At 45.9% G+C, this 70,963-nt stretch overlaps 1 protein-coding gene across 1 annotated transcript; it reads left to right on the top strand.

Annotated features, from left to right (window-relative positions):
- The first annotated feature begins 12,697 nt into the window (after nt 1–12,697).
- On the top strand, nt 12,698–34,364 carry DUSP10 (dual specificity phosphatase 10). Its single transcript, XM_062489318.1, has 3 exons — nt 12,698–13,511; nt 30,693–31,070; nt 34,099–34,364. The coding sequence occupies exons 1-3, from the start codon at nt 12,710–12,712 to the stop codon at nt 34,362–34,364; spliced, it is 1,446 nt and encodes a 481-aa protein (XP_062345302.1). The 5' UTR covers nt 12,698–12,709.
- The last annotated feature ends 36,599 nt before the right edge of the window (nt 34,365–70,963 follow it).

The following is a 70,963-nucleotide window of genomic DNA, read 5'->3' as shown; positions in this document are numbered from 1 at the left end:
CAGCCACTTACACTGGCTTCCACAGCATTTAAGGCTGAGTCACCATCTCATAAATAACATATAAAGTGCTGCAAGTTTTCTGTAGCTTTATTATTATACCTCTGTAGTTAATGGACTTATTTTGGAGAAGGAGGTGCAGAAGTAGTGTTCTTTAAGCATGTTTATAAAGGGAATATTAATCAGCATTTTAGGAAGAAGAGCAGAATTCAAACACAAGGGTGAAAAACCAGACATTGTTTATGCCATCAGCCCATCTTAGTATGTTGCTGTTAATTCACACAGAACTGAAATTCTGATGGGTGTCCTGGCATGCACTTAATTGTATGGTCTTGGGGCTGCCCTGGATTCTTCTTTCTGGGATTGCTTCTCACCCTTTTATGTCCTAAACACTCTTGGTTTAAGTCACCTGGGATCTCTGGGCTACCAATGATCCCCCACTTTGGACAGGATCTTATCTCCCAGATGGTCACTTTGGAGCCTGCAGGGCCACTCACTTCTGGAGTATGGCACCCTCTGACTGGATTGCAGAGTGCCAGGTCCTCTTTCCCATGTTTCAGGCTGGCAGCACAGAGGACTGGTCAGCTCTCAGGATGGACAAGATCCATTGCTATGGTCTCACACAAAACTGCCTTTCAGTGATGAGGAAGGAGACAATCCTGGGGGTTGGTGCAGTCATCACTGTGAGGGTGGCGTGGGCATCGCTGCCTCAGCCATGGAGGACTGGCAGCACCACTGTTTCCATCTCTTGTGAATTCAAGATTCCAGCCAGTTCGTAAAAGATGAGCCATGAGTTAGATATCACCTGCCAAAGGCCACCGTGGTGAGGTGATGGAGCAATAGGGTATTGCAGGGTGATGATCCTTAGGCTAGTGACAGCCCATCCCACAGCTGCCTGAATATGGCATGCATTGACTGAGGTGCTGCTTTGAGGCAGGGAAGGGGCTGTGACTAAAGCTTGCCCATCCAGCTCCTGACATTTGCAGTTTGTTGCTGAACATAGAAACAAGGGCTGAGCTGGCCAACCCCACCAGCAGCCACTGAAGTGGAGCTGCAGCAGTGCTCACTGAGAGACTCCCATGGGCAGAGCAGAGCTGTGTAACCCAAAGCTGGGACATGAACATCTCACTAGGAGATGTCTTTCCAATACCTTGCACCTTCTGCAAGGCAAAATGCTTCTTCTGGGATCTGGAGCCAGGGCTACTGGTGCTGGCAGGGATTTTACAGCCAACTCAGGAGCAGCCATGTGGCTGCCTACTGAGAACTGATACTTACAAATGTTGAAGGAGCTCATTAGAGGTCAGGAGAACTATAAGAATTGGCCTGGACCAAGAAAAAGGACTGGTCAGGTGGTGGCTGCATGCCAAATTGCTTTCAGCAAGTAACAGGGGGGAAAATGATTACTGGTCCAACCAACATATTAATCTCTCAAGGAGGTATCTGAGTAGATGGTAGGTGTGGTGCTAATCCTCAGTGGGCTGGGGAAGCAAGCCCATAGTGTGTAATCTCCACTGCTGACATCTCTTGTGTGAGTCCCTGCACCATGGTTTCACAATCCATCAGCTGCAGGATCATCAGCGTGGGAAAACAGAAGTCATGAGAAATGCCTGGGACATTAACATTAAACCTAAAGAAACTTGGGTTTATATTTAGTACCTTTCTATATAAGAAGATTTTCTATTAGGAACAGTCAGCCTAACCCGAGCTGGGTAATCTCCCTGTAAGTAAGAAAAAGCATTTTGCACAAGATGTGCTGAATTTATGGCCCAATACTGCTTGCTGTGCTCTCAGAAGGGGACACAAGGAAGCCAGCTTCCTCTTCTGCCTTGATTGCATTATGTCATTTTCCTTCTACCCAGAGAGGTAAGTCCCTTAGGAAGTCCCTCAACCTTATGAGTAAACCAAGCAGGATTTGCAATAAAATATTCAACAATTGCAACCATTGATTATACTGTCCCACTGTTTATGTGGTGAGAAATGTAGTCTGCCTGCTTAAAGTTTGGTTGCAAGCATGCATCACAGAGACAGGCTCATCTGGCAAGAGCCAAATTGATTTGTAATCTTCTCTTACCCTCTACAACCATCTGTGTCCTTCCCTCATCTCCTGGTGGCTTTGGTACATATTGACCTCACAGTGGAAGAGGGGACACCTAAAACATAGTGAGAGAACATGCTGTTCCCCTTGGAGCAACAACATTTTTAGAGGCACAGCAGGGCCAGAGCATCACACTAAGATAAAACTGGTGGTGACCTACCAAAGAAAGAACTTTGCAGCAGCAACATGTGAGCTGGTGTCCCACATTGCATCACCTCACCTGCAGGGATCAGCAGGAGCTTGGCCTCCTGTACCCACTCTCACAAGTCTTGGCAGCCCCCTGCATCACAGTTGTTGGGCCAACATTAAGGAGGATCTCAGGCATGTTGTGGGACTCAGCTGGCACCTGTAAGAGCAGAAGGAAGTGAGGAGTAGTTTTCTGGTTGGAGGGAGGCTCTTTGGAGGCAGGAGATAGTTTTGATTAAAAATCTCATCCCTTTCAAAGGGAAAATTTCTTTAATGAAAGCCGTGTAAACTCCAGTGGGCCTCACTAGCCTCTGGTACAATTGACTGGCAAGGGAAGCACCCTCTGCAGTTAGACTGGTTTTTTTATCAGCATGAGGAAAATGGTGAACGTAATCATTGCTCACTGCCTCAGGGAAGTGGAGGAGGAGGGAGAGAACCTTGTCCTGTGACCCAGAACACTGCTCATTCACTGATGAGTTGAAATTCTGGAGCCCATTAAAATGAACTCCACTTCCCCTGTTGCCTGCCTTTGGCTGCATGGTGGGGACCACTGGTCACTTGCCTGTAGTGGAAGGACTGGAATTTGTGAGACAGGCAGAGGGTGCTAAGAACTCTCTGCTGTACCTGCTTGCCCCGTGCTGGTAATAAAGCAAGCTGTGGCTTCCACTGAGGTAGTCATAAGTAGAACAAGGTCAACTGCCTATTTCAGTCAACATGACAGAAATAGAGTTGATCTCAATAAGATCCCAGCTCTTTCTTCCTGTTAGCTCCTCAGTTCCAATTTTAGGATTGCTGTAATCAAGCTGAGGAAGAAGCTGTTTATCCCATGGAGGGGAAGTTGCTTGGGGCCCAAGCTGGAGAAGAAGAGTTGCTTGAAAATACACTTTAAGAAAAGTTTCTCTAACCCATGGGGAGGGTCTGTGGGGTTCAGGAGTTGTTCATATGAGTGTAGCCATGTAGAAGGCATGCTGGTCAGAAGAGGACCTGTTCTCCTTCCCTTCTGGCATCAGCTGCACTGAAGGAGGGAGGTAGCTGAGCCAAGCCATCTAGTCGGCCAAGAACAAGTTTCCAGGTTTGCAAATCTGCACTGTTAAACTGTTAAAATTCTGGCTTTGCATAGAGCCTCCCCTGCCTGCTGCCAGGGAATATTGATGTTCTTTTCACTGAAGGAGAGATGCTGACAGCACTGTCTAATACAGACAGAAATGGGGTGGGGTGGAAAGTGGCGCTGAATGCTAATCTGAAGGCAGCAACTCACAGTACAAAGCACCCGCCATAAACAAATGAGTGAGGTTGTTCTCTTAGGACAAACATTTGGAGTGGTTTCATGAGAGTTCAGTTAGTTTCCTCCAAAACACCTGCAAATGCCAAAGTGCAGGGCTGCTGCTGGCTGACTGAAGTGCTTTTCCTTGAAGCCTGCTTGTGTGGTCCTCCACCCCCTCATTTCTGGGCTGGTGGGAGGGCTGGGAGCCCGGTGTCCTTCCACCTGGTCAATCAGGTGAGTGAGCCGTGCCAGCCTGAGAGAGGCTGTGGAGGCTCAGGTGTTCTTTGAGCAAAGGAGCTGAGCTGATGATTTCCCTGCACAGGTGGTGTTTGCCCATGGTTCTCTTCTGCTCTGTGTCCCTTTGCTGTTTTGGCAGAGTCTGGTGCAAATTCAAGAACAGCCCTGGTGCAAGGAGAGGTAGAGGAAGGGGGATCTGTGCTTCTTCTGCTGGATCTTGTCTCAGCGGGCCAGCGGAGGGTAGGCAGCGAGGCAGGAGCAACAGCTGGAGGTGATGCAGGCAGAAAACACTGGGTTAAAAAGTTGCCTGTAAATCAGGACAGCTAATGCCAGTTATCTGGGCTGCTATCTGACCCCTGAAAGTCAGGTCACTTATGGCAGTGGGTGAGGCTGGTGAGAGCTCAGCTTCACTATCCACACAAATTTGCTGTCTGGAAGGGCTTCATTTGCATTGCCCTTTCTCACACCCCTAACCTTCAGAGCCTGACTAGCGTTTGCAGGCAAGCAGGACCAAAACTGTGGTCCAGGTGGAAGACCTGATGTGAAAGCTTGCTCTGGAGGATGAGAACCAGGATCTCCCCTTCCCAAATTAGGGCTATACAGGGCTGCTGCTCAAGCAGCTACAGCAGCAGTTGAAACCAGCATCTCTGATGATCTGTTCTGGTACACTTTCAAGTGCAGACAAGTCATAAAGGTCATATTCCTGTCCTGCTTCCCTTTTTGTTTCTGGGGGTGGAGACAGAAACATGTAAGACAGAGTATTTTCACAGTTGTGGCTCAGGAGAGTGGAGCCACATTGGTCCATGAAAGAAAAAATAGGAGGGAGAGCACACCAAAGGTAAGAGCTGTCCCTTTTGGCAGGCAGGGAGCCATTCTCCCTGGCATGAGAAGCAAAGACTTTTCCACCTGCCTTTGCAGCAGGGGTAGGAAGGCCCAGGACAACACCTACAGCATCTCTCAGCTGGGGAGATGAGAGGAGCCCCAGAAGTGCCCTGTCCCACTGTGTCAGCCACGGCATGGCCTCTTCTGCCCCGTGCACATCCGCCTGCTGCTGTCAGGCTGCCGGGCCAGGACAATCGGATAATTGCCTCTGGGAAGGAGACCTTGTGCACGGAAGGCACCGTTTGCTCTCACGGCATCGATCGGGTGGGTTGGGTGCGACAGGGAGCGGAATTTGGCCCAGCTGGCCGTCAATAGCTCTGCAGCACTCTCGGCTCACAGCAGCTGTCACGGGGACGATTGTCTGTGCACTTATTTTCCAACAGAGCCAATATGAATAACTCGCCTTCCCTGATCTCTTTTTTGAAGCCAGGAGAGACTAGCCTTTATCACCCCAAACTGCTGTAGAGAGTTATGACTTCAGTGTCTCCAACTGGACATTTTCCAGCCCTCTTGCTCTGCTCCTCATCATCAGTGTCTTCCCCTTTGGCTCTCCTAAGGAGAGACAGAGTGAGGGATCTCACCCAAGCTCTAAGAAAAGAGAGTAAGATTGTGTCTGGCCCAGAGACAATTTATAAATAAACACCTTCAGAAAGCAGTTCCTTTTTTTTTCTTCTCATACTGCTTTACTCTTTTCCTCCCAAGCCCTTGTCCTTTCCTGGGCGGCACAGACAGTGCCTGTCCTGTCCTACTGATGTGCTCCTGGTGTGCTCCTGATGTGTTGCTTCATGCTGGTGGTGTGGAGGCTGCAGGAACAGACCTGAAGAGTTCTTGTAACCAGAGTCTCTTCTGCTCTCTAAGGTACAAGTACCTTGGGGTACTGTAACTGCCTGTTCACTTAAACAGCTGCAGTTTAAATGGGGAAATCATACTGATAAAAGGACTGCTAAGAAAATAATAATCTCTGTCTATCCTGATGAGATTCCTGGCCAGGCTGCAGCCAGAAATGATTAGAGAACCTTAAATAAAAATGAGCGGGTTGGACCCAGGCAGGTTTGAAAAACTAGATGACTTTACTGAAGCAAACTCCAATTTAATCATTCCTCTGTTGCTTTAAAGGTGGCATATGCAGGCATGTAAGTGGAAATATGTTTGTTTTTTGAAGCCCTGGGTAAATGTCATATAGGAAAATTAAAATGCCAATCTGTAGCTGCATTTGCTTAATGAAAATGTGTAAACAAGGTTGTGAGCACATATCTTCTCACTCCAGCATCTTAAAGGTGTTGAACTGCTTCAACTCCTCCCAGTGTGCAGCCATCCCACAGCCTGCTGGCAGAAGGGTCAGGGGGGATGTTGATGGGGGTGCTGGAGGCACACTCCCCCAGGTAGGCTTGTCCCCTAATTAATCAAACTAACTCATCCATCTGCAGCAGCTCCAGGTGTTTGCAGGGTGGTCTTGAGCTGTCATCTTTACCAAGCACGAGGATGCAGGCATGTGTGCAAGGGCAGAGTATGAGTATCTGACCACAGGCCCATGGCAGTGACCTAGAGCTGAGCTGGAGCGGGGATGGTCAGGAAATGTGGGCTGACTTCACCTGTCTGACTGCCTGTGTTGTTGCTTTTTTTAAAGGATGCTGCTCACCACCATGACCTCCTTGTCCTAGCTGTCCTGTGGTGTGCCCCAGGGAAGGGACACCTGGCATCACCTGCTCCTTACCAAACCCACACAGGCTGGTAGCTGTGCAGCAAAAGCATCCACGTGGAGTTACTGTGCCAGAGCTGTTGCATTTCAGTTTCTCACTTAAGTCATTTTATAGTAGTTTCCCCACTAGGGATAAGCCATAAAAAGCAAGCAGGAGTACCAGGATGCATCTTTATGTTTACTACTGGCTCTCATTTTCCTTATAAATTCATTTTGTGCACGGTTTCAATCCCACCCCCTTGCTTAGATGAGCTGTTTCTCTAAAACAGGTTGCTTCCTCTTGTACCAGACAATCCCTTAAGAGGGAAGCTTGTATTTTACTAAGGTGCCTTTGAAACAGGCTTCCAAAAGAAAGGAAAAAAAAAGGGGGGGGGGGTATACTTTTCTTACAAAAGGCTAACAGAATGGCTAACAGTGGTTTCTCAGCTTTGCCTGTGTAGTGAACTGACATTTCTAACAAGGACAAACAAAGGTGCCATGCAATGTATTAAAAGCTAACAAGAATCAAAGAGTGCTTAAAAAAAAACCAAATGGGCAAACTTAAGTCATGAACACATAGAAGTTCAGTTTATCCCCCAAGGACATTTTATTTTAGCCAGTTCATGTGATACCTGATGAAGTGTGAGCTACAGGTTTATAGTGAAAATACTGTGCTGGTTAGCACCTGTTTTCCCAAGTTTCCCAATTTTCTGCTCCACAGTATAAGCTGTTATGTGAATTTAGAGAAGTAACTCAGCCTCTTGCTTCCCATTTCTGCCAGTAAAATTGGGAACTTGCATTTCTCTGTTCAAATGACAGTCTCAGGAGGAACAGGCTTTGTTGTCTGTCCTTTGTTGTCTTTACACACAGCCTGTTACTCTGAAATCCCAGCTTTGGTTGTTACTGTGCCCCTAAAACCAGAATAATGCTACCTCAGAGATATTGGAGTGCCCCATTCTGCAGTCATATGTTGAACAGGTGAAATCCTTTCTTCATGCATGACTCCAGAGGTTTGAATGTTCAGGGGACAGGACAGCACACTTTCTTCTCTGATTAGGTGCAGGGCAGGTGCTGTACATGGCTGTGTTGATGAAGGCAGTTATGTTCTGTGTCTTTTTCTAATCCTAAACAAGACAAAAGGATTTTAGAGTGGAAGAATGGTTGATGTGGAAGAAATCTTTCAATAAGAAGGAACTGTTTAGTTTGAGAGCACTTAAACAGTGTCTGTGTTGTTGGCGAGAATTTTGATGGCTTCTTTTACACATCTGTTAAATATTCAGCATGTTCTTTTAGCAATCTTTACCCTTTTTGTGAGGTTGAACGGGTTTGATTGGATTTTATGCAATTAGTTTACTGTGAGAGTTTGTGAGGATTTGCTTCAATTCTGAGATAATTTCACTTTGTCTGCTTGTGGGTTTCTTCAAATGTCTGAGCAAGTGCACCATGGTGGCAAAAGTATTTGAGAAAAATAAATGTCAAAATCCCATGTGCTGCTACTGCTGGAAGTGGGAATTTAACTAAGATCTGCCAGCTTTCACTGTAAGAATTCTTGTGTGCTCTTCACAAAATATAAGTTTAGTTTTTGGAGAATAGATAAGTCTTGTCTGTTTCGGGTGTTGAATTACAGAGAGCAAAAGCATTTAGAAAGCTGTTCATTGAATATGCTCAGAAAAAATGTCACAGTGGGCTGTGGTTTCTGAGAGCAGGAAAAAGGCCAATCTTATGTCATAGGCTAATAAAATGTATTAAGCATGAAGTCAGAAAAGTTGTGTAGGAAATCCTCTGAAACTGGAGTGGAATAGCAACTTACAGTCAGTCGACATTCTTAGAAAAATACAAAGTTAAGTAAAATATGAGACAAAATAACATTTGTCCTCTCTTTGTATTATAAGAAAACTTGGCAAAGGCTGAGTGTCCTTCAGAAGGGAGCATTGCTTGCTGTGAGTAACCTCTGCACAGCTCTCCTGTGAGAAGAACTCCTCCATAAGGAAGTCACAAAACAATTTCTTGGTGCACATGGTTAGTAGTGTACTGAGTAGTCTGATCAGAAAGTAAAAGGTTGCTAAATCAATGCTTCCAAGTGTTTTCCAGCAAATATTTGCCTTAGGAGATGTCTAGCTTTGGGAGATGCACAAACAGGAACACAGTTTCCAGCTGCCCTTGTTGGAGGGACCATTTCAGGGAGTGAATTGAACACAAACCCATGGGAAGCTCCTTCCCCAAGCCCAAGCGTGGCCTGAAAGGGAGGTTTTGAGGGAAGCACAAGCTTCTCCTCCTTTTCTGTGGGTCCAGTGCCAACCTCAGCAAGCCATGGACAAAGAAGAATAGATCCTGGAAATGCTCTAGCAGTGTCTCACAGTGGCACCTCTGGGGAACTGACCAGTGTTTGCAGAGTCTGGGATCAGTGCATTTCTCCATGGAGCTGTTTGCTTCCTTGCTGGGGAGGGCAACTCTTCATGCAGCAATTGCACAGCTCTGTTAAAGCCTGGTTTGCATTTATGCTGGCTAGCATGTAACCCTTCAGAAGGTAATACCTCCAGAGTGTGGTCTATGCTGGGTGAAGTCACTCCATGACTTAACTGCTCCAAGTCTTTCCCCACATTGGCTCTCAGTAGGAGCAGATTGCTGGAGGTGAAGCTGTTACATGTGAGAGCCTTCCCCCACTTCCCCTTCCTTCCCAGCATGCAGGGGAACTGATGCCCTGCTGTGGTATTACAACACTGGAAACCAAAAGCCTGAGTTCGTGCTGGATGAGTTGCTGTCCTACAAGGAACATTTAGGAGAAGTAACTGATTGTTTCAAGAATGGCTGTGAGGAAAAGGATCTGACTTGCTGTTTACCTTAGAACTATTAATTTTAAAAATCAAGTATTCAGTACTTCTAAAATCCTGCTTTCTGTTTTAATTTTTTTTTTTTTAAATCTGAGTTGCTGGATGATGATATTACTGTATTTTGTACTTTTTTATTTTTTATTTTTGCAATAGATCCAGTTGGATTGGTAGTTACAGCTTGAAAATCCCAGCTGAAAAATTAATTAACTGCATACATCCCAGAACCAAAATCTTTGGGGGCCAATTTAGATTCCGTGTTTTCACGCTGACAACTTCTTACCAGCTCTAACTTCAGCTTTCCTCCTGTAGCTCAAAGGCTTGGCATTACCAGTTGCAGGTGAAAAGCTTTTTCACTTCCATGGTTAGGAAGGACACGGGAGGATGCATTGCTCTGGAGGTGCCACTTTCCCTGTCTCTGACTTAGTGGATTGATATGTGATGGACTGGTACATGATGAGAAGTGGTTGCTGAACCAGGAAATGTGTAAATAGATTGCACAGTGAGGAAGGAAGGGGTGCAGAAATCCCGTACTGCTGCCAGGTACCCTTCTAGTGTGTGTGATGAGCTGATCCATGTGACCTGAAAATCAATTCTCACCTTGCAGTGCTCACATAGCAAGGGTGAAAGATTATTATTTTGCCCATGTCAGCCTCTGGCAGAAAGGATAAAAGGGATTCATGCTTATCCTTGTAACAGGTCCTTAAAATCTTGTCTTCTGGCCTCTGCTGCTTTCCTTTTTACACTGGGAGAGTCTAGTCTAATCTGAACATTCAGAGTCTTTACTGGACAATGTGCCAAAGCTGGGTTCTATCTGAGTTTCCATAACATGGAGCAGCTGGATCCATCTTTAATCTGGGTGTCAGGCAGGCAGGGATCTCCAGGCCTGGCTGTCTCTGGGAAGCGTGGGGCACATCTCCTGCCCTCCTTGTGATTTACTGCTTTTGTGCGGGGAAATTACAGTTCTTCTACTTCCAAGTATTTAATGTGGGCTCGTTCTGCTTGTTCTTAACCTGCTCCAACTTGACCCTTCCTCCCTGTGCTCTAAGGCTGGTTTCCATGCTGGGCTGTAGGGGAAACTCTCCAGTGCTCCCATGGGCAGAGTGGAATGGTAGGATGCACCATTCCTACCTGCACTAACTTCAGCTTTCCTCCTGTAGCTCAAAGGGTTGGCGTTCCCAGTTGTAGGTGAAACACGTTGTCACCCCCATGGTTAGGAAGGACATGGGAGGATGCATTGCTCTGGAGATGCCACTTTCCCTGTCTCTGACTTAGTGGAATGATATGTGATGGACCGACCCATAAGGAGACGTGCTGGGATTTCCTCCTCCCAAGCACCTCGTGCGGGCTTGTTTGTGACAAGGAAGGACCGCTCGGAAAAGCACCTAGCCAGCATCCTCTCCGTTCACCGCCGAGCCGCTTGCGGCCGGGCTGGGGCGGACGGGCAGCACTGCCCGCTGCCGGCGCGCTCCGGGAGCGGGGCTGATGCTCTCCTGCCCCCGTAGCTGGTGCCGCTACCCGGTTCCCGTGGGCGGGGGACGGCGCACCCGGGGGACGGCGCTCCCCATCCTGCGGGGGGCGCTGCCGCGGGGCCGCCCCCGCCCGTTCCGCGGGGAGCAGCGGCTGCCCTGGGGCGCGGGGCCGGCGCCGCGCGCCTTCTCATTGGCTGCAGATTACGTCATCGCTCCGCCCTCCGGACCGCCCCCCGATTTCCGATTGGCCGGCTCGGCCGCCCGTCGGCGAGGGCCCCGCCCCCGCCGGGCCGTACATTTACGCGGTAGCAAAAGAGAAAGTAACGAGGATGGTGCGGGCGGCGCGCGAGGCGCGGGGCGGGCGGCGCGCGGGGCAGCGGGCGCGACACCCACCGGCACCAGCGGCACCTCCCGCGGCGGCCGCCGCCACCTCCGCGCACCGCGCCGGGGCGCGACGCGCCGGTAAGTGCGGGGCAGCCCGGCCGAGCCGAGCCGAGCCCCGCGGGACACGGCACGGCGCAGCGCGGAGGGGGGTCCGCGGCTGCGGGAACGCGCGCAGGGGAGCGCCGCCCCGGCCCGGCACGCCGCGGGGTTGGTGGCGGCCCCGGCTCCCCGCGAACGGGGGCAAAACTTCAGCTTCCCGCTTTTCGTGCGTTCTTTCGTTGTTTCCCCTCGCTGCGGGAGCCGGGTTGTGTCCCTCGTTTGTTTAAAATTTTTAACTGCGTCAAGCGAAGGCGCTCAGGACGCTCTTTCCCTAAAACAGAGTGAAGGGAGGGTTGAGGAAAGAGCGGGCTGGGAAAGCCTCCCGAGCGAGCCGCAGCTGGCCCCGCTCCGCCCGGCCGCGGCAGCTCCGCCGTGCCCCGGGCGGGCGGGTCGCGGCACCTTTATCTTTCCGCGCTCCGGAGGGGCCCGCGGGCTCGATCCGTACAGCGGTGCCTGCTGGGGTGACAGTGTCACAGTGCTCCCCGGCCGCCCCCTGCTCGGGATGGACATCTCCCTGCCGCTTCCTAGACGACCCGGAGTAGAGCCGCCTGAGGTGGCAAACGGGAGCTGCGAGTGCTCGCCGCGCTCCGAGGGCTTGCTGGAGTTGGTGGAGTTGGTGCTGGGATGAGTTTTTCAGAGAGAGCTGCGGCTGCTCCCAAAGTTACTGGTGAAGGGGACACACTGTCAGGGCTGGCTCTGGGTGTTTTGCTCTTGTCTTCCTTGTCTGTCGAGTGGAAACGGGGGGATTCAAATTCTGCGTGCTGCGTCTTAGCAAATGGGCAGGCAGTGACCTTGGCTGGGGCGGAGTGGACTGGTCTTTGAGGAAGAGTGAAATGTGGTGGGGAGCGGGGAACTTGACTCACGGACTGCTGGACAACAGCGGCCTTCCCGAGACTGGGGCTAGGGGGTGAACTGGGACTGGACTCACCTCTAACGGGGGGAGGGAAGTGCAAGGTGCACGCTTATAGGGATCTCCAGAAGCTAATTTTTCTGTTTTATTCTGGGTATTTTTTGTTTAGCCTTACATGTTCAAGTTTGTAACTGTCTCAGAAAATTTATTCATAGGCTAATTTTATTCCAGCGTGCTGGAAAAGTTGTGTATCACCCCTGACACATTCAGCTCTTACACGTTCTTCCCTGTAGTAGATTCAGCCCAGTAGGTGCTTCCTTTTCAGTGAGCAACGGGATGAGGGAACCTGCCTCTGTCATTATCAGTAGTAAGCCTTGCAGCCTGGGGTTTTGGAATAGCTCAGCACCATCTGTGTGTAGCTAAATGCCTCCTCCTGGGTGTCACTGCACAGTCCAGGCTGCTCGTGTGGATTCTGCGTGCCACGGGCGCACATGTAGATAGCCAAAATATTCTCTGCAGCACTGAAAAGGCTTTTTAGCGACTACTGTGAGCTGGGAACTGTCAGAAGGGGCTGTTAGGTTAGGGGTAATGGGTGTTGGCAAAATAAATTGTTGGATCTGTAGGTTTGTGTGATTTCATGATCTGTTTTCATCACCTTTTTTTCTTCTTTCCCTTCTGCTTTTTCTTTTTCAGGGTGATCCTGAGTTCTTCTTAACTTGCTAGTGCTCAGCCTCCTCATGCCTCCATCTCCTTTAGACGACAGGGTAGTAGTGGCACTTTCGAGGCCAGTGAGACCTCAGGATCTCAACCTGTGTTTAGACTCTAGCTTCCTTGAATCTGCCTCCTCTGCTGGTGAGAGCCACCCCAGTCTGCTCGGCACAGCTGTCGTGTCCCTAAAGACTGCTAATCTCACGTATATGCCCTCATCCAACGGCTCTGCACGCTCCCTGAGTTGTGGATGCAGCAGTGCCAGTTGCTGCACTGTGGCAACGTACGACAAGGACACTCAGGCCCAAACTCAAGCGAGCACCAGCAGCAGCCACGCCGGAGCCTCCCCCGCCTGCCCTGCCAACCAAATGGTCAACAGCAATGAGAACGCCGGCAGCCTGAGCCCGCTGGGCGGAGTGGGGAGCCCTGTCTCGGGCAGCACCAAGCAACTCGCCAGCATCAAAATTATCTACCCCAATGATCTGGCCAAGAAGATGACCAAATGCAGCAAGAGCCACCAACAGAACCAAGGGCCTGTCATCATTGACTGCAGGCCCTTCATGGAGTATAATAAGAGCCACATTCAAGGGGCTGTCCACATTAACTGTTCTGACAAGATCAGCCGGAGAAGGCTCCAGCAGGGCAAGATCACTGTCTTGGACTTGATCTCCTGCCGGGAAGGCAAGGACTCCTTCAAGAGAATCTTTTCCAAAGAAATCGTAGTTTATGATGAGAATACCAATGAGCCAAGCAGAGTGATGCCTTCCCAGCCACTCCACATAGTGCTAGAGTCACTCAAGCGAGAAGGCAAGGAACCCCTAGTCCTGAAAGGTAATCCTCGTTGCCCAGACACAGTGTGTTGGTTTGCTTTGCAGTGTGTGCTCTCTGCTGTTAGCCTCGCTGGTGGCTGGACCTTGGAAGCATCTGTTTATCTCTGGGAAGGTTTGTGTGCCTCAAGTCACCAGTGCCAAAGCAAATGCCTTCCATGGACACATCATGGAGCTGGTAGCCGGGAGGTGCTTGCTGTTCTCTGAATGTTGTCCTTGAGTAGCAGGAGGGGTGAGAAGTGGAAGGAGGAAATGTGCTTCCTGGTGTGTGTGCAGACAAAAGAATTTCCCCCAGTGCTTGTTCTGAGTATTTATAGCCCGAGGAGCAGAGGTCCAGGAGGGGATACTTCTCTTTTAGCTTGTCAGACTGACCTTTTCTTAGCAGCCTTATTTTAGTCCATGTAAAACTGGGCTCATAGGTGCTGGAGATGGACAGTGGGAGAGTTAGAAGGGAGGAAAGACAAGGGAGGTCACTTGGTCTGAGACATTGTGTCATGGACCAGTCAGCAAAACTTGAGGAGCAACCAAGCCTTGTTTTGGTGATGTGTGGTCAGAGTAGTGGACAGAGGGAGATAATTTGTTTACAAATGATCTGAAAGAGTTGTGTTTCTGTGTATGAGTGCTTATGTATATGGCTTTCCTGTAAAGACTCCTGTTTTGATATGGAATTTGGTTTATCCCTTAATGCTTTGGTGTAGATGAGCCCCACCAATTAAAGCATCATCCAAGGACCCTTCCTTTTCTTCACTTTATTCTCGAGATCCTATTTATAACAATGCTGCCCTCTAGATTAAGTTTCCTTTCCCCTGGGTGTTTATGCCATTCGGAGGCATGGTTGGCAGAGACTGAGGCAGAGACTCAGAGGCTGTGGCAGTGGGAAACTATGGAAGGGTTTGCTGCTTAGCTCATACTGTATGTGTTTAATTTGCTTTATTTTTTTTTTTTTTTGTGCAGCTTGCTACTTCCAGCCTTCACAGTGTGGCTGGAGAATGGAGTGGGCTGGTACTTTATCCCTTTTCCTCAGCTGAGTTTCATGGATTTGTAAGAACTAAGGGTCCTGGGATATACTTCTGTGTGTGTATCTTGTGGAAGCTTGAAATTGCTGAACTGTCTCCTTGCTCCTGGCAAGAGTGTGGTCATGCTGGTCTTGTTTTGGTACTTGCTGCAGGATCCCAGTATACTTTTATTGAGTCTCTGGGGTCATGATGATGCCCTTTTTCTGTGGAAGAGGGAGATGAGGTGCTTGGCAGAGCGAGGCTGCCACTGGAGTCCTGCCCTTCTGGTGGTAATCCTTCTGTTGTACAGCCTTTGTGGCTGGATATGTGTGTTGTAGTCTGCAAGCCTTCCTATCCTTAGCAAAGTGGTGTGCTAAAGGTGTTCTCTGTGTTTCTCTGGAAACAGTGTAGCTTCTCTCAACCTCACAGTGGTACCTGGAGTGGTACTTTTTCAGCACCTGGAGTGAGATGGTGGCTGAGATGAAGCTGCAGAGCAGTAACTGGGCAGCACAGAGCTGTCAGGCAGGTCGTGGCAGTCCCTTCTCTTCTCCCAGCTCCGTGTGCTGCTCTGGGTTTAACCAGGTGCTCGTGGGGGTCCTTGGGCCGTTTTTGGTTTTCAGACACTGAGAAACGTTACCTCAAAGCCCTGCTTAGCAGAAATCCCCTCCCCAAACTGGCCTGTCAACAGATCTGGAAGTGTCCCAGAAGACAGCCCAAATCCTTTGCTTTTCAGGATACAGTGGTGAGCTGGGCTGGAGCAGACCTCACCTCGGGGAGCGTGTAGCGGGGAGCTCCCCCCATCACTGTAACTCACCTCGCGTTCTTGGAAGCGGGGCTCCAGCTGGGGTCAGATGGAGTTGAGCATGGGATAAAGCAGTATTGAGGGAGACTGTGGCTAAGTTTCCGAGCTGGGGGAGCGGCGCTGGAAGCACTCGTTATTTAGTTTCGCTTGACAGATAGCGTTTTTTTCCATCGTGCTTCGGCAGCCCCGGAGCTGGCGCGTCCCCATCCCTGGATTCAGGCACTGAAACGAAACTGGGGGTGGCCGGGGAGCCCCTCCTTGCCTGTCTTTGTGACTCTTAGTGATTTCTCTCTCTCCGCTGCCCGGCCCTAATTTACTGGCGGCCCATCCGATGCCGGCGTTGTGTTTGCAAACACTGGTTGCTAGCCGGGCTGTCCAAGCTCCCGTCCCCCCCTGATGCGGTGCCACCTTCTCCATGTTTGGTGCTGCCGCCAGCCCGCGGCCCCGCCGCCCTTCCCGTGGCACGCTGGCACCTCGGGGGCTCAGCCCCATCGCCACAGCCGGGGTTTGGGTTTCAGCCCTGCCCGACAGCGCCTGGCCCCGCAGCCGTGCGGCTTTGAGATGCCCCAGGCTTCTAAAGCAGCGCAGAAACCCCGGGCTGTGATCTATAGATAAATGTATGCATGGTGTGCCTTATTAGGAGCGAGTTATAAAGAGGTGGTCTGGTTTATTTTTAATGGAGCAGACCAATATATAAACTAGTGCTGTGACCAGAGAGGGTTTCATGTACCCTGTGGCATGGAGGATTTTAAGACCTCTGTTCCTCCCTTTCTATCCGTGCCTCTCCTTGCTGCTTCCTTTGATGCTTTTTTTGGTCATAAATGTAACATATGCATAATTTTGATTTAAGCTTTTAAGAAGCAAGATTTGCTTATTTATTTTGCCACAAGGCACAGCAACACTTGAGACAGGCATAAATCCTCTATTTTTACAAAAAGTGAACCCATTGGAATCATGTATTTTGCAATCCTGCTACACGGGCTGTAGCAGCCTGAGCTGTCAGAGCTGAAGCTGCTGCTCAGTCTGTTTATAAACAGAATAGGAAGAAGTCCTATTTCCCCAACACCCCGTGACCAGGGTATTCCATGTCTGCTGAAACTTAAAGGCCTCACTTTTTGTGGATGCTTTGATTGTTTATTTAGATTTTTTTTTTTTCCTAAGCATTGGAAAGGAGAAGTGGCAAAACTGGTGATATGAGCCCAGTGTTGCTTCTGCTTGAGGCCAATGTCAGAGCTGAATTTGGGGATGGGGAGTGTATGGTGCTGTGACCCTGGGCTGGGTCAGCAGCCCTGGCCCTCCTTGGTAGGGCTGTACCCCTTTCCTTCCTGCAAACTCAACAGTGAGGCATCTCTGCCTTCCCTGAGCACTTCAGCTCATAGCAAAAGTGGTCTGGAGTCTTGGGGGCTTGTGTGCTTGAATTTGCTACTGAGACCTAAAAATGGAAAGTGGGAAATTCGTTTGCATTCAGACAAGAAATACTCTTTTTCCCTGACTAAAACATTTAGGCTTGAAGTTCAGCTTTTTTTTTTTTTTTTTTTTTTACAAGTTAAATTAAATTTACAAAGGAAACAAAAATGAAAAATTGAAGTATCTATGCTAGCACATCTTGACACCTTTTAATGCAAGAGGAGTTGCCTTTGTCTCCCTGACCAGGGTCTAGTGGCATTGTCTCCATCCTGTTCTTCCTCTTCTTCAAGACCCAGCAGCAGGAGCCTTGTGTAGGCTCCTTGCTTAAGTATTGTGTTTAGTTTGTAAAGGCTTCTGTGTTTGACTTCAAGGAAGCAATGGAATTTAAAAGCAAAGGTGAAAAGTATGATTTTTTTTTTAAATGGCGCTTTTTTTAATTCCCACTATATGCTATGAACTCATGGCTAGACTTCTGCAAAGGAGATGGGGAGGAGCCAGCTAGTTCCTCCACAAAACCTAGTTCCTTCTCTGCTCTTGTTCACAGTCTGAGGATCTTATTTATGCTCTGGCTTTCAGTCTTCTCTCTGCTTATCTGACGGGGAAATAAACGAAGTGACTTGCTCTCATTATAGTGGGGAGTGTAAGACCTGCCAAGAAACCACTTCATGCTTTCTGCCATGGTCTAAGAATAGTTTCAGATCTCTTACCACACTAGAGTCACATATCAGCAAAGTTGAAACAACTACAGAGGGACTGAGATGCTTACAAAAGGAATAATTACTTTCTTTATGTTCTCCTGTATTCATGTGAATGCTGTGATCAGCTGCCTTTGAAATACCTGACCTGGTCATAGCCTGTACAAATGCATTAATTGTTACTGTCATTAATTATATAATTTAACAGCGTCAGTGTTGCTTTAAACCCTAATTGGATTACACTGCACAAGTGTATTTGAAAGTAAAACTTGTTGTAATGGTCAACAAATACAGCTGACCAACAAAACATGTGCCTGGCACTTATTTCCACCAGAAATCTCCACTGAATAAGTATTAGGTCATGGTTGTAACAGGGAAATGTGTAGTTTTAAAAACACTGGACATTTCACATGAGTTACTTAACATGTAAAAACAAAGTGTGTTCCCTCTGTGCTGCAGAGGGGAGCTGGCCCCATCAGTCACTGGGGGAAAAGCTTCTGCTGGCTCTGCTGGGGCTGAGATTCCACCTTCAGTGTTCAGACTGATTGCTGGTGCTTAAAGTATCGTTCTGCTGGAATAAATAATCTTCTTGGCCATCACACTAGAAAATTGGTCGTGTGTGTGTGTTGTTACTTTTTGCATATAGATGAATTGGCTGGAGACCGTGGTCTTTACCATATTTTGAGGGCATACTCCTGTAGAGGAGAGGTACCTCTACACCTTGCCTTTTCAACAGTAATGGTAAATGTGGCATTTTCTCCCAGATTGTGGCATCTGAGAGTTTGCTGTGCTGGCTTGCATGGTGCCTGTCACATTTTAACTTTCCTTAGGAGGAAAGCAATGACACTGCCTTGGAAAGGAGATTTTTTTACTCTCCTGTTTTTGGCTCCCCAGCTTCTTACACCCTTGGAATTAAGAACTGAGAGTTAAGAAGCAAACTGTTAAATTAGGCAGACCTCTCTGATGCTTGTAGAGAAAAAATCTGGTTCTAGTTCTGTGTAAACTGGGGTAACATTCCCTATGATGTTCCTGGTAGGTAGATGTTTGGTTATAATTAGCTGAATGCCTCATGTGCTGCCCTTGCCCTGCCAGAGGTGAGAAATTCCCCTACTGAAATCTTTCTAGGACTGTGTGCTCATCTGTCTTCTGGCTTTTTAATCTTGAGGTGTATACAGACTTTTGGAGAGGCTCAGGATGGAAGGGTAGCTGTGTTTGAGGTTTAAGTGGTGTCTGCATCTTACCTGATACAGATGGGCTATTTTGGGGGGGTTTTTTTATACGTGGGTGATTTCCTTCCAAAGCCGTAGCAAAGGTTTTTACTACACTTATGAGCACAGATGTTTTTGGTGAGATTGCCTTGACTTTGTGATGCATTTGAAGTGGTGGCTCATCCTTTGTCTTTAGGCTATGACTCTTTATGAACAACCCCATTATAGTTAGGGGTTGTTATTTGTGCAAGCAACTCAAAAGTGAAGAAATGCCATAAATATAACCAACATGCACACATCTCAACGTTTCCCTGCTTTGCAATTTCACCAGCCAGTGAGGAGGGAAATGCCTCTCAACTATTCAGCATCAGTTTGCAGGGCGATAGGAGTCATGCCGTTTAAAGAAATAGATTATGGTAATCTGAAGATAACCTAATGTATTGTCCCTCTGTGTGTGAGATAAGATTATGTATGGTGCTTTGGCCTTGTTGAGAAGTCCCTGGTGGGCCTGGGAGAATTCTGGCTACAGAAATCACAAGGCTGACCTGAATTACTGTGAGCAGTTGTTTTTCTGAAGCTTTGATTCTCACCTGAATCAGTCTTCAGCAGTTTTTTAAATACCTCTATACTGTAAAAGTTAATTTGTTGTTATCGTAAAGGTGTTTGGTAAGCTGGGGCTTAAAGGAGAGCAGTGCATCTGTTATCCTGGATGCCACCTTCCCTTGCCTCATCGAAAAGTAAAGGCTGCAGAGAGTCCCCTTGAGAAGAGACTGCATCAAAATTGCTGTCTCGAATATTGCGTTTGCTCCAGCTTCCTCTGGCAGGCCTTTCACCTGCTCTGGACCCATTGAATGTTGGGGGTTGTAGGAAAGCTGAAATGTGCCCTAGCACCCTTGGGTTTGGCCACCAGTCCTGGTTGTGCCAGTGAGGACACCCTGTGAGGAGGCTGAATCGGGATTGCTGTGGGCAGGAGGCACGGAGGGATTCAGGGAACACGTTTCTGCAGCTGGAGAGTCAAGGGGTGCTCGTGGTCTCTGCACAGCGTGTTGGTGAATGCTCTGTGCTTCAGCAGTGAAGTTCGGAGGTTTTGTTGTTTCATTTTGTTTAAACACCTTGTGACTTTTTAGTACAGGAAGCTCTTTGCTTCAGTTAATATCTATGGTGAAGGAAGCCTCACATCTGGGAGCTGAAGGTTGGCTTTGATGTGTCTTCTGCTGCTTAGAAAGATGTTGATTCTCCAGATGCCTGTGCCCTACCAGGAGGTGTTCTCTGACCTAGTTCTGGAGCAGCATTTTGGGGCTGGGTGGAAAGGGAGAGAGATGGAGAAGTAAGTCAGTCCACCATGTGGTGGGAAAAGGGAGGAACTGGAGTAGAGGTAGCTGAGAGAGCAGGGCAGTCTCATGGCCAGGGGAGCTCCGACTAAGCCCACACAATAGTCACCACAAGGCATAGAGAAGTTATTTTCATCTGATTTGTTCTTTGTTTGTTTATTTGTTTTGCTGTCCTTTGCACTCTTTTGTAACACTGAGCTTCTCTCTCTTACTGCCATTGGTGTGAAATGTGGTTGACCCAGGTCCATCCACAGACACAGTGGTGTCCTGGGACCACACAGCTGCCGGCTGCAGAAAGTGGGAGATGGATTTAGGAGCACCCTCTTCCCTTGACAGTATATTTTTGCTAAATTTTAGGTTCTGATTTGGCTTCAGGTGTATTTTGTGCTTCAAAAAAATCAAGGTTCATGTGTTTCTCAGCTCGGGTGAGGGAGTTGCGTCCTTTTCAATGGAATGCTCTGCTCCCAGTAAAGAGAGCAAGGTCCAGAAGGGGCCCCAGCTTCTGATCTCCTGGCACTTGGTTTCAGTGAGCCTCTCCCAGGAGAGTGTACTCAGAGAGACCCAAACTGGCAAGTCCACGGGGACCTTGTAGGTCTAGGTGCCACCTGGTCCCTCTGACTTGAAGGAGTGAGCTTCTGATTGCTGCTGCCCAGGGCAGTGCTACCCATGTCTAGCTCAGCTACAGCAACAGCTCCTGCAGTGGGAACTTCTGCATTAGGCTGTCCCCATGGAGGGTCTGGGGGGTGGTGGGGTCAGGAGGGAGCTGTAGATCTGTCATTACCTGCTGCTGGAGGGACAGGAATCTTCCTGCTGGGTGGGAGGGCTTGGGAACCACTACTCCTGCCAGGGTTAAGTGCTGCTTTGTGTGCATGCAACACCCTGCTTCCAAGATCAGGGCTTTGAGGGAGTAAGTTGGAAAAAATAAATTAAGAGAATATTAACAGAGATATGGACATGTTGGCTCCAACTCTTTTACTATGTCCTAGCTTTAAAAAGTCTACAGCATGCCTGGATAAATCCCCACTTGATTCACTGCAACAGAGAAGAGCTCCTTCTAATTAAACGTAATAAAAAGAAGAACAAATGTTATTCCTTGTCCACACATGAATTATCCTATATTTTATTTTTTTACAATGGCTTGAAGAGACTTGGAAAATAGAAGATAACTTGCAAGCTTCTGTCATATCAGTCAAATTGGTTGTCTCCAGTTCATTATGCCAAAGTGTGATATTAAGCTTATTGCCTTATGTAACATTAGAACACTAATGTTTTAAAGCAAAAGCTGTTGTTGGAGCAATTGACCTGCACTATATTGGTGCTGGGCTCTTAAGTCTTCTTGTTCTCTGTTAAGGTAATGGCAATCTCTCTGTCCAGTTGATAAGAGCTAAGAAAAAGGCTTTTGCTGCTGCTTAAATTTTGCTGGCATGTTTTAGATACACATCCAATCTGATTGTTTAAAATGAAATTAATCTTGAATTCATAGGTGTTAGTCCAGCAAGGCAGAACAACATCTCTGTTGAGGGATAACACAATTCTTTTGTTTCCTGGGAAATATCAGTGTGGACTCACCCATGGAGACAAGGAGTTATTTTATTTGGACACAAGGGTTGATTTTCATCTGGCTGGAGATATTCCTTGTTTTATTGCTGTTTAGCTCTGGATTCTGTAAATATGTTTTTCTCTCTCCCCCCTCTTCCTTCTTGCCTTTACTCTGGAGAATATGGATGCAATCTAGGTCAACTTTCTCTTTCCCTGTGGGTTTTTTGAAGGCTAGCCTTGGTTCCTTGACCATTTAGACTGGGATATATGTGCCAGCAGGGCTGGCCCTGAAACTTCTGTCAAAGTGGGGGCTGGCATGCACCATGCTTATTCCAGTAGATGCTCTTATTTTGGACTGTGTGGTACTGGGAGATGTCAAAACAGCATCCTTTGCTTTCTCTGTTTTTCCTTCATGTGCCTTGGAATACCTTGCTGGAAAATGTCAAATCAGAGCCAGATGCTGTTACTTCCAGATGAGAGAGTAGCAACTTTTCAGTCTAAAAAGAGTTTAAATTCATCAGGAATGGATGGAACTCCCAAATGGGGGTATGGTATATCAGCACCCCATTTTCCTTTCCTATTAATGTGCATGGTGCTGGTGTTTCTGACGTAGAGGAGCAGTGGTTTGGACTGGAAAAGAGCCTGTCTTACCCTCAGGAGAAACAAAGCAGCCTGCTCTCTCTTTAGAAAGAAGCTGTCCTGGAGAGGTTGCCCTTAAAAGGGGAAAGAGAATAAATGGACGGCTGAAGCATGAAAATGTCAGTGTTCTCTAAAACACGCAGATTAAACAGAAAGGTCCACTCCTACGCATCCAGGATTACGGATGTCTGACATGGTGCTGGGGCCCTTCTCCCTCAGACGTGCTGAGCCACAGCTGCCCACATCTCCAGGCCACTGGCTTGAGAGATACATGTGGTGATGGCCAAGGAGGGAAATGGTAATAGACTAAAAAACAAATGTAACTTGATGCTCTGGGCAAATCTGCTCAGCTCTACCTCTGTCTGGGAAAACAGACCCATAGCTCTTTGTCAATATAAAACCATTTGTGGTATTTTGTTGCATTAAAATAGTTTCTGTTCCCTCCCCCCTCGCTTCCCCTACCTCCTTTGTACATAGCTTTAGCGTTTCTTGATGACCTTTTTGTTAATATGATTTCCAGTGGGAGCATTTCACAGTAGAAGTATGTATTCCTTCAGGGTTTACGCTGACATTTCCAGTGATTATTTAATTGGACTTCATGTTAGCCTGCATCCCCATGGGAACACATACTTTTGCCATGAGAAGTTGTAATGTGACTAATTTTGAGGTTCTGCTATAAATGCTTGCCTTCCAGGGAGGGTAAGTCTGGTCCTCCTTGGTGGCTGCAGAGTTGTCACCAGAGTTGTGTTTGGGATGTGGGGTTTCTTCCCTCATTCCTATTTACATTCTTGTATAGTTTAGTCCTTGTACCAAAATTCAGAGCAGGCCTTCTCTTTCACCTTCCTGACCACTCCCCAAGGATAATACAGTGCTTTGAAGGATGCTGGCTTCTTTTCCTGTGAATACTTGAGTTTTTATTTTGAAATAAGCAGACTCAGCACTCCCATAGCATAGGGCAGATATCCAGTTACAAGCTGGAACCACTGTCTTGAATGCAGAGAGGTGATCCCAGAGTATTCAGGGTGACTTTTGGACAGGCTGGTTGAGCAGTTCAAAGGTTAGTAGCATCTTTTAGGAAAGCTGACAAGTAAAGGGATGATATGGATGGGATGTGTGGGTTTGCATGGGTGTCCAGAGAAAAAAACCCCTAAATATAAAAAAAAGTCTAAAATAAAAAAACAATTCAACTGAAATCCAAGGAAGGTTTTCTAGTGACAGGTCAAGGAAAAAAGATTGTTTCTTTCTAATTGGAATGAACTTAGATGATCTAGTAGTCATGAGAAGAGGAAAACTGAAGGGGTAAAAGCTGATGGTGGAAAAAAGCAAGTCATATGTTGAGGTGTGGAGGCTCCTGGGGGTGATGGTGTGGTTGAAAATGGGTGGTGGTGGGATGGGAGGAGCCAAGAATGGAGCTGGGCAGAGCCAGCAACTCTGGCACAGCCTGGCAGGAAAAGGGACTTTGGATAACCTCTTGCTTTGCCTCCCTAGGATGTGTCCCTAGGAGAGCCAACTTTGCTGTGCCTTGTGTCAGAGAAAAAAAATAAAGTAAATGATGCCAAGGACCTCAAAAGCTGGTGGGAGAGGATGTGCTGTGGCAAGGGGTGTGAACCATAGTGAGATAAAATTAGAAATAGCATGCAAACGTGTGCGCACGTCCCTTGATGCTGAGGGGAAACCTTTCCTCTTCATGCAGCGTAACACCCTTGACTTCTAAAGGGACCTCAAAGCCATTGTGTCAAGGATGTGCTTCTGACTCCTCTAGGCCAGAATTTGTGTACAAACTGACCTCTCAGGATAGTTCCCACACGGAAAAAAACTGACCTTGCAAGTGCTTTGGAATGAGGAGTTTTGCCTTTTTTTGAAGGGCTGCTGGCAGCTCAGTTTGAGGGATAGACTAAATTAGATTGAGTGTATCGAGGTGGAAGCTGTTCTTTGGTTGTGCTGTTTACTTTTGCTCTTTTATGTTTGCTCAAACGTCAGCCTTCTGCAGCAGGGCTGGTACAGAATGCTATGTGGGTGACAGGGAAAGCCCCATGGCAGGGTTTCCTAGGAACATCCCACAGGTAGGTGAGGAGTTCACTAAAGTCACCTGGCTGAGTGTGGTCCAATGGGTCCCATCCCTGTGGATAGAAGGGAGTTGTCCTTCCTGCTGTGTGGGCAAATACAGTATTTCCAGCCATGTCAAGGTTGCTGCAGTAGTGAGGGCAAAGCCTTGAGCACTACTCAGCTGTAGCTGTGGTGAGGAGAAGGACATCTGCTTGGAGAGTAGGAACACTCCCATAGTGATCTGCTTGGATTGGCCCCATTGCTCCTGAAGAGATCTGGGAAGCAGAGCCCTGCTTGAGCAAGGAAGGTGTGTGTCTTGTGTTGCTCAGGACATCTGAGCATCCCTTCTTTCAGTGCCTCAGGATGAACAGAGCATAATCACCAGGACACACCAGGAACAATCTTTGTTGTGGCTAAAATCACTCCAGCAACATTTGTGAGTGAGTGTGACGGCTGCATCTTCTACTGCAAGGTGGCCTTGGCTCCTCTGCTGTATGGATGCAACCCCAGTGCCTCCATGCCCTCCCTGACAGTTTCCTCGGTGCTCAGCATACCTACACCTGCAGCTGTGGCTGTGTTGGTGGTGTGAAGATGGTGGTTGTCCATATCCTGGGAGAGGATTGGGCCTATAGGGGCAGAATTCTGCTTTGACCTGTCCAGCAGCATCTTCCTTGGTGGAAGGTCCGTGGTGCCCGAGCAGCCTGCGTGGTGGCATTGCAGCGGTGGTGGCTCAGCACCAGTGTGCCACCCTGCAGCAGGACCTCTAGACACTGGTGGCAGCATGGTGGGGGCTGGCTGTGAGACCGGGGCCCTCCTGCCCAGGAGGCTGAGGAAGGAGGAGAGCACTGGGTGGGGGAAGCATCTGGACAGTACCGAACTTCTATTTTTACATGCTGGAGTCACGTTTGCTTAACCTTGAGGCACCCTGTGCTTTGAATCAACCTGACACAAAGTCATCTGTTCATTAATAACACAGGAACAGTTTAATTGTTGTCTTAGTGGAAAAATACATGAGACTGTCATCAGCTGTTGCTTCTGGCAGTGCTTTTCTGCAGTAATGTAAATAAATGAGGTCACAGGTTTAAAGGAACAGGCTGTACTTGCACAAATTCAAAGCGTTGTCTTAAACAGATATGCACCAATTGTCTGAGTGTCTCTATCCTGCACCCCAAATGCTCCCTGTGACATTTCAGCCCTAAACTCACTCAAACACAGCTGCAGGGTTTCCTGTGGTGGTACTGACAGGGCACATGCTGAGTGAGTGTTTTAAAGCTTGGCATCATTCCTGAGCGAGTAAAGCTTGTGGTGGCCAGAACTGAGCTATCTCCAGATTCTCTGCTGCACACCCTGCAAGAGCCCAGCAACATGAGAGGAGGGGAATTTGCAGATCGAACATCTCTTCTGCAGATACTTCCCAGTGTCCTGGGATTTCTGTTCTTCTTGTGCTTGTGTGTGTGTTGCTTTCCTTTTTGTTGTTTTTTTTTTTTTTTTTTTTTTTTCCTTGAGATGGCTTTGTGGTGTCGTAATTGAGGATGAGGAGATCCAGAAATCTGCCTGGGCAGCTTTGAAAGCTGTATAAAAGGTCTGGTTGTCTCCCAAGACCACGTGCTTAGTCTAAATGTAGCTCCCACATCTGCAGTCTGTCATGTATAAAAGTATGTTCCTGTTTGCAGTGGGAGCAGGAACACCTAGTACCTGCCATGCTCAGAACAAAGTATATCCACACTGATGAGGTAATGCAAAGATGTTGCTTTATGGTGAGGATGTTTCAGGGTAGCTGCCTCTCTAGGTTCTCCCACTGGAGAAGGTAGTTTACTCCCTTAACCTGTTTCCAGATAGGAAATATATTGCAGAGGTCCAAAGCATATTGTAAACCCAAATCCTGGTTTGCATATAGTCACACAGCCAGAAAGCAGCATTGGTGGCTGAAGGAGAGGCCAAAGGAGAGACAGAGGAGGAGGGCAGCTCTTACTATACTCCTTTTACTTAAATTCTCAATATTCTTGAACAACAAACAACACAAACCCAAAACTAAAAAGCTGCAATGGTACAAACAAACAAAAATCCCTTCAAACAAAACAAACACGTCCCCAACCACCCAATCCACTTTCATAAATCTGTGCAGGTAAAGTTTGTTTTTCTGGATTTCTTTGAAGATGATGCTATTGCAAGGCCGTAGTCTCCTAAAAAGCTGGCTGCCTCATTCCTGCTGTTCCTTTTGTACCTGTTTTGCATCATACTTGCCCTCTTCTGATAGCAAATGACAGACACTGTGTTAACATGACTTTTATCCCAGCACCATACTGCTTGTCTGTTTTTATTTGTTCAGAGCTGCTTTGGCTGCTGTCCAGCTGCTCACCTGGTCTTGCAGTGCTGGTGTGAGCCCTGGGCTCCTGGGTGGCTTTGGAGCTGGGAAAATCTGTGTGCAGCTGCTGCTCGGGTGCTTGCCTGCTGGGAGAGTTTGAGCAGCATTAAGTAAGATGTTTATGGGCAGATGGCTGCAAAGAACTTGAACAAATGAGCGGGAATAGCTGGAGCACGTACGGTGCTGACTTAAAACTTCCCAAAAGTTCTGAGGTCTCAGACGCTCCAAAGTCTGTTGTCACTTACTAACTGTTCTGGCAGGGCAGGATGTTGGAAAATGACATGCAGTTACAACTGCAAAAATCAGTCGTCGTGCAACCTGAGTTTTGCATCAGTGGTGAGCAAAGAGTCCTTGATGTTCTGTTGTATTCTGCTAGATATCACACAGGGCCATCTGCCAGCAAGGGTTCTGCTTTATTGATTGATTTCTTCATGGAAGAAATACTTTGGGTTCCCCAGAGTGCTGAGTGTCCCTGTATGTCCATCTCTGTTTGGGTTTGGGTAGATTCAGCCCTCTGAACACCTGCCCAGCAGCCATTCTGGAGCAGAGCAGAAGCACTTGGGATGTTCTCTGTGCCCATGCACAAGCTGCATCACAGTGGCTGGGCCTACCTCCCCATGCTTTGGTCATTTCAAGCTCCGTGGTGTGTTTAAAGCCAGGAGAGATAGGTTGCAGGCAGGGCAGTCTGTTGAGGTGGACATCTGTCGGTGGCTCATCTGCCCGCTGGCATTTTGGTTTGTCACTCCAGGTTCCATGGCTGTGTTTCCAATAGCCCTGCTGTGTGTTCCCATGGGCTTTCTTGGTGAATGTATTCTATTGCTTCTTTACTTCTATATGATGAAGGCTTTTCCCGTATTGCAAACAGCGTCTGAAAAGCTGCTGTTAAGGTACGTCTTCTGTGCTAGTGAGAGGCTTCTGCTAAATTGTGCTTCTTGGCCACAGGTGCTGTTACTACCTTCTGTAATGCTTCCTTCATTCCCCAGCTTTGGGAAGGCTTGGGCAGGGTCAACCACAAAACAGCTTTTGTTACAGCCCCAAGTGGAGTCTCTTCATCCATGCCTTGAGCTTCCTGTGATCTGGAGTTGTGGTCAGTAGCAGTGATGTCTTGTACCTTACTGAGTTTAATAAATCACCTCTTAGACCAGGCTTGCAAGACCTTTGTGTTGGCCTCCATTCTGGGTACAGCCTCTTTTCTCCCACCTCTTCTACCCTTCCTACATGAAGATTTTAAATGCTGAAGTAGCAGCTTGACAAGAGAATACAGATGCACCTGAATACTTTGTACGTTGTATTTATCTTCATGTGGAAGATCCATGCCTCTCTTTCTGATTGATCATTATTAAGTTTGCTTGGACCTGTTTTGGTAGGTAGTCTCAAACTTAAGCCTGAACATTATGCATGCGTGAGGTCCACTTAAATTACCCTAGTACCTCATAAATCAGTTTGTGCGTGTGTTGAGAATGGAACGACGCTCGGGAGGTGTCTGGGTCCTGTTTTGGGACCTGCATGACTCATATGGCAGCACAGATCCAAACTAAGCTCCTGCTGTTGGATTAGGGTTCAGCTTCCCTCCATGACTGCACTGTGTTCTATCTTTTCTGGGTACCAGTGTTCTTGTCCAGTCCTCCCTTGCTGATGTGTCTGAGCCACTTCAGGGTAGTAAACCTCTCCCCAGCATTGTGTTCTTCCAGGGGCATTTGCTCTGAGAGTTGCTTTAAATATTGCTTGAACTGACTTTTTTTTTTTTAACTCTCTCCCATGAGGAGGCAAGCAAGGAGAATGGGGGATGTGAACTGACATTAGGAATGGTGACACTGGCAAGTGTCTGTAAAAAAAATTATTGATTAAGGTATTATATGTCTAGCTACTCCACTTGTCTAGGCATCTCCCACATGTTGTATTTGGGTCCCTTCCCATTCTTTGCCCCGGTATTCTTCTGTGTCTTACAATACAGCTGGTGAAGCAGGATGGTATCCTCTACACCATCAGTGTGTCCCTACGAGTGGTGAACCAGTGGAGTCCTACCTTCACCTGGGGCTGCTTATTCCAGAAGTCAGCAGGAGAGGTGAAAATCTAAATCGCACTAAATCACCTTTTTTAGGGCTTTTCTTGGGAATGTGGATATGCTGTGGCTGTTGTTTAGACAGCAATATTCAATCTGAATGGATTTCTTGCCCGTTCGGAAGGATGGGAATGTGGGTTAGGGTTTAACCTTTAGCTTAGATATGGTCTGGGCCTGTTGGTTTAGATGAGACTTCAAATAATTTGGGGACCATAATCTTGTTTGTTTTCCTGAGTGGACTGAGAAGACTTTTCAGGTGCTGCTGAGGCCAGGTGGTGCAGTTGAGCTCAGATTTTTGTCCTTGCTCTGCTTTCTATCCTGATTCCCTTGTTGTAACAACTTTGAGAATAGAGATCTTCAAGGCAAATCTCTTTGCACTGATTCCTGTAGAAAGCAGAAATAACTGAACACAAGCCCATTTTTGAGACAGGGGAAATATTCTGCATTTTGTAGGCATTTCAAGGATTTCTGGGAAGTTACGTTACTAGCAGTGTGTGAAGGACATGAGTTTGGATGTGAAAAAGGGCATTTGCGTTAGAGGGGCTCAGATGGTTGTAACCTAGACTGGGTTCCTTATACCCTTGGGACACAGCACAGGGCACCAAAATGGGCCTGGGTGGGTCCCAGCCCCTGGGCAGGCATGTCACGGACACTTGAACTGGACACTGGAATTGCAGCACTCGGCAGTAGGCAATGAAACTCTTTGCTGTGTCCCATCCAGAGCCCGAGTGGCAGCATGTTTTGCTTTGCTTTAAAACCTTCACTGGATCACTGTGAAAGAGCATGGAAAAGACAAGTAGCCTCTCTTGTATTTTTTTTTTTTAATTTTTAAATATCATTATTGAGAGTGTGACATTCTGCATTTATTTTGGCCAGTGTGGCTCTTTCTAGTAACTTCAAGGTCACTCTCCCCCCTCCTGGGTTCTTCTTTGGCTTGCAGTTAACAAAGTGCAATTGAGCCTGAGCACTTGGCTCATCTGGGATGTTCAAGTATCCCGGTACAACAGCAGCGTGCCTGAGGTGGGGGAGGATGCATCCCTGCATTTCTCCTCTTTCCTGCATTTCTCCTCTTTCTGCCTTTTCCTTTGGCGGAGCCACCTGTTAGCATTACATCAGCGGCTCCCAGGAACGCCGCCGCCTCCCAAAGGCTTTGTACAAAGTAGTAGTTCTTGTATTGTTTGCACTCAAAGAGCTGATGTCATGCCAGCTGATGTCATTGTATGCTTTGTGGGATCACCATGGAAACTGGGCAGGTGGGGAGCCTGCTGCTGATGTCAGTGCAGAATGAGGTGTAGAAAGAAGGTCCACTTTGCTTACTCCAGCTCTGTAAAGCCTCCCTTGTAAAAAAAAAAAAAAAAATAAAAAATTAAAAAAAAATGGAGGGGGAGGGAAATGGTCCTTGGAAAAGACAGTAATAGAGCAGGGAAGGCATGAGCTTCCTTCACTGAGAGAATGACTTGTCCCTCCCCCTTCAGATCTATTTCCTAATCCATTTTAATGTCCTAAAAATGAATTTTACTTGGTATTTTCAGGTGGCCGGAGCAGCCACATGTTAAGCACGCACTTCAGTTGCTGTTAGGTTACAAGGAGTGGTTTTCTTTTGTTCAGGTGCACAGACAGGTTCATGCTGTTCCCTGGAGCGATGCTGGGTGAGCTGCTCCCATCCTCTGAGCTTTTGCGTGTGGGGGATGCCCTGCAGGGCTGCTGAAGGGCAGGTAAAGCTAAGACTATCCCAGTTGGCTTGCTGCTCTGCTCTAGTGTGCTGATAGCCCCTTGGCCCCTAGTTTTGGTGATGTTTTCTTTCTTGGAAAAACACCTTTGTTGTGGCACAGGCCGGTAGGTGAGGCAGCCCCAGCTGGCTGATGTTGCACAGAGGCGTGTTTGTCTGTGAGCCCGTTCCTTGGCACCGTCCTCCACGCACAGGGAGGACAATGCCTGCTGCTGATTCATGCCACCCTTGCTGTTGACAGCCCTGTGACGCTGCTACAGTGATGGTGGGGACGGTAGAGCCAGCTCCAGCCCTCGTGGTCCCACTGTGCGCTCCGTAGAAATCTTGGGGTACCTAACCAAGGTATCTGCTTGGTCTTTCTTCCCAGGAGGACTCAGCGGTTTCAAGCAGAACCACGAAAACCTCTGCGACAACTCCCTTCAGCTGCAGGAGTGCCCCGAGGGGGGAGGAGGGGGCGGCGCCTCCGCCGTGCCCCCCGTGCTACCTCAGTCCATCCCCACCACGCCAGACATCGAGAACGCTGAGCTCACCCCCATCCTGCCCTTCCTCTTCCTCGGAAACGAGCACGATGCTCAGGACTTGGAGAAAATGCAGAGGATGAACATTGGCTACGTCATCAACGTGACCACCCACCTGCCCCTGTACCATTATGAGAAAGGCATGTTCAACTACAAGCGGCTCCCGGCCACTGACAGCAACAAGCAGAATCTCAGGCAGTATTTCGAAGAGGCTTTTGAGTTCATTGGTAATTACCCTTGCCTGGAAATACTAATTTTTGTGTTTTTATTGTTCTTAATTTTACCTGTTACAACAGTTTAGAGTGAACTTTATGCTTTGCCAGCAACTCGGGAGGCTGGTTAAGGCCATATTTCCTTTAGTTTGGGTTGTCAGAGAAATGCTGAGCACCTCATATTTCTGTTCTTTCTCATCTCTGGCACATCCGGTTAAGTAGCCCGAGGTTACAATTTTTATCCAGTGATAGTAACGCCTACCTCCAGGCTTCTAAATTCATGAAACCCCACAAAATTGAGATTTTTGTCATCCCCTCTTTTTGATTCCTTTACATTCCTAGTTTCCATGTAGTGGCTTCCAGCCAGTTTTTCATAGTGACTATTCTTAATGGTGTCTCAGTCTTTGCTAACTTAATGAGAAAACTGACAAACTTTCACACTTGGCTTGTTCCACCGTTAGATTTGTAGCTTCAGAGTGTATGTGTGCTTGAGTGGATAGTGATGAAAACTTGCATCAATAACCCTCTAGACCCTGTAGGCTGTGTGAGAGAGTTCACCACAGACGTGCAGCTTGTTGTGGAGATTGCTGAAGAAGTGACCCAGCAGTGTTGTTCTTGACCTCGTTGCGATCAACACAGTGCAGCCCTCAGCCAAGTTTAGGGCCATGCTCAGCTGGGCTCAAGCCAGATGGCCACTTCAAGCAGGGCTGATCAGAGAGGACTTCAGCAGGTAGTACTGAAAGCTTTTGAGAACCTTTCATTGGCCCTCCGGATGTCTTTGTGGACACTGCTTTTGTGGCATAGTAAAGGTGCTTCCCTAGCACAGGTCTCCTGAGAGGTTTTCTGAAATATGCCGGGGGAACTACTGACGTTAAATTCTATTTTCTTGTGCTGAAACTGATCTAATTCCTTCACCCATGTTTCAGGCTTGGTGGAGGAGTGGTAGACAAAGAAAGAAGCGTGCTTGTGTGCTGCAGCACAGCATAGGTCCTTGACTGACTCTGTACTGGAGTGGGTGCAGAGCCGTGTTCCTCCCGGCCCTCCTTTGTGCTGGCTCTGCACTCAGGTGCGCTCAGGCTCGGCAAGGATCTGTCCCCAGCTGTGGGACTGGGTGCCAGGGCAGGAGGGCCAGGCTCAGCACCTTGCTGTGAGCCATCTGCCCCTGCTGCATGCTGGCCAGGGCTGGCAGCTCAGAAGCAGAGGCTTCTCAGCCTCGCCTAGCTGTGTCTTGGCAGGGGTCGTGGTGTGCTGATGCCTGGGCTCTGTAGCCACACCACTTTAGTGGAGTGAATAGAGAAATCACTGCTTGTGCTGCAGTTCAGGTGAGTTTTACCACTCTGAGCCTTTGGGCTTGTCTTCTACAGTGTAAAGGACCAGAGGATCTCTAACTCAAGTTTTCCCTTTGTTCCTAACCCAGCCCCAGTGGTGCCAGTAGTGCTCTCAGCTCCCCAGGCTGCTGGTTACTGCGTGCCTGGGAAGGTGAACATTTGGGTGAAGGGCAGGGAAAAGGGAACCTTGCTTTGATCCTCTGGGAAAACATCTGTGTCAAGAAATTCAGTAAAACCTTAAATTTTTGAGTTCAACAAGATGGGGAGATGCAATAGGCTGAGCTTAGGTAAAGAGACTGTGAAGCTCCATTGAGGTCCTTCTGAGGTAAAAGTGGGAGATTTCTGCTCCCCTCATCTCCATGAATTGCAGTATTAGAGTTCTCAAAACCACTGAAAGATGGTGTTTGGCTTGTGACCTTACCAAGAGCACAGAAAGCAGCTTTGTTCTGGAAAGGTTGAGGAAGCATTTCAAAACCCATTTTGCTTTCCTTTTTAATAATTACAGCTTGAGGGTCTGTCTTTGTTTTTAATAAACATATATTTCTCCATTGAGTGTTTTTCTTCTGTATCAAATTAACCAGCTGGGGAAGTAACTGGTCTAAGCTTTCCCTTCCTCAGGGTAAACTTTAAATTGTATTTAAGAAGATTTGGAAAATTTTAAACAGCAGATTGTTGGCCTATGTTTCTTTAAATATGTCTTCAAAAAGCTGCAACCAACCTCAGGTTTAGCAAAGACTAAAGCCATAGGAAGTGAAATCATCAGAAACTCTCTGGGAATGTGTGTCAAAAAGAGAGTTTCAGCTTTCTGAAATACTAACTAGCAAAAATGTCTAGAGGGGAGTTGGCTTCATATATGCTTTTACAGTATGGGTTGAACATGTGGGGTGGGTTGAACTGTGCTCTTGGTGGGGCTGGATTTGTGCCAAAAGCTGCAAACTAAATTCACCTTCCTCCTGCTGATTGAAACAAAAGAAGTAGTTTGAACTTCCTGGAAGTTCCATCTTTTGTTTTAAAAGCAAGCTGTGGCAGATGAAGATGGTATGGCAGCAACTCTCCTCTCTCATGTCCTGTTAGCATGTGGTAAGAAGGACTCTGTCCCCACTAAATGCTGCCCAAGATGCCTCTCTCAAAGTGATGAATCTTGGTGGAGTGGGTGAGTGTGTGTACCCAGCTCCTCCTTTTGCAGAGGCACCACAGCAGAGATCCCCACTGGAGCTCTTTTCAAGATCAGCTTTGCAAAGCTTCAGAGGACAGGGCTTTGAAATAGATGTACTGTTAGGAATTGAATCTGAAAATACCTGTTTTTTAGAAGAGTGATTCCCTGCTTGGAAAAACAGGGAGGTTGAGGTGCTGACATAACGCAGTGGTGTTGCAACTGAGGTGGAAATAGAGCCTGAGATTCCTCATCCTGGGCCTTGCCCTCCTCACAAAACGCTCCCTGGCAGTGAAGCAGCATCTCTCAATGCATGGTTCCACTAATAAAGAGTAGAGGGTGGATGTGAGGATTTCCAGTGTCAGACTGGAATGGGGGTTTCACATTCAGTAGCTCTGAAACCTCAGGTGAAGATGTGCTGGAGGGGAAGGGGAAGAGACCCCGTTGTGCTTGTAATGAAATCAAGGGACTTTTCACACAAAGTTACTCTTAATTGCACTGAGCTTGCTCTAATTTTAAAACTGGCAAAAATCTTACTTTCTTTTGTCTGTCTCATTTGCAGAGGAAGCTCATCAGTGTGGAAAAGGTCTCCTCATCCACTGCCAGGCCGGTGTCTCCAGATCTGCCACCATCGTTATCGCGTACTTAATGAAGCACACGCGCATGACCATGACAGATGCCTATAAATTTGTCAAAGGCAAACGACCAATCATTTCCCCCAACCTTAACTTTATGGGGCAGTTACTGGAGTTTGAAGAAGACCTGAACAATGGAGTCACCCCGCGAATCCTCACACCAAAGCTGATCGGAGTTGAGACTGTCGTGTGACGGCCAAGCTGCAAGGGGGAGGATCCCGTTCTTCACCTGATTTGGGGCAGTGATGGGTGGGTTGTGGGGTTTTCTTTTTAGCTTTCAAAGGGGAGTTTTGTGGCAAACTTTTTGTGAATAAAAACCTTTTTTTGTAAGGAAAGGTTTTTAAAAGATCCAAGAACTTTGCTGGGTTTGGGATGCTGTTGTGATTTCCTTCTCAGACACTGGCAGAGCAGGGAGGCTTCAGAGCAAAAGGAGTGCTTTTTAAAATAGAAACAACAACAAGAAGAAGAAATGTTGGGCTTTTTTTTTCTTTTAATTTTTAGTTTTCCCTCCTCTCTGGCTACTTGTAGAGTTTATGGCTAAGTAGTCTGTGCAGGTTCATAGACTGAAGAAACCTAAGTTGAAGATGAAACACAAATAGCCTAAACAAAGCAGAAAAAAAAACCCTCCCTGAAACAGAAGGGCCTTCGTTCTGCAAAGGCTTTGCTAAAGATAACCCAGCAAAATGCTCACCAATGCAAAGGAAATCAGAGCAGCTTAAAAGTCTGCAAGGTACTTTTCACACTCCTGACTCAAACTAAAGAAGAAAGCAAAGTTTATTTGGCGTGTTTCATGTTCCAGTTCTATTTTTCTATTTTAGGGTGTAAGGTTTTAACAGGAAGGGACTTCGATCATTCTATGCCATATGCCTTCACTGGCTTCTTGTGCAATAATAATTTGGGGTTTGTTTTGAGTGTTCAAACCAATTAAGAGTTGGCTGCCCACTAAAAATAATAAGATAATAATTTTTAAAGTCTAATAGTGCAACAGCAGCCAGCTTGGTTCAGGAAGGATAAATGAGAACAAATATTTTGTTCCTTTATATGATTTTGATCCTGGTTACAGTGCCATAGACCTTGTTACATATGTATATCAGAATGTACAAAAATCTAGAACAAGCAAAATTTATTTAAAAATATTTTTCGCACAAAATATTGGTGTGTTTCAGTTGTCTATGTAAAAGAAATTTGATTATAAAACAGTAAAAAAATCTTTTGGAAAGTGTGTGTCCTTTTATTTCTTTAGCCGTTTTCCATTTTCTTTCTATGGGATGGGTTTTGTTGTTTTTTTTTTGTTCCCTTTGGTTTGTTTTTTTGTGGCATTGTACCTCTCCCATTGACAAAATTGATGTCTCTTGTTTGGCATCTCCCCTTCAGTGTTGCGTTCCTGTCCTCTGCTGGTGGAACATGTTTTCTTTACTTTCTGCTGTACTCTTGCATCTCTCTGTAACCAGATTTTTCTCTCTGGTTCGACTGAATTAGCACTATTGGTGAGGGCTTTTTGGAACAGACCTGTTATTTCTACAGCTCAGTAGCCATTTGGAAAAATAAGAAATAAACTATCTCCACTGATTCCTTTCCATCTTCCTGTAGTTAACTTATCTGCTGTGTTACAAAATTGTCTGGTTTTTAGGCAAATGTTGGTCACGTGTGCTTTTCCCTGGCCTCTCTATAGCCCCCTTGTTTAGCAGCTCCACAATTCCTGGGAATCATCCTCCTGGGATTTTTCCCCTCCTTCTTGCCCTTCTTCCCTTCGTGCCCCTCTTTTCCAGCTGTGTCAGTGTTGCGTGGTATGTATTGTAGGGCTGATGTTTCTGCCTGACAGTGTCCCTTGGGTGGCTGACTTTCACTTTCCTTGTTTGTATTCACTTTTTTTAAAAATTATATGGTATAACCTGATCTGTTCTGGACTGTTACCACCTCCAAAGTTTTATTTGTATGAGCCTAAAATGAGTTAGAAAACATTTCTCATATGATTCTGTTGCACAAACTGATCTGTCCCAGGAAGGCTGATAGCAGTGGTGGCTTTTCCTAGATGAAAACTGACATGGACTGAATCAAGTGTAAAACAGGACCTGTTAGAAAACTTAATGTATAATCACATTAGACATGTATATTTTTGTCAACAATTTACTTAAAATGTTGTTACTATACAGATATTTTCTTGAAACTTATCCCTTTATTAAATTATTTTTCTACTGGAGTTGTTTTTTTAAAATATTTTTTTCTTTTCTATGATTATTATTGGTCCTTTCATTGAAAACACCCTTGGCAATGATTGTTACCCAGGCAGCAGAATGTCTTGGACTGTGACTGCTCCTGAAGCTAAGGAGAGAGTGGCTGGACTGAGAAGGTGCCATTTGCTGGTTGGGAGCCTTTGTACTTTGGGAAGGAAGGAGGTCCCTTAGCAAAGCTCCTCTGCTTCCCTCCCTCCCCCCTTTTATTCGTGTTTGGGCCCAACCTCTTCCAACTGTTCTCCATGAGCTGCAGGTGCCCCTTGTTAGGTTGGAGGGAGGAGGTTGAAAAAAAACCTTTCTTACCAGAGAACAAAAAGCAGCAGCAACAGCAGGGCTGGCTGCAAAGCTGGTCGTTGCAGTCTGTTTGTGGCCATAAACACTGTATAAATAGTGCTGATGCTCTGCCAGGGAAACAGGTTATTCACCAAAGGGAGCGTGCAGGCTGCATACTTGGGGCCCAGCCTGATGGGAAGGAGGACTTGATTCAAAGTTGATCTTCCATGTTACTGCTTTTTTTTTTTTTCTTCCTGTTCAAGCACCTCGAGAGGGAGGAGGGCTGTGCTGCACCAACACGACTCACAGCATCCTCTCTGGTTCAGCCTCAGCCACCGCACACTGAGTGCGTTAGGATGAAGTTTGCAGCCGTGTAAGTACTGGTGTTTAAGTCTTACTTGAGCCACCGAGTAGCTCTTGCAGCCTTGAGCAAGTTACTGGTAGCAAAGGATTTGATGTGTTTGCCTCAGTTTGGCTGCTGCTGCTCCATGCATGGGTGTAGAGCTGGAGTTTCTGCTGCAGGAACCCTGTCAGCCTGTGCTTGTCACTGTGAGGAGCAATGCTTGATTTTATTCCACGGTGTCATGGTCTTGGAAATGATGGGCAGGGCAGTGCAAGGCTGTGAGTGAGTGAGTGGAGCTTGCTGTGGGTTTGTTGATGGTGGAGATGGGCTGATCAAACTCTTCCTTTGTGCAGACCATTCCTTGGAGGGGTCCTCTGGAGGGTTGTGTCTCACTGAAGGCAATGCTGGGAAATGGCAGCCTGAGAACTGCTTCACCAGGGAACAGGTTGGAGGGTAATGCTGATTTTTTTTTTTTTTTTCTTTTTTTTTAAGGCAGAATTTACTGAAGCTAGTAAGTGATCACTTAGCATCTTTATGCCAAGGGCAAGAGAAATTCGGTGAGGGTTTGGGGAGCCCTGCCTTTGTGCATTTTTTCATCCTTTTCTGCTACCCAGTATGATGCACTGCAAATATATGCCTGCTCAGAAAGCCCCTGTCTGAACACTACAAGTGCCTAGCCAGGAAAAAATAAAAGATCTGCCCTCATTTCTGGGAGGGAGCAAGGCTGAAGGGATGTGGGCCAGCATTATTATGGGGTTTAAACAAGTATTGTTATTGCTGTGGCACCAGAAAGATTATTTATGACTTCAAGGACACAGAATTGAGGTTTGATCACCCATCCCCTGCTCTTACTGCTGGCTGTGACACCACCCTCAGCCACTCCAAGATGAGGCACAGTTAAAAAAAAAAAAGGGAAAATCACTCAGTAGCCTTTTATTCACTCACGGGTATCAGTGAGACCGAGACCTGCTTTTCCCTGCTCGGCATCAGCATTGTGCTCTTGTGCAAGGTGTGCTGAAATAGGGACAGTCCTGGAAAAGTGATTCCTTCATAACTAATTTTCCATTTTCCCCCGAGTTCATGTTTCTGAGAATATTGACTGGGTCCTGTGAGTGGCTCCCTGAGACCTACCTTGCAAAGCAAGGCAGGCAAGGTGTTGTGAGCAAGTGCTGCTTCTGGTTGGGAAATTACGTACTCTTCACAAATGGTGACTCAGCCTGTGGTAAAGCTCTCTTAAAGCTACAACTGTTCCATTCATTCTTCTTGCAAGTCATCCTGACTTTAGGGTTGGACTTCCAGAGCCAAGAGATTGTTTAACTTTCCATGCTAAGCACCTCATATGCTTTATTCTTCTTGGTCACACTGGGGGTAACTGAATCCCCCTTCTTGTCTTGGCAGATGATTTTCTGAGGCTTCCTTTGGCTTTACCTTTCACAAATGTGCCAGCAGCCTTTGAAAAAAAAACAGATGAAAGGTCCCTCCCCTACCCTCTTGACAGATAAAGACTCAGGACGTTTTGAGCTGAAGTGGTCTTGTGGGAAGTGCATTGGTGCCTTATAGTGAGCAGCTCTGCCAAGGGCTCCTTGCAGGTAGGTGTGTTCAAAAAGCACAGGCAGGAGCAGGTGAGACTGAGGAGCCACAAGGGCTGTGGGCAAAGGCAGATGTGGGGAGTGTTTTTGGCCAACAATCCTGCTTAGCCATGGTGGAGCTGGCTCCCAGCATGTGGACTACCAGCAGCAGGGATGCCTCTGGGCACTGAAGGTGCTGATTCAGTAGGGAGGACAAAAATAAAGCCTGCTATCTCTTCCCTGAGCCAAGGAGGGAATCAAAGAGATAATAAGTAGTTGAGGGCTGGCTCATTAGCAGGTATCTGCTTTCCTGTGGCCTGTTTGTCTGCTGTTCCTGTAGGTACTGCAGAGGAGTTTCAGATGGTTTCAGCCAGCCTGAGAGCAGTAGATAATCATAGACATTTGTTTTCCCAGTGAGAGTGTAGCTGCTGGAAGCAAAGTTCAGGTCCTGCTGTGTTCCCAGGAGTGATCCTGGATGCTGGCAGCCCCTGTCATCCTCCCACTGCTGGGTGCAGTATTAATCTTTCTGCTCAGTCCAGTGCTCCTTTTGCTGAGGTTTCTTGCCTCTGCTGTCTCCACTCCTCCTGTTAGACCCTTGTCTCAATGGAACATGAGCTGGAAAGGCAGGCTCCTTTCTTGTCTTGCTTTAGCTGTCTTCTGCATCTTTTTCAGTCTTGCCATTCCTCAGACTGGGAGGAAAGCAACTTAAAGTCAGTCCTTTTTAAGGCATACTGCAGCAGGATGAATATTTGCAATGATCTTGACAGGCTTCTGGTGTGATTATTATCAGGCAGCAACTCTTCTTGGGAGCCCAGAGTCCAAGATGTCCTGCAGCAATTCCAGCTTGCAACCGCCCCCTTACTAGGAATAAGGGGCACTGTTGGGATGGCAAAATTGCATATTTGAATCACCTGCTGAGCATCTCTAGTTGGTGCTGCCCAGGTGAGCTGTGAGCCAGAGTGAGAAGCAGTAGCAGAACTTACCCAAGGTGCAGCCAGAAATCCTACTGCTGACTCGGTGTCTGAGCTGCTCAGCTCTTTGCATTTTTATGGAGTCAGTGTACTGTGTCCTGCAGTATGTAGAGATGCAGTCCCTGGCCATGGAAGCTGTCTGAGGTCCTGTTGAATTTGGCTGGATCCAGTCTGGCTTAAATCCTGCCCTGTGAGATGCCCATCTGTTCAGCGTCTTCCCGGGATGTGACGGGAGTTTGTCAGACTGAGCTAAGAGCCTGTGAGCTCCTGCTCCAGGGCAGGGTTCATTTCAGTGGCAAGGAAAAATAACCTGAAGGCTTATTCCTGAGGAGAGGAATGGCTGTATCTTGGAGGGGAAGAGTTCAGTACAGTGCAGAAACACTTGAAAAACCTTCATGTGAACCAGAGAGGAAAATTTAAAATGTAACAAACCATTTCTACTAGGTAAATCAATAAATGAGAGGTTAAATATGATTTGACTCATATGCCTTGTCTTCACGCTTCTGTACCTTAGTTTCTTTGATTGTCCATATGTAAGAAGTGACATTGGAGATCTTGGATTTATCCTGAAGATTTATTTGTCATGGAGGGATGAAGGAGCTGTCTGGCACTTGTGAGTTTCATATCAAGTTGCGCTTCTGGCAGAGGCCAGTGGAGCATTTAAAGACGATCACATTGTAGAGCAGCATAGTAAGCTGCTATAAGGATGGGCAGAGGTTTGCCTGTGATGCAGGGACTCTGGATCGAGGGCTGCTGGGTTGTAGAATCTCTCTCTGGTGCAGGGCACATGCAGGTACAAAATGTCTAGTTAGAGGCCTTGGTGGCAACTTCAGTGAGAGCATGTTGGTTGTTAAAACCCATTGGGGTGATGGAAAAGGATGGTGGTGTGAAAAACTGAGATACTAGCAGGTGGCTGAGGAGCTGTTCATATTTTCTGAGATCTGAACCAAGCTTTGCCCTGTTAGCATCCATTTGGGATCTCTTCTCAAAGCATCCAGCTTTGTTATAGTGTTGTGCATGTACCTCAGTGCTTTGCTGTGTCTTGTAACCCTTCAACACCTGGGACCAAACTTTTTTGCAGTTCCTGATAGCAGCTTTGTAGGTGTTTGTTTCCAGTGTGAGGCTAACAGGTGCCAAGGGGCACAGTGATGGTTTATTTCCCTCCTCAGTTTTCAGCTGTGTCCCTTGAGTGGTGAGGGCTGTGGTGACCATCAGGACATGGTGTGGAGTGCAGCTGCTGACCTGCTGGAGAAAATCCTCTGGACTGAGGTCTGTGACAGTACCTGGAAAGGAAACTCCAGTGCCCTGGGTGAGCTGTTCCTTCCAGCTGACTTAGCTGAAATCTTATGTGTGTATGAACAGTAATGATCTCAAAGTTTGAAGGGTCCAGTTCCTACTCTGAATTTTGAAGCATATTGACAATTTGATGCATGGTCAAAAACACATAACCTTTGTCAGGGAATCCGGGCAGATAAGACGTTTACTGCTCCATAGGACGTGTATGAAACAAAGTATGTTGGACATAAGAAAGGATTTGGTTTATTTGGAAGTCCTCTCTGCCTCAAAGTGTCACCCACACTTGTAAACAACAACATGGAAGCAGGAGGCAAGACCTCATCCTTTAGACAGTTGTCTCTCCCATTTTGCAGCTGGGGTGGATGAGAGGGCTCTGAGTGGTCACAGGGCAGAGCGAGGAATAGAGCCCAGGAGCCGAGCCCAGGAGCCTGAATTCCTCCTTGTATACTAATACCACAAAACCATTTCTTATACTGATAAATGTGGTGATTAGTTACAGCTTCAGATGCTGAGGGCTTTCTCTTTGCAGCTGGAGCAAATTAGGTGCTCATTGTATCTGGCTGTCCTCTGAGCACTGAAAATGCCAGAGGAATTTTAGCCATCACAAAATGACACTGAAGGCTTGTTAGTGCCATTCACCAAACTCCTTTCTCTCTTTCTCTCTAATGTTGTATGAGCATTAGCAAGTGGTCCTCCACACCTTAGCTCCAGGGGCAGAGCAATTGTACACATGGCTGCTACCCTCCTATATTTAACAAAGCTGTGATTACATGCAGGTATAGAGGGGACTGATAAGCTGCTTGAGTGCTCAGCAGAGAAATGGCACCAAAATAGTTGTAGCGTTGCTCCTAATTGCAACGGATGAGCAGGCTGGCTCATTAATCCTCCCTATCAGCAGCACATAGCCTGTCTGCACCAGAATAGCCCTGATGTCAGCAAACCTGCATCCAGCCCTGGCCTTCTGTTTTTGACGTATTTGGAAAAGACCAGCTTCCAGCACGGCCCCAAAGGGACTTCCGCTTGGCTGGGCTGACCATCCACGGCAGAGATGACCCAGGGTGTGAGGGGTTCTGCAACATTTTGGGAGGCTGCCAGGGTGCACACACGTCTGCGCAGCCCTGACCTTAGGCTGAGCAGGAGCGCTGCTTTGGCAGGTGCTGCAGGGCAGGCACTCGGAGAATCACGGGATAGTTACGGTTGGAAAAGTTCTCTAAGATTGAGTCTGACCATTAACTGCTGCTGGCAAGGGGTGAACCATTGCCCCAGCATCTCCCGTGGCTGAGCGTGGCGTGCAGGTCACTAAATACTGGGCAGGCAGGAGGTTTGCTTTGGGGACAGGCTGAAAATGCCTGTTGAATGATAGGAGTTTATTCCTCACCTTTTTTTCCTTCATTTTAGTTGTGCGTATTTGTATCACCTTCGAAGGCTGCAGAGCTAGCAGCATCCTACAGCACACTGCTGAGGTGGGGATGTGGCAGCTGAGTGCTGGCAGCTGGCTGGGACCACTCGGTCAGTGCCAGCCCATCTCAAGATGGGCACCTGCACAGCTGAGCCTTTCTCCACCCATTACTTTGCAAAGAGTGTCCTGCAGGCCATCCACTCCAGAGTATGCTCAACCTAATGGCCCTCCCAGCTGAATTCCTGAGGTGGCTGGGCTGGATGTGGCTGGATAAACCACTGGAGAATTAAGTAAATAAACTCTTGCAACCTTTGCCCTGCTTTTGCTGGGGTGACTTCACATTGTACATGAGGAAGCAGAGGAACCATGGCTTGGTGCAATCTGTCAGAGTAAGGGTCACACATGGGGAAACTGGGCAAAAGGATTTCTGGATCATCCTAACATCCCAAGGAAGTTTGCTATAGTACTTTTGCTTCTTCAGCCTCTCCTATTCTATGTTTCTGTCTGCCAGGTGTCTCCAGCAGCATTCCAGGCACATGGTGTGCACCCACAGAATAATGATGGTTTGCCTATTGAAATTCTCCTTTCTGTTTCAGCTGGAAATGGTGTTCTCTTTGCTTCCTTTTTCACCCTTAAGGTGGAAAAAAATATAAAGAAAACCCAATTGAAGGGTGGAAAACACATAACAACCTTGCTGAAAGTAAGGGAGGTGTGAAGAAACAAAGGATGGTAAGGACAGGGAAAACTGGGCACAGAAGTGAGAATCCCCTCAGCTGGATTTGAGGGACAGTGACAGATCTCTCCTGAGTGGTGGAGATTTGGGAGCACTACCTCTGGCAGTTGATAGCAGGACCTCTTGAGGTAAGCCACTGGCCAGGGTTAGAAATGAGTCCTGGGAGCTGAGCTGGAGCAAACCCCACTACATTTGCTTCACTCATTTTGGCCGGGTTCAGAGAGATGGTAACAGTGCCCAGATAGGTAGGGAGTTTCTGTGTGGCCAGAAGTCCACCTTAGTCCCTGCTCTGGGCTGAGATCAGGCACCTGCAGAAGGCAGTGGAGTAATTGTGTGCCCATCCAAGGGTTTGAGAATCTGGTGGATCCCCACCTTCCCAGGATGGGCCTGGGTCCAACAAGCATCCTAATGCTGGGAGACAGGGCTGGATACCCAGCCACTGGCAGCTTATCCCACCTGAGGTCCATCTTGTCTTCCCTGCAACCCTCTTGCCATAAAGGTTAAATTCTGTGTCCCCATGGAGGGGACTTGGGCACTTTGTCATCGCCCTGCTCACTCTATCTCACTGTGGCTTCCTGGCACTTGTCATGAGAAGGCTCAGGTTTCTGTTCCTCATAATTTGACTGAACCCGAGCTATTTGAGGCCAAAATTTTCCATTTTGGGTAGGTGCCAAGGCTCAGCACCCCTTTATGAACATCTGAAGCTGATTTAATCTATTTCTATTGTATTCTTAGGTAATTCTCTTTTAACTTGAATTGATGAGAGTGCTTGGAATAAGATGTTTTGATTTTATTCATGAGGAAGATTAAAATAATCTAAATTTCATTAGGAAAACTATTAATTTCATTAACAGCAAGACATTGCATAGAATGCACAATTCTCCTAAGGGTTTTGTTTAGAAAATAATTGGCAAGAAACCTTTTGATAAGGTCAGAGCGTGTCACTTTAACCTTTTTAGTGATGAAACTGTTCAATTGCTCACCCCCCTAAAAGGGCTTCATCTTCTGAAAGGAAGGGCTTCATCTAAAAGGAAATAAAGTTGTTGGTCAAAATAAGTTTTTTGGCTTTCCTCAAAACTTTATTGTTCATCTGGGAAGGAACCATTTTTAAAATGGTTCAGCGTAGGTAGTTTTTGAAACAATGGTGTTTCTTCCAATAAGGAATGCTAATACTTCCCAGTGGGTCATAATTCCAAACAGTAAACGTCAGAGAGACAGGATCTTTGTCTGTCAGCCTTGGTTGTTTCACAATCTTTGAAAGCCCCTGAGAGTGTGGAGGTGCCTGGTTAGAGAGCACTGGTGCACAGCCCCTGCCTGCACTGCCCATGGTCACAGGAGTGACCCAGATCTGTGAATGCTCTCAGTGGTGTGCTGACATGTGGCTGCTGCTCTTCCTGAGGAATCCAAGATTTCACTTGTGGTTGGAACCAGACAGAAGTATCCAGCCTGGCCATGGTGGGAGGGAAAACACAGAAAGGGGCTCCTGTGTTGGGTTCATATTATCTTCAGGCAAGTCCTCCCACAGCATGAGCTCTTCAGTTGTGCTGCTGCTGTACCAGATTTCATGGGGCTTTGGGTGGGAAAGGAAAATGGGAAAATGTCTGTGTCAGACAGCACTTGCAAGGCTGCTGTGCCTTGCCTGGAGGATGTTGGCAATGTATTTGTTCTACCAAACACTGGCAGAAAAGGGGGGGGGGGGTACAAATAGACACATCTCTGAATTTGGTCTTAATGTGAAGGTGAAATTATAGAAAATAATGATGTATTCTCATGTTCATGAGAGATGTTAAAAAAATATTGACTTAGAGAGGCTCTGCAGAGTTTCAGGCTTTCCCAAATAAAACTTCAGTTTCTTCAGCCTGCCAGACTTTAAGGGAAGTGAAGCTTCCCTTCTAGATGATGGTTTCTAACAACAAACTCTATGCAGGTACTTATTTTCTTCTTTCCTAATGCTTGTCTGATCCCCTCTGGGGGAGCACTCAGATTCGAAGCACTCAGCTATGTTTACTGGGAAAATCCTTCACTTGATCCCCTGAAAGTGTAAGAGGAGGACTTATGGGAGTTTTGTGTTTGTAGTCTTGACAAGTGAGAACTGCTCCTTTGCTGTTGAGCTGAGACTGAGCTTGAGCTGGACGTTCCCTGCTGGATATCCCTGTGAGGATCCAGCCCAGCTGGAGGCCCTGGAAACTGTCAACTCCAAGCCAATATTAAGAGTAAACCACAGATCCAGTGGTGCTGCTGTGGTTGTAGCAATGCTGTGCTCACACTCTGAGGGATGTGAGCTCCTGAAACGTGTCCTTACCTGGGGCTGGCCACCAGTCAGGACAGTGGTTACAGCTGGGGCTGATCTCCCTGACCTGGGAATCTCACCTTGCCCCCATGTCAGGGGAGGTTTTCTTGTTTCTGCTCCTCTTTCTGGGCAGGCAGGCATTCATGTGCTGAAGTGTGGTCTTAGTTCCCACTAAGCATTCTGTCTGTACAACGAGGGGAGGGAATTGCATCTCAGGGCTCAGTTCTGCTTGCAGAAGGTGTGGGTGGAAGAAGATAGGTTGGAAGTCCTTGAAGAGAGGCTGTGGCCCAAGGAACAAATCATGGAACCACAGAATGGTTTGGGTTGGAAGGGACCACGAAGTTCATCTATTTCCACTCCTGCCTTGGTGCACCTCTCTGGATTCACCCTGAAAGCACTTGGCATGCTGCATGTGGTGTCAGGGTGGGAATGCTTGTTATTGGAGCAGGAACATTCGGAGATGCAGCAAAGGGGTTTAAGTATTCACTAGGGATGATTTGAATTAAAGGAGGCTTGATGTTTAACACAGTCAAGAAGAGAAGAATGCAGCAGAATTCAGTTTCTCTGTGATAAAGGAGAGCAAGCTGTAAAAGCTGGTAAAAAGACCCACAATACACTGTCAGGAAAGTCAGCCCAAAATGTGCTGGAAAGAGCAAAATAGCTCATAATTATGAGAAGACCATTATCCAGTGAGAACCTGCCATCTAAGGTTGAATTAGAAGCAAGCAAATGATGCCTCAAAGGGATTTTAATATTTTGGTGATTCAGAGATATATATTATTTAGTTGGTAATTTACCTCTTATTTCTTATAACAGCATCACCACCTTTTTTGCAGGAGGGGTATCAAGGGCATTGGTTACATTTCGTGTAGATAATTCCACCGATGAGGTAAAAGGTGTTCTTTTAAATAACTTCTCAGCAACTTTATTAAAATTTCAGGATTTTGCATCTTGTATGCACAGTTTTGGTTCTACATGGATGATACTAGGGTTGGTTCCTCTGAATGATTTTGTAGAGATTTGCAGCATTTTTTGAAACTTGCTAACAAAATTTTTATAGACCCAGCATTTAAGCAATCTAATTTACTCAAAAGCATTCTTGCAATTAGCAGCTTGAGTAAATTTTTAAGAACTAACCCACTTTGAAATGTTTTATTTTTGTTTTCATTGCTTTGGGGCTAAAATCCCCAAAGCTTCTAAGCTTCTGCAAAGTGAAACCCTCTCAAATGTCTGATCTCCAAAGCCCTGTGGGTGCTGCCTGAAGCTCAAGTTCCCAAAGACCTGGAAGTTTTGATTCTTTTTCCACACACCTGGTTCCACTTGCTCCTCTCCCCAGGTTCTGTGACCTATAAATGGAAATTCTGAGATAAGAGCTTTTCCCCTTTACCCCCCATTATGTTTTGATCATTTGTTTATCCTGTTCCTGGCAGGATGCAATATTTCTCAGAAAAGGTGGTCCTTTTTTCTTCCTTATCAGCCTTACTATAACCCAGAAAAGAGATCGGTGAAAGTTCAAATTCCAGTCTAGTTATCAAAATCACAGTGTTGGAGTTATTACGAAATATATCTGCCTCTCTGTACCCATGCTTTCAAAATTACTCACTAATATTGGCAACTTGAGCAAAAATCTGTGTGTCTATTTGAAAGTGGCTACTAATAATTAGAGATTTTAAACCTTGCCATGTTTAGCACCAGCTTTTTATCACTTTCCTATAGTCCCTGTAGACTCCATGGACAGTGGTGAGCATCAGTCATGCTCACAGTTTGACCTACCTCAATCCACTGACAATGTATTTTTCCCACTACTGGAAGTTCATCCTGTTTATTTTGCACTTGTTCAGCTTTCTTCCTTCATCATCTTCTCCTTACCTGACCCTGAATGCCACAGAAATAATCCTCCACAAACACTTGGCCAGCCTGTTTTCTCCCCTCCTAATCACAGACTAGCTAGCAGATTGACTCATTTTATTTCTATTATTGAATTTTATTCAGTAAGCCTTTAAGGGATTTCTTTTTGAATATAAATAAGGGGATAATTATTTAATGCAATTATTTTATTAACATACTTTACAGCATTTTTGCCTTAATTGTGTTGAGGTATTTATATAAGTATCTATATACTTCCTGCATTACAGTCCTGATGGCAAGGCTGGGTTTTGAAATTCCAATTAATAACTTAAATTAACTTCTAATCAGAAAGCAGTACACCTTATGCCTGACTTCTAAGCTGCTCTGAGCTGACGAATTTGATTTCTGAAACACCTCATTGCTAAGATCTCTTTCCTCCCTAGTGGACAGCATGGTCTTAAAATTTCTCCTTGAGAAACTAATTTGGTGTTGGGTTTGAGTGTTAACTGTGTGGGTGACAGGGTAAGTCCATCTGTATTGTCAGGTCACTTCTCAGATCCAGTCCAGCCAGGTAGTTTCCCAAAAGCTGAGAGATACCTGTGGCATATGAAAAATGTGCCAGCTGTGAAAGTATTTCAGCATCGCTAAATCCCAACTGGAGGGTAGAACTTGCAGTCCTCTGTTCAAATATGCCTTTTTTTTTATGTGTAAGGGATTTAATGATTGGCAGCTCAGTCTTCACAGTTTCAATTTAAAGGTATGCATGGGCAGGGAAACTGAGCTACTGCCAGCCTGAAGGAAGTTCTTTAGCAGTAACACTCTTGCAGTGATCACTTGCAGTCTATGAGTATTCCATAAAAATAACAAACAAATCTGCTGCCAGAATCTATAGAAGCCTTTTCATAAATCCTGAAGCAAACTAGGGCCGTAGTAATTGCTGCCAGGAAAGACTGAATAGTGTTTCCTTGTAGCATAAAATTTGGGGTGAGAAAAGTTGAATTAAATACCTCAGAAGGCACAGATTTGAGACATTTAAAGAATAAAGAGCTTTCTGGATAATAAGCAGAACCACAATCCTCTCTCCACATCTGTCCCTTGTTGATAATGAAGGGGGGACTTGGTTATGAGGACACAGGTTATGGCTGAGATTGCTCAAGAAATAACATTTTCTGACTGATTGGAAGGAGTGGAAGTGGGCAGTTGTGAACGAAAATTCCCACCAGAGAAAATGATGGGTTGATAGAATTGTTTTGCAGAGCGTAAAAAGTGACTTGGAAACAGCCTTGGGTCTGGAACATTCGTACCTTGCCCAAAAATGTCTGCACCAGATACTGTGATACATGTTCTAGATTGTCCTAATGTGATGGTGGGTTTTCCCAAGAGGTCCTGACATTCCTGATGCTTTCCCTCACAAAGTGTGTGTGTGGGGGGGAAGGGGGTCAGTGAGGGTGAGACACTATTTTGTGCACATCTGAAGTTCCAATACTGAGTTACTGAAATCTGTGTCACCATGTCCTCAGCCAAGTTTGCAGACACTCCTGACCCAAACCCTGGTGACAAAGGATGGTGAGATGTGGCTCCTGTGCTGCCTCTGTTCTCAGGGGACTGTGTTCCCAGGTCTACAGACTGGGAGCTCCAAAGGCGGACAGGAATCCATCCTTTCATTCGAAATGTGATATGAACTTGGTGTACAGATGAAATTAAATGGGAATTAAAATTCAGCTTAAAATGCTGGATGTCATGTAAAACTAAATAGTTATCAACTGGTGTGAGGTACAGGCTTATGATGATGATAATTTCCTTGTCTTATCTAATTAAATGTAATAGGATCAAGATATAACAATATCATTAAATTACAATAATTGTAGGAAAGTGTGAATCATGGCACAGCTAAAGCTCATGAAACTTGGTGTCAGGTTTCATGCATTCATTGCTGGAAGTGGCTAAAGCAGCAGCTGTGGTGAAACACTCCTGACAGAGTGATGGGTCACTTATATAGGGCTGGGTTTGGGGTTTTGATTGTACACCAGAAAACAAGGAGCTGGCTTCCTCGGGAGGACCTCCAAGCTGACTTTTTCTCTTCCACTTGTTCTTTTTCTGGTTGTGGCTAGGCAGAGCTGGGAGCATTTGTCACCATCCTTCAGGTTCTCATGTTCCCAAGTCCACATCTTCTCCTGCTTGGTGGAGATCAAACAGGTAAACAAATGTGCAGGATGAAGTTCTAGGGTTCTCCTGGAGGGTTACCACAGGGTACGACCAGAGGGTGAGGAGTCCTCATTTTCCTCTTCCCCTTTCCTGGGAGAGAGGAGGTTCCCAGCTGGAATGCTGAGGGTGCTGTGTCAAAGTGCTGCTGTGAACAGGGCATGTCAGGGCTGATGGTGCAAACATTTCCCAGCCCTGGATGGGTGAGGCACATGCTGGATGGAGGGAGCTCTGTGTGGAAGTCACTAAAGCAAAATTTGGGTGGTGAATACTCTCTGCTGAAGAGGCAGTGAGACCTTCTGACCAAACACCAAGTGATAGGGCAGAAAGGTCAGGACATTATCTTTTAATTTCCACAGCTGGTAGCAAAATCTCCAGCTTGGTACTGTGATTTCCAAAGGTGAGAACATTTAGAAACTTTTTGGTGAATATTTTTGTTTTGGCTTGCTTGGTGGATGTGTTTGTTCAGTTCCTTCCTGCTCTCTGTGGTCCTAAAGTTTTGCAGGGCCTGACTAAGGAGGAATGAGACAGGTCCGTGGGTTCTGGGATGTTTTCATGACATGGTGGTGTGCTTGTGGAGCAATAGCCTTGGACAGAGTGGATGTCAGCATTTGGCCTTGACAATTAAATGCCTGTGTGTGAAGAATGCAGCATTCCTAGGGAAAGAGGAGTGAGAGAACCAGGATTTGTTAAGGAGAACCACAAAGCCAGCAACCAGCATGAGATCATTGTGTCTGAGGGTAATGTGGTTCCTGGGAAAGGTTTTAGAGACTGATTAATTTTCTGCCTATGCAGAGACAGTTTTTGTGTCCTGCCAGTGGTCAATAAAAGCACATACATCGCTTCATGAAGCCAAAGCTTACCAAGTCCCTGAGTTGGACTTTGTTGGTCTGACATGTGCTGGGGTATGTGGGGCTTGGTCCACATGTGTTCTGATCCAGAGACCCTAAATTTCGTGCCCTCAGGCTGTCTGACTTCCTCAAAGACACTGAAGTTGTTTGCTCTTCCTCAGGAGGACACTCTCACATCAGGTAAGGAGGCAGCTCTGCGAATCAGTGACTGAATTACTCAATGCCTCTGAAGTGTTTGTCGGTAGAGGGAAGGAGGGAAAAGCAGAGGAGATAATGACTGTGCTGTCTTGGTAAGAGCAGGGAAGGCACAAGGATGCAGAGGAAGATTGACTTGTCTCTAGGATATGTTAAGACACTACATCCTGACCTGTAAAATGTTTGAGCTTCAACAACACAGAAATTAGAGGGATGATGTCCCTAACAGCAGCCACTGGCATGCTTTCCTTTCGTTATGACCTTTAAAACGTGCCATGTCAAGAAAGCTGTGCCTCTCCACCTGCTGGTGCACAGATGTCCAGCTGGACACAACAATTATCGATGAGCAAAGGCAATCAGTGCCTGCAGCAGGATGTGTGTGTCTTTCTGTGTGTTAGCAAATAATACTCTGCTGCTGTCTTACAGAAAATTAATGAAATCCGAGCAGTGGGAAATCAGTGCTGTGTTTTGGCTGGCAAGCAGCCGTGTGTCGATTTTCCTCTCCTCCCCCCACCCTCTGCAAATGATGAGGTGCCTGGATTAGTGACATAAGAATGAGTAAGGTTTTTCTGAGTTTGCTTACATAAAATCTAGTCCAAGTACATTTACTGAGGGGATACAATTTTTCCTAGCATTAAATCACAGCCTGCTCTGGCAGTGATTCCCAAGCCTTTCCAGTAGGCAAAGCTTTCTTTCCCACCTACCACCAAGAAGGGCAGACTCAACCCCATCTACCCCCAACCATCTTAATGAGTCCCAGGGGAGAAACATACATATTTTATGGATGATTAGTAAATTCTGTGGAGACACAATCCTATTATTGCTTCAGGCAGTTCCTATGAAAGCACTGCTGCAAATAAATACGGATGCCCTTGTTATTTTTTGTCGTAATGTAAGAACTGTTCATCCATGAGGTGTGAACAGGCTCTATCACCACCACCCAGCAAGAAAGGGACATAGGCCTGCTCCCCAGACTTCGTTAGTCCCCTAGCTGCATCTGAACAACCTCTTTGAAAATAGTTTTAGACTTTGACCTCCTTAGGTCCAAGCAGACAGTGTTATCTCAGATGCCATCTGCATAAAGGATCCTCTTGTGTTTCACGCCAGTGAAGCTGTCAGCCAGGTCTCTGAGCCATCTGAGACCCCCTCTGGGGCAAAGCACAAAAAATCTAAGGGAAGGTTTTCCTCTGACACAAAGGAAAGCTATTGCTTGTGGTCATCTAGATGAATAGGAAAGGGGACTGGATTTTCGTGATAAACATAACAGCACCCTAGAGAAACAGATTGCTGGAGACATGGGGGGACTGTAGCAGTAGCTTGGCCATGTGCTATACGTCCTGTAACATGGAAAAATGCACTTCTGTTTTGGTGTCCGCATGGCAGTGCCCAGTGTCCCCTGGCAGAACCTGGGCTCTGGCAGAGCATCCAGAGAAAACAGCAGGAGGGCTTGGGGTGCTGCCTCCATCCCCCAGCAAGGGAGATGACAAAAGAGGTACAACTGCCCACCAAACAAGAAAAGAGAGCTATTAATAACACAGGAGGTTAATTTCATTTGGGCACGGACACCCCCTCACTCATGCTGGCCTCGAGTGCAGCTCCCTGGGGTGAGACAGCCACTGCCCTTCCAGGGCTGGAGAGGGGGAAGGACAGGAGCTGTGTGCTGCAGGGAGGACATAGGTAATGCCCAGTGCTTGAGCCTAACTGAACCTGCCAGGGGATGTCACAGCGATGTGCAGGGACACATCCCGGGGAACATTCATCTGGCAGCTCTGGATTCCACTTGTGGAGGCACCTCTGAATGCCAGGTTCAGGTAGCTCAGCGTTTCCCACTCTTCTTGGAGAAGAGCTGGAGGATGTGCACGTGTGTGGCCCTGGCACCACAGCATTCCCTGCCTGCTTACAAACTGGGTGCTCTGTGATTCTGTGCACACTAATGCTTGGCAGCTTACATAAACAGGCTTGCTGCTGCTGCAGGAGCAGCAGTGGGCTCCAGCTCTCCTGACTGTGACTGCTCTGCTCACAGAAATAAACAGAAGGCATTTTTTAAGTCCTTCTGACTTTGAACACTGCACTGTGAGCCAATCTTTTATATTAAAAATAACACTTCCTTACAGAGTCTGTTTTGGAGTGCCTGTGTATCTCTGCTTTCCTTCCCTCTTCCGTGCTTAAGTAAAGACTGATTAATTAATCAGGCTTTTCTCTGCATAAATGATGAGGATCTCTGGCAAGCAATATGATGCTGCCATCTTCATGCTGTCCATTGAAATCCATTGAAATCAAGTGAACTACTTGTATGCCACTTGTATGTCAGTGGTACAAGACAGTGCTGTAGGTTTTGAGCAGGGGAAATAATGCATGAAATACTAGATAAGGGCTTTATTTGAACGAATCTGATTTTTTTTTTTTTAAGGTCTGGATAATTGTGTTTGCTTCACCTAACACAAATGGCTCAAACTTTAGTCCTCTTTTCACCTGTGCACTGTGTAAGCATTAAACCTGGCCAAAGCAATATGGAAATTTTCAACTGCAAAACTGAATTTATCATTTTTGTTTTACAAGGACTGTGCACCGTTTCATTTTTATTTATGACTTGTGGAGGGTCCCTTTCTCTTGGTTCATTTTGCTTGGTTATGGGGATTTTAACCTCCGTATCAATTGGAATTTGTGCCGGAAGCTTTTGGAGCTCATTCCTGTAGAAAGCTCTGCCTAGGAAGATAAAGAGGAAGGATTGTTTAATATATCAGTAATAAATTAACTCCTCTTATCAGTGTGTCTTATCTAATAAGAGCCCAGTTTGGTGTCAGGAAGCGTGTGCTATATTCTCATTTCTGTACTGACGTAGTAGCCAGCCTTGCTATAATCATTTTGTCTCCTCCTGCCTCTTCTTTCTCACTTGTAAATTGAGGCTGATGATGCTTTCCTCCCTTCATAAAGTGCTTTAAAACCCACAGAAGGAGATTGCTGTGGATGATCAAAGGGGAGCCTGATTGCACTGTTCAGTACATCAAAAATGGGGTTTATTACATGAGTTCTACTACTGGAGAGCTTGAATTTACATTTACAGTGGTATGAGTCTAACTGAAAGCTCACTGACGTCAATGCAGGGCTTTGCACTGGTTTCAAAGGACATTAAATGAAGCTTTATATAAAAATGCATGCTTCATCCTTTTTGCTGACTGTCGTATTTTCCACGTGTAAAATGGGACTTAATTCACTTGAACTATCAGAGCATACACAGTGCAGATTTTGCAGCCAGAACAGGGAGAAGGACCCCACAAAAATTTGGAGCAGAGTTCTGTTTGTGGCAATCTTAGAGAATCATATAGCTCTTTCTTGTCTCTGAAAATAGCAAGAGCACCACTATAAAATGGGGATTGGAATCCTGGTCTTCTCCTTCCTCAGACAACAGAAATGTATGCTGGGTCTATCCTGGCAAATCCCTCCCAGTGACTGAATGGCAGGCATTTATCCTGCTAAAAGAAGAAACAACATATGTGGGCACAGAAAATAGAGGCACTTCATTAAGAAAAACCAACATAATGTGTGCTCTTGAATTAATAGTGCAAGAAGAGATCAATGATTACATATCCACTGCCCCCTCCCCTTTGTTTGCAGTGTCCAAGGAGACTTTCATGCAGTAGGCTGAGTGTGTACACGAAATCTCTGCCCTTGACATTCACACTGCCCATACCTGACCCATGGGAGCAGTGAGTTGTACATATCAGTGAACACACCCCTGTTAAACTGGCAGCCTTTGAAGACACTGCTCTCCCTTCCACGTATGAAAATAAAACAGCTAGAGTCTTCTTTTCTAGATTTTTTTCCTCCTGACAGCCAAGCCTTGATTTTCAAGATTACTTGCTTTAAAGGGGTAATTGGCAATAATCCTGAAAAACTTTATTCTTTTTACTGATTACAGTTGTACTGTCGCTTTAGCCTCCTATTTTCTGCAGCAACCCAAAGGCAAATTCTCAGCTGAGTTATTTCAGCAGAGAATCAGACCCAAAGAGGGGTAAACTGTGGCTGGGACTTAGTCTGCTGTGGATAGAGGTATGGACAAATTTGCCACGGACAAACCCATAACTGTGAAATAACACTGTCTGGTGGCACTTTGGGAGACAGATGCTCACCTACTCATTTTCTTTCAGTGTGTTTTCTGGTTCTTGACTCTAACCTGAATCTGGCCTCTGCCTGTCTGTAATTGCAAAATGATCCTCATTTCCCTGTACCCTTCTCAGGGTCAGTCCACCTGCAGCAGGCTGGTGGTGAGCCCTTTTCCTCCTGAAAGGTATTTTATCCACCCATTCCTCAGAATGACCACACGTATGGACAGGGGCAATTATGCATAAGGTTTGATAAACATGTGCACCATTTTCTCAAGATCTAAAACCAAATTGCTCTTTTCATCATCACACTGAGGAAATTTCATAGGTTAGGGACAGGTAAATACATAGCCTGGCTTTCAGGTGTATGTCTTCTACTTCCACTTTAGAACTGGTCTAGAATATAGCTTTCAGATGATGAGGTTTTTTTCCTCAGCTGAAGATCCATCACAAGGTATGGGATACATATTCCTAATGATCAGTCATTCTACTCTTGCTATGTGTTTTATTTCTAGGATGAACCGGCCTAGATTCATCTTCCATCAGTCCATTCCCACTATATTTTTATTTGCTGAATGTAAGAGCCATTAGTTATGGCAGTTGTGGAAACTGCTGATTAAACTGTGAAGAAAACATTTGTAATGTTTGTTTGTTTGTTTTTCATAAATGCTCCAGACCAAGTTGTGTACATCCCTCCATCTTTACCTGTTTTCATAATCCACTGAACCTGTCACAGTTTCCTGACTGCTTTCTAGGCATGTGGATACCAGAATGCAGCACAGCAGTAGCTGCAACAGAGCCAAACGAGAGGTTATTTGGCTTCTTGATACTCCCCTGTTTGCACGCTTTAGTTATGCTGATCACACTAAGTCACAGTGGATTGATAAATGCCACCATGATAAGCCTTTTCTAATAGTTGCTGGTTCCCTGTGAGCGTGGCCTGGGTGCCTCCCTCAGGGGTACAGAGCCACTCAGTCACATCTCCCTGAGCAGGAGATTGTTCTTGGCTCATCAGCAGTTCAGGCCAGCAGCCATCACTGCCTGTCCTCCCTCCTTCCTGGTCCTCAGATCTCTCTGTCATTTGTAGCCCTGAATCGAGAGTGATTCTGTTTGTGCTGCAGCTGACAAAAAGTGATAAACAGCACTGGGTGAGGACCATTTGTTCAGAATGCCACAAAAACACACCTGTGTTTGGAAGTGATCCTTTATTGCCTGCTGGATGTCTGAATCTGCCCAGGTTCAGAGCCACTTGGTGGGTGCCACATGGATCAGTATTGTCATCATTCTTTGGTCCAGGAGGGAAGTTATGGCAGAAGGGTAGAAGCTGTGACCTCTGTTCCAGTCCCACACCAGCCATCCTCTTGTCTTGCTCAAAATGGTGCCTTTCTGGTACAATATTCCTGTTCTTGCCCTCTCCTGGTGCTTCAAAGGTTTCAAGATTCAGCTTCGGTAATATAAACAACTCTTTGGGCAACTATTTTTAAAACTTGAATCCACATCAGCTTTCGTTAACCTCCGCCTGTTATTTTTATAACACAGGGTATTTCATCACCATATGATACCATATTTCATCACCAGATGATGGGAGCTGGTGCTCTCTTACCTATTTCTGTAGCAGAGAAACATCTATCAACTACTATTGTATTTTCTTAATTTTAAAGATAGATCCATTCTTTCTGTATTGTTTTCCTTTCTTAGCATCCTCAGAAAAAAAAAAAACCTCCTTTATTTAGTATTAAATTTAATTTTTTTGTATGATCTGTTGTTTGAGATTTAAATTTGTATTATTAGCTAATGAATTCTGCACTTGGCTGGGTGTTACAGCTTGGAGTTTAAATGTTGTTTCAAGTGTACAGTTGCTCACTTCTCCTCTTGAAGCCAAGGGCTTCTAAAATGATTTAATTTTTTTTTTTTTTTAATGAGGACTTTTCATTACTGGGTCACTTTGTAAAATGCTGTTAAATAATGATAGCTCATAATGTTATGTGTCTTTCTTTTTTTTTCACGTCACTGTCAAATATTTTCAGCTGTATGATATGGCAGGAAGTAGATTTAGATCAACAGTTTAGGCTGTCCATTTGTGGTGCTCCAAATGAAGAGTCAAGGTGCTCACATGCACCAGAGTGTCGCCGCTTGGTTTCTGGTTTGATTTTCTTTCCCCTTGCTGTCAGCTAGATTGACCCAGGATACAGCCTCCTTGAGTCAGGAAACGCATGAAACTGTTGCTGATAATGAAAAAAATATGGGCATATTTTAGTTGTGGCAGTTTGACACCTCTGAAACAAGATCCTGGTGCTGAAATGATGGTGGTGATGCCGAAGGATAAAGCTGTGTTGGAGAGGGAGGCTTCAGGAGCTCATCTTCTCCAATCACTTGCCTGATTTTGGAGGTCTGTAGGAGATAATGAAACATTAATCTGTCCTGCATTTTTTTCAGGGCATTGACTCATGCATTTGTATTTGTTGGTGGGATGTCAGTGACAACACAGTGCTGTGTTTGACAGCAGAAGCTATTTCTTCCAATTAAAACCTCTCTGTATACACAGTTGTAGCTAAGAACAGATTTTTACTGGTTTCCCCCTGGAGTCTCAATTTTTTTCCACCTTTCTTTATTACTTGCTTTCTCTCTAATAACCTGTTTCTGTCTTGTGGTGTTTACATGCTGCTCCCAATAACATCTGTAATTTATGAGTCTTACTTTTGGCGCACCGAAAGATCAAAACAATGTCCAAAGAGCATGACGCAGTAGTCTCAGCTTTGATATTACTTTATTTTTAGTTATTCTCCCTACACAGAGCAGCATGACATTTTCTGTCAGCTCCTGCTACGATTTTTCTAGACTGTATTGTCCGAGGCCAAAATTATTAAAGATTTGTATTTTTGAGGTGGACTGTTTTAGATTTCACTGAGATGTTAGCAGCAACCACTCCTGAAACAGCTGGGGTTTTTTCCCACAAAATATTTTAGCTGCAGATTAAGGCAACAATTTTGCTTCAGCCTTTTTACATATTTTTCAAGATGTGTCAGATGAGGTTGCCTTACAAGCAACAGAGCAAGATAGTAATGAAAGAAATATTTTCTTCTTTCTTTCTTTCTGGTACTTGTTCCAGGTAGCACCACACTAGCTCTCGTTGCATGCTCCTATCAGCACTCAAGGGCTTTCCAGAGAGAAGAGAAATCTCACCAACAGGGAAAGCAAGTCACAACTTTAGACAGCAAATGAGTGGCAGAACTGGGAACAGGGCTAAGTTTTCGAATCCCAGCGTCAAAAATGCTGCTTGGTTGAGCAGGCTAAATGGTATTTTTTTAATCAAACGTGCCCATTGGTTTCAGTATCTTCAGCTTCTCATTATGCTCTCCAGTGAGATACAGGGAGGGAAAGGTTCACTGGGGAATCTGCTTGCATGCTTCCAGACACTGTTACCAGCTGTGGGGAAAGCTAGGGGGCAAAACTCTGCCCGCCCCATCGTAACCTTTCCAAAATTTGCTTTGTGTATTTCTATACTTACATTCTGTATGGAACCTAATCTGAAGCACTTTATTAACAGCTGGATCTGCCAGAAGATCTCTTTGAAAACTCTCATGGGATCAGGTGTTTTTAATAGATAAAACACCTTATGACTCAATTGTAAATGAGAAGTCCTGATGATTGTGCCATGCTCTCTAGATTCCCGGGGGAAGTATTTTTAGGCTTGCCATTAGCACTACCAGCTCTAGCCTGTCAGCTCTCCAGCAGGCATTTAAGCTTTTCTGGAAGCCAGTTGTGTGTTGGCTCCACAAACCCAGTGATGTACTCAGCTTGGTGTGCCCAGCTCCCGGGCTGGTTGGCCAAGCATTCCCACTGCACGGCTCCTCCAGGCACCCTCACTGCATCCAGTGTCAAGCTGGTGCTCCACCTCCTCCAACACAGCCTCCCAGACACTGCCCAGGTTGGTTGGCAACTCAAAATACTCAATAAAAATATTATGGCCTTCCATAAGAGAGGGCAGGTGGGTTGGAGTGGACAGGAGAAGAGAAGGCTCTGGGGTTCTGATAGCACCTTCCAGTACCTGAAAGGGTCTGCAAGAGAGATGGAGAGGGACCTTTTACAAGGAAAAGCACTGACAGAAGAAGGGGGAATGGCTTTAAACTGAAAGAGAGTAAGTTTGGATTGGATATTAGGGAGAAATTATTTACTGTGAGGCTGGTGAGGCACAGGCACAGGCTGCCCAGAGAAGCTGTGGATGTCCCATCCCTGGAAGTGTTCAAGGTCACAATGGGCTTTGAGTAGCCTGGTCTGGTGGAATGGCAGCGGGTTGGAACTGGATGATCTTTATGGTCCCTTTCAGTCCAGACTACTTTGAGATTCTAGATTCCATGTCTGGCAGGGGCTTTGGGAAGGAAGCTGAGAGCAGTAGATCCATTTGGAGGAAAAACATTTCAGGAGGAAGAAGGAAAAATGGGAGAAAGAGTGAGGATCATATGTCTGTTCCTCAATTTGAAGTAGGAAGAGAAATAGGGGGTAGTGCTGGTAGGATCCAGAGAATGCTAAAAGGATTAACTGTGAGCAAGGAAAGTTATGAAGAAGAAGGGATTTTACACTGAAATAAGGCTAAAAGGCAAAAATAAACCCAAGCCAACAAAAACCCCAACAAACCAACCAAAAACCCCCAGGAAAGCTCGGGTGTGGGGAGGGAGCTGTGAAAAGAAGCTCAATGTCTCTGTTAGGCAGGGAATGAGAGACTGATTTGTTTCTTAACCTCTTTAATATTTGACTAGATGTGAAACCAATAATGTTTTATTTGTTTTTAAGATCCTGTCTGTTGTAGGACACTTCCTGCTAAAGGAGGGGCTTCCACTCAAGAATTTGGGGTAATAAAAGGACGGGATGAGGCTGCATGTGCAGGGTAGAAGACCCATGATTCCATAAAATGCAGTTCAAATATTTAGGCGATAGGAAGGTCCTGAAATGGGTTGTTTGTGAGTCAGTAAGGCTCATAATCTTAGAGAAGCTCAAGTACCCTTATTCTCCATTTCCAGTGCTGGTATCCATGGCTCATAGGAAATATCTGTGCAACCCACCTATCTATAGTTCCTACGTAATATGTAAAATTTAAATGCCTAAGGAGGACTTTCTTAGAAACCAGAGTATACTTGTCATGTTATTTAGACAACCAATATTTCAGGGTAAGAATATAGAGATATGGACTACAGCCAGGAGGATAAATATGGATGGCCACAGCACAATGTGACTGAATCCCATCTGAGAGCTCCCAGCACTATGTCAGTACAAGAGTCTGCTTCCCTCAGTCAGAGCTGGCTTTGAGGGATGTATCCCATGAAGGGAAAATGCTACTGCAAACTCTTGGAGATAGGAAGGTGTTAAAACCTCAGCTAAAATATGAAGCTGTATTACATAAGGTTTGGAAAAATCCAGATTGCCTCTCCTCGGCTAATCTGTCATAGCCATCTGCTGGCTTGCTGTTGTCTCACAGCAAATACAAGCTGGTTTAAATTAGTTTAGTGGGGTTTGGGGTTGTGATTGGGTTTTTTTGAACAAGTTTAGTCACTGTATACTGTTTCAGGTGAGAACAGGCCTGAGGAAAGTTAGTGTGAAACATTGCATCACAGTGTTGGAGCTCACAGGCTGATGGGAGCAGCTCATCAGGCATAATTTAGTCCCTTTTTTGGCAGATGATGAACTCTGAAATGTGAAAATAATGGTACTTAAAACCACTTCTTATTCCTTCTATTCTGTCAGAAAAAACCCAGCTAATCCAGTGGATGCAGTTGTTGCCCAGTCTCTAATGACTTTTCATGTGCAAACAAACCAATGGATGAGAGTTGGTGGCTTCCTGTCCAACACGCCCCTCCAGGCACAGAGGATGGGTTTGCTCTCCCGACCCAGCCCAGCCATCACACAAACGTGCTTCTCCCAGGAATATCTGAAGTGGGGTCCTGAGCTGTGGCTCAGAGCAGTGATTCAGGGAACATGCGTCCTGAGAACAAGGCATGGGGTTTTATGGTGTAAACATGGTTAAAACTATGGGGAAATCACTTGCTCTCCTCTCCCCCCAACTTTTTTCATTAAATTACTTATAAGAAGGCATCAGAACCATTTGCACAGGAGGGAGGGATGAGGTGAGGATTGGATTGAACAGATAGATCAAATGCCTTCATTTTCTGCCCAGGTAGCTCTCGTATTCACTGCATGGCTTTCTGTGGACGAGCAGTACAGGCTTTGGCATTGCACACAGGTGGGCTGTGAATGTAATATTTCCTAACAGTGCACCATTTTACATAAAATAACTCCCCCCCCCTGCATGCCTTCGATTTAGTTTGCACATGTTCCACCAAGCTTCCTTGACTGGATGTGCCTGTTGCTGTCTCACTTTCTCTGCTGGCACTTGGAGGGAAGTTGCTGCTGCTGCCCACTCTGCAGAGCCAGTTATTTCCAGCCATCAAACCAGCTGCAGCCAGAAACTTCGTAAATGTCATTAATTTGGAGTCCTGCTCTGCAGCTACAAGTCACTCCAGCTATGTAGGTCCTGCACCTATTTATAACCTAGCAATCTGTCTCTGGAGGCTTTGTGCACTTCTTTGCTCCGTGCCACGTGGGTGGTAATGTAATAGCTGGGTGTATGATAAGATTTCCTCTACCACTTTTTAGAAGCAGCAGGTGCAGTGTCAGCAGACTGCTCTGGTAATAAAGTGCAGGTAAGGTGGGAGCTGCTTTGTAGAATGCTCCCTCCTGTCTCTGCTGCACCACCTGATGTTTACACAGTGGTTTGTTTCCTGCTCCTCTGTGTCACTGTCAGTGGGCTCCCAGCTGGAACAGACTACAAAGGATGAAATATAGTAATGGAGAGGTATCACTTTTGCAGCAGTGTGCAGCTGCAATGCTCCCTGAGAGTTTTTCCATGCAAAACCTGTGGGGAAGATGCAATATCACTGTCTGCTTCCTAGCTAGAGCATGGCAGTGCTGGGTGCTGTGTGGGTGAGCACCACCTCCAGTAAACTCCACAGTCTGAAACAAAATGGTTCAAGATTTGCAGGAGACCACAAAGAAATGGCAAAATGACAGTCAGCACCACAGACAGAGGATGTAGGGCAATCAGCAACCTCCAAGCCATCAGGTTGTCTGTGTGTAAATTGGCAAGAGGGCACTGCAGTGGAGATACTTTGTGGATGCTTATAGGAGGTCCTCAAAAAGAAAAAAGTTTTTCTCAAGACAGTCTAGTCTACAAGGGAGTACACTAGGGGCTTTGGGAGTTAAACTCCCAACTAAAATCAGTCACGGGAAAAGAAAAAAACAACGTGGACTGTTTGCTTATGGATGTTCTTGCTTGTATGTTTTATCCAGAAGCAGGTGGGACTAGAGCTTGGAGAAATGAGATCTTTTATCTCTCCCTGCACAGGGAAACCAAGTGGAGGGAGAGAGGAAAGGATGTGATCTGGCCACTTAAGGGGAATTCTCTGTTGTCTGCAGTGATATGCTGCTTCTACTCCTCAACCACTTCTTTCATGTCGTGTCTGTGGATCTGAAGCTGAACAAACACCTGATGTATGGGCTTTCTTAGTTCAGCCAGATGCCTTCACAGCTGCTTTGTGGCTCCTGAAATGCTTAAAATGCTTAAGATTGGAAGGACAACATGTCTCATGTTTCTTGGGTGAGATATGCCATACAGACAGGTTAGAAAACACTCAGGTTTTGGGTGGGGACAGGTTTCCCAAATGCTTAGCATTTTCCCAGCAGCACATACCTCGTATGAGTTGGGGTATGGGGTGCAGAGCACATGCTCTAGGTGATAGCTTTTGTGCTCTGGGTGATGGTGGTTGTGCTCTGGGAGCCCTTCTGTTTTGGGAACAGCTGAACTCAGATCCACCTCTCCTGTTGTGGGTACAGCCCTGGGAAAGGGAATACATTACACCTATTATTGGCAGTGACTTGAAGAGAAGCCAGACTATCCCACATGTGAACCTTTGAGGATAAAGGGAAGGCTATTTCATGCAGTGCTGGCTGAGGGACAGCTGCAGCTGCCTGTGCCTGCTACATTACCTAAGAAAATGCTTCTCAAGAAAAAGCACCCCAAACCAACACTTCTTGGTTTATCTTCTATAGGCCAAAACTTTAAGAATAAGTGTCAATTCAAGAGAAGGCAAAGGCTTCCTCTAAGAGGAATGGTTGAAGTAGTCTGGGACAGGGACCTGGTGGGGAAAGCACTGAAACAGAGATGCTGTGGAGGAAGGAGGACAATGGCCCAGGAATGCTGAAATTAGAGAAAATGGAGGAGTTTGGGAGGGAGCCAAGTGCATTGGAAGAAAACTGAGACTGGAAAAAGAGCCAAAATATGAGCAAGGAGTCAGCAAGTGAGGGACAGAGAGTAAAGAAACCTGTTCTAGGATGGATCTGAGAAAGAACAGGACAGAAGGGCCTGAGTACAAAAAAACACATCCTGTGCAGGGTCCAAAATAGAGCTGAGCCTTTGTCCTCCACTGCCAGAAAGCAGCTGCAGAGCCTGGAGTGGGGACCTGGGCCTCAGCATCCTCTGCTTGTTGAATGGCACAGGACAACCCACTGATCCCCTCTGCAGCCAAAGGGCAGAGATCTCCTTTTTGGGTCCCTGCCTCCTGCCAAATCTCACTGAAGGGACCTAGTGCAGGGCCCCACAGGCAAAGAGTCACAGCATTTGGGATTTGGGACATGGGGCATCCAGTGCATGGGAGAAAAGGAAGGTTTGACTCAAAATCTCCTTACTGGAAAATAAAAAAAGGAGGCTTGGGAGAAAAAAAGTAGTATGGTGTCATGCAATTAAAGCTTTCTTTCAGAAGACAATATCACCTTAATTTCTACCTCTGACCAACTTTTTGAGTGCTTGACTTTTTAGCGTCAATGCCTTTTGGTGGATATTTGGGGATGAAATGTAGCTATGGAATTCCACGCAACAGAAGAGGACAAAAACTTTTTCCCACCTTGTGAAGTGCTCATGGGATTCAGAAAAGGGTCTCCAGTTGGCAACCCTATATCTTGGCCTTTGAATCCCCTGGTGATTATTTTCTAGTATGATGTAATTCCATTTCAAAAAGGGAAATTGAACCAGGCAGACGGATTTTGCCTTCCTTTACCATGATGTCTTTTCCAGATAAATATTCTTACGGTGTTTGGCCTCTGAAATTAGACAAAGGAGTCACTGAAAATGTAATGCTTCTCAGAGGTGTGATGTCATTCACACTGTGCCATAACATGTCACAAAAGGGCAGTAATTCATGGGGCCCTGCCTGGTGCTACAATGACGTGAACTCCTCTTGCCTGCAAAATGTGTCTGGGGATGATGAAGCTGTTGCAGGCTGGATGCCGTGGGAAGGGGGCACAGGCAAAAGTTTTGATGAGCTTCAGTACAGCCCTTATGCTCAGCTCTGGCATTCTCATTGTTTTTTCCTGGCCTGCTGGCATCTGAACATTTTGTCTTTTAGAAAATGATCAAAAGCTGTTCCTGGGCTCCAACACCCAGGAAGGAGTGTCCAGGCAGGACATGCATTGCTGTGTACAGGGTCTTGCCTGTAAATTTCAGGGGAATAGATTTCGGGGAAGAACTGGCTGACTGGAACAGAGGAGAGGTGGTTTGACCCAACACATGTGCCTGCTGTATTTAATCAGTATTACAGAGAACTTGACCCAAGATCCCCAGGGGATGCTGCTCAACCAGGCTCTCACACACATGGGGGGATGTCCACAGTGAGATTACGTGGCAGGCAGGAGCAGTGGAAACAATGCCCTGTAATCCCACCTCTGCCCACACTTCCACCCACAAGCCTGGCACAAGAAACCTTCCCAGCCATCCAAACAACTGCCATGCCTGAAACGGGCTGCATTGTTTCCAAAAACTGGCTGAAACACCCTTATTTTTGCACAGGATTTTTTACATGAAGATAGTGGTGTAATTCTGCAGCTGTTAAATTCCCTACCAGGACAGCAGCAACCCACACTAAGTCTCAGGCTACAGGGTCCTACATGTGATAGTTTCCATAACCCATCATCCAGAGGGGAGGTAAGGGTTCAACAACAATAACCAGGAAAAGGGCCAAGGGCTTAGAGGAAGATCTCTTGCTACCCCCCTCCAGCCAGATCCACTGCTCACCAGCCAGCAGCAGCACCAGGCTCATGGTACTGTGATATTCTGTGGGTTACAGTTATGCTGATTGCTTCCATACACAAGACAAAGCAAAATTAAAGAACTTTATAAAATGAACAGCCATTAAGTCTGCATGTTTTTACAGATTTTATTCTGAAATTCTGGGCAATGCAACAAAACTGGACTTTCACAGGCAGTTCTTGCTGTCCTTTCCGTACTGATTCCTAAGCCTGCTACTTGGAATTGAAATTAGCAGCAGGGTTAAAGATCCTGTGGGTTTATTGCTGCCCTATAATTTCCAAAAACAGAAATGCAGGGGGTACCAAATAAAATTAGATAGATGTTTGGTCTGACCCAGAATGGTTGCTTTTACAATCATTCTCTGTCTCCTCCCTTGGGAAATGGGGCTAATGGCTGTGTCTGCTCTGCAGCTGAGGATGTGGTTCAAGCCATCCCATATGGCACAGGAGGCTTCTGGGCCAGGGTAACCCCTGCCTGCACTCCTTGTCCCAGGGCCAGGCTTATCACAGGACCTGCTTGTTCTCCTATATGACCTGTGGGCCTATTTCTAACCTTGTAAACCAATCTCAAGGCAAAATATGAAGGAGGGAGTGGATCTTCTCCAAATCATAAAAATAACAATGCATAGCCGCGTTGCACCAACCTTACCTGAAAGAAAGTCAGATTTGTGTCTCTCACCTGTGATGAGTGACCCCCTCTGCCTCCTGTGAGAGTTTTGTGAAGGACTGCACTTTCTATAGAAGGGAAAATGTTGTACTTAAAACTCACAGTTTTTGTGTACCCTTCCCATAGGCTTGCTCTTTGTGTTCTGGGCTTTTAAAAATATGCTCTCAGTTACAAATAAAAAGTTTTATGTCTGATCATTCCTCATTAGCTGTTCAAAGGCCATCCAAGGTGAGTTCTAGTTCTCCTAACCATCCTGTTCTAGCTCTTCCCACCACATTTCACTGTCTCAAAGAGAGCACTTGGTTTTTTCCTTTACCTGTCCTGGTGCTGGGAGGGTGGCAAAGCAGGTGACCCCTTCCCTGGCCAGTGCACCTGGAGCTGGCTGTTCAGAGCCTGCATTAGAAGACTGTCTGTCCAAATACTGCCAAAGACATGACCTCCAACACAGCATCAAACTTCAGCTGAAATGCGGGTCTGACAATGTGTGAAAGTACAGTAACATAAATAAGATGTTGGCTGTAGATCTCCTGATGACAGATGTAAATGTAAGCATGAAGTGTGTTTTCTAAAAATAGCCTACATGGAGAAGGTGTTGGGAGTGCTGGCTATTGGAGAGGCTTAAAAATAGGTCATAGATGACCAAAAGAGTAAAATAGCAACATCAGCAACATTCATTGCGCAGGTCCAACTTTTCAGGGCACCTGGACACTTGGGATCAGTTGGGGGTGAAGTGGCACCTGTGTGTGATAGATCTTTCTGCAAAGGCAAGATATGGGATGGAAAGTCAAACTGGCTTTACGTCTGAAATGCACATCAGTGTCCATTTAATGAAGGGAATAATGTTTTTCCCCCTTTAATTCCATATAAAAGAGGACTGTCCCCAAGATTTCCCACTTTCTTTTCTACTCTTCTCTTTTGAGACGGGCCCTCGTTTGCTGGCAGTCTATTCCTGCTCTGGCTAGTGCTGTAGATGTGTTTGCCCAGTGATTACTCTGGGGGAAGATGTGACAAGCTATATGCCTCCTCTTTACAGCTAAATCCTCCTCTTGGCAGCTACATCCAGGGCAATCCCATAGGTTTAGGTGGCAGGTAGGGCTGGCAGAGTACAGGCTGACCCTGTGTCAGGGAGTGCTGTGTCTGTTCCAGCTCTGCCCTCACTGCAGAGGTCCTGACAGGGCAAAAGCACACAAGAGAGACTGCATGAGTGTGCCTGAAGTAGCCTGAGAGTTTGAAGGACCTGGGCTTGTGCAAACCTCTCAGTTAAAAGCTGCGCAGAGTGAAAATAAAAGCTGAAGCAAATTAAGAACTGAACAAAACCTGACAGTATTTGATATGTAGTTTTACCTTAAATGTAATTTAGTGGAAGATATGAGAGGTAGGAGTTCAACCTTGAAAATGAACCCCAGTAACCTCTTCGTGCTCCCCAGTGATCTTCACATATTGAATACTGGAAAAATAGACCTGACCATGTTCTGGACCTTGCACTTCTCTGTGGTACTTAGCTGAATTGATGTGTAACACACAGACCTGCCACTGGAGTGAGTCAGTGTATTCCAGTGCTGTCCTCTGGTATTTCAACTATAAGAAATCTGATTTAGACACAAATTTTCACTGCACCTTCAATTTTCGATTTTACTTTGCACCTGTATTGAGATGTCTGTAGGCAGTGTAAGGGTTCTTCCATTCCCCCTCACATCTCCAATGTGACCTTCAGTCCCTGAGAAACTCCAGTCAAACCATTCTCTACTTGCTCATTTTGCTTGCACCATTAAGCAAGTGCTGAAGCATTTCCCTTGGCAAGAAAGTGCTAAACTATTTATTACAATAGGAAATCCTTCATGAGTTAAAATCATAGAAGGAGAAAATAGGAGCTACCTTTCTGGACCTGAATGTGCTCTAAGATCATTCTTCTAATATGGGTGTTGTGTATAAAGAAAGCATGAATGGAGGTTTCTTTGGTGGTCTTTCAGGAATTTCTTGATTTAAGAGTGTTGCTTTGCAAGTGGACAAATAGGTCTTTTTTTTTTTTTTTTTGGTAATAACAATAACCAGCTCTTATAACACTGTGATCAACAGCCCTGCAGTCACTGAGGGCTGAGTAAGAATAGACATTGGGTTGCTTTTTTTTAGGGTGCAGAAGCACACTCTGATTAACTCTTTCAGCACCCTTCTGCCACACATTAGCTCAAAGTAAATTATTGCAATGGCACAAAGAATTCCTGGACTGACATATGGTGATTGTGTGCTGGCTGGAGATCACAGACTGTCAGGTGTTTGCTCCCAGTCCTCCACATCTCAGTCTGTCAGGGCAGAGTGTGTGGGTTCCTCTATAGAGGCTCAATAACTCTGCAGTGGCTGTGCTTGTGCTTACAAAGATGATGAGCTTGGGAGTATTCATTTTTCAAATGATAAATCCTGCCTAGCTCTGAGGTTCTTCCTGTGTATGAGAGAACACAGCTGTGTTGAGTATATTTGTGTAGGTGTTTGTCTGTTTGCATACATTATTCAAGTTAAATGGGAGTATTTTAATGTTCCTCCACGAAATGGCCAAGCTGCTTTAAAACAGGTCTTGTCTTCTCTACACCACCTTTAGTAGTGCTCTGCAGGATTAAATAATGTTCCAGGGCATGACTTGGCTGCCTTGGCAGCAATGCACCATTGGGGTCACTGGGAAAAAAGTAATACAAGGAAGTGCAAGTAATAGCTGAACTGAGGACAAAATTTTGTGACTGTTTTCCACTAATGTGTTTAGGGCAGTGTTGTTAGAGAAGATCCTGCCAGTGGAAGGGGTTTTTCTGTTTGCAGTTGTGAGACATCAAATTCATTCACAGTCACTTTAACCACTACCGCAGTAAGGCTTGAAACAATGAAGAAGTGTTCCTTAGTGATTCAGCTGTGGGCAATGGTGGTTTTCATACACAGTATGGCAAGCATTTCCCTAGGTGGGTCTTTAAACCCATTTTATAGTTCTGCTGGACTACACTGGAGTTTCTGGAGAGGTGTGAAAGGCTGCAGGTAGAATTCTTTGTCCCAGGCACTAAATGTTCAGTGGCGATTTTGCAACAAACATGTAAAACAAGAATTCTGAGTTTTCTTGAGCTTGCTCAGCTGTGTGTTTAGCTAGCAAAACAGGAAGTGATGTCTGCTGAACGAATCTTCAGTGGCCAGTGTGAGAAATGATGGCAGAAGAGGAGGTCCACATGGAATGGAAGGCAGCATCCCGTAGTTTGAATAGCTCTGGCCAAATCCAGGGCCTCTTATTTCTCCTTCAGCAGCTGTTGGAGCACTGTCCCACTGTGGCTTCTCTGAGTGTGTGCAGAGCTACAGTTAAACTTTCCACAGAATTCGGACGTAGTGAAACAAGAGGAATGTGGTTCTTCATGCAGTAGTGGCATGAACCTATCAGATTCCTACATTAGTAGATTGAGTGAGTCTTCCTGAAGCTCACCATCAATAAATGTTAATGATCTCCTAGTTTCAAGGAGAAGGAACAGCAAAAAAAAAAAAAAACCTGCATGGTTTAGTACTGACCCCTGTTTCAGACTTTTCTCTTTTTTTTTCTAAGTTAAGGTGACAGAGGAGGGAGGACTGGGAGAGGAAGTTGAGATGAAGAATTCTCCTTCAGGGTCTTGGAGAGCTGCAACATTTGCATCTGTTTTTTGAAATCAAAAACGTGTCCATCATTGGTGTTAGAGAGAGATCAAGCTGCAAACACACCTGGGAGTGCCTCTGCTGCAGGGTTTTGCAGTCTAAAGGAACAATCACCTCTACGTTTCTCTTTTCAGTTTTCAGGAGATTGCTTTAAACAGTTTTGAAACATCAGAAGGTATATCAGAAGCTGATACTTTGATCTGCAGGGAAGTGATGTTGAGTGATTTTTTTCTGTGGGAAAACTCCAGTTTAGGAAAATGTCATAGCAGGCTATCAGTTCTGGCATGAAACTGCTAGCAGGTGGATATCATGATGGAAAGTGTTAAGTGGGTTTTGCTGGCTCACTGGTGCAGCTGGCTGGTTCTCTCACTGACATAAAAGAGAAGTGGGACCTACCCTAAGGCTAGAGTGAGAATTTGGCTTTGGCTGAGGTGGAGAACATGCAATGGGGACCACAAAGCCTGAAGTGAAGCCTTAGGGCAAGGTTTTACACAGTGTGTTCAGAGAAGTTAGGGAAATGTTATTTTAGCTTTTTTGGCCTGATCCTTAGCCTGTGTGACTGATTTCAGTGCAGCTGTTGCAGGAAGTGTAAGAAGGGAGGTGGAAGGAACTCCAAAATGTCATATGCTACCACAACCTGGAACTGGCTTTTTAAGACCACCTTTGAAAAACAATTGTTTTATCTGCTTTTGAATTCTGATGCAGCCAGCTGCTGCCATCTTTGTAATGTTGCCCTGGACTTGGCTTTAGAGGTCTTTTTCTCTTTCCCTGCAGTTTTTGACTGCCAGTTCTTGCCCTGATCTGGTCTGGGGAAATGGCCTTCCTCTCCCCCTTTGCAGTGATTCTTTACATTCAAATGGCTTTCATCCTGAATTCTCCAATTTTTATTGGTGGAAGAAGGGTTAGTCTGGAATTTGGGTTTTTTTTTTTTTTTTTGCTTTCTCCGACCAAGTCAATACTCCCACATATGTGGTATTAAGTGAGACATACATGGAATTGAGCAAGTTTGTGTGCGGAGTGTAGTCACCTTTTACTGAAGTTTTTGGGGTTTTTTTTTGCAAAAGTGGCAAGATTTATGATGGGGGAAGAATGAAAAACAACTTTGGCTTGGGAAGAAAGCAGTATAACTTTGGATCCATCTTGGAGAAACTCTTGGCTATGCTGCAATAGAAAGTCCACAGTAGGAAGATTCCATTCTTTCTGCACAGAGTAAAGAAGATAAAACAATGTTCAGAGCCACAGATTTTATCTAAACCATGCCCCTACTCTAAGAAACGCAAAGGAAATGTTAGAATATTGTGTTTAATTGGGTATAAGTGCTTTACTATTTATCTATTTCTGTTTCCTCCATTGCTCTGGGCATCCTTGTAAATTAAAACACAGGGATTTCCCCACAGCTATAATTAAATTTGACCTTCTTGTGAAGGAATTTTAAAGTGACATTGCACTTCAAATATGGACACATTCCCTTCAGCACTGCTCCTGTACTGACTGGAGTGGGAGTACTCTGAAATCCTGGCTGCCCAGCATTTACCACCCATGTGTGCCTGTCCTGTTCCCAACCCAGCTGCAGGGTCGGTTCCTTTGGAGTGATCACTTCTCTGCCTTCTTCCCTGCTGTTTCCATCCTCACTGTTTTTCACTGCAGCTTTAGTGAAGCACTGGCAGGGTTTTTGCTGTGGATGTGAACAGGGGAGTACAAAAGCTGAGCCAGCCGTGGTGGGGGATCCTGACTACTTCCACAGACTCTGGGCACTGCTTTGGATTGTTCTATGAGCACTTGATCATTTCAGACATAAGGACCAAGTGCTCTTGGCAATATATTAAAATGATCATGCCTAATCCTGGTTCTGACACATACATGGCTCTTCCCACATGTGAAAGCAAGGCTATTAATTACTTCTCACAGCTCTAACTGAGAAAGATGATCACTTTGCTGTTGAAAAGAGCATACTGAATTAAATAAGACATCAGACAAAGCAAGGGCACTTTTCCTACAGCCTTTTTTGAAAACATAAATAAGTTCTGACATTTCTGT

This window comes from Cinclus cinclus, chromosome 3, assembly GCF_963662255.1.
Source record: "Cinclus cinclus chromosome 3, bCinCin1.1, whole genome shotgun sequence".
Lineage (NCBI taxonomy): Eukaryota > Metazoa > Chordata > Aves > Passeriformes > Cinclidae > Cinclus > Cinclus cinclus.
This window is presented reverse-complemented; position numbering and strand designations above follow the sequence as displayed.

Bases quoted from the DNA above. Each gene is read 5' to 3' on its own strand.
- DUSP10 (XM_062489318.1), top strand. From the start codon at position 12,710: ATGCCTCCATCTCCTTTAGACGACAGGGTAGTAGTGGCACTTTCGAGG. The intron at 13,512-30,692 runs GTAATCCTCGTT...CTTTCTTCCCAG, and splicing joins GGAACCCCTAGTCCTGAAAG to GAGGACTCAGCGGTTTCAAG. The intron at 31,071-34,098 runs GTAATTACCCTT...TCTCATTTGCAG, and splicing joins AGAGGCTTTTGAGTTCATTG to AGGAAGCTCATCAGTGTGGA.